This window comes from Armigeres subalbatus, chromosome 3 (assembly GCF_024139115.2).
Source record: "Armigeres subalbatus isolate Guangzhou_Male chromosome 3, GZ_Asu_2, whole genome shotgun sequence".
In the NCBI taxonomy this organism is placed as follows: domain Eukaryota; kingdom Metazoa; phylum Arthropoda; class Insecta; order Diptera; family Culicidae; genus Armigeres; species Armigeres subalbatus.
Genome location: NC_085141.1, coordinates 51,344,963 through 51,409,394, shown reverse-complemented (window position 1 = coordinate 51,409,394; position 64,432 = coordinate 51,344,963). Strand labels below are relative to the sequence as shown.

Below are 64,432 nucleotides of genomic sequence, written 5' to 3'. Positions count from 1 at the left end.
GAATTACGGTGCAACAACAAGAACAGAATAATATATGGTATCATAGCATTAATTCAATATTCAATAAATAAACATCAACTATACCCTAGCTTGGTTGCTGAAAGACAATCAGAGTGTTTTATTGCGAGTAATGAAATCTCTAATGGGTGACTTGCGATTGGGTTTCTTCTTTTATCAACAGCTCATTCCCAGGTTTAGATTGTTTGTATTATTCATTAGGGCCATCTAGAAACCACGTGGTGATATATGCGGGAGGGGGTTTGGAAAATGGCCACAATAATATGTGGTCATGAGGAGAGGGGAGTGTGACGGCCGACATATATTTGTTGTTTTAATGTTCGTTTTCTGAATAGGGGGAAAGACGGCTTTGGCAGGTTTTGTTCTGTTATTGGCAGGGGTTTTTTGTCGACCAAATTTTATGAAATCTGGCCACAATATTCTTTGATAGGCAAAGAATATTTAGGCCAAATTTGAGCCTAGTCAATCATAAAAAACCCCCTGCCAATAATAGAACAAAACCTGCCAAAGCCGTCATTCCCCCTACTTTATTATGTTGATGTTTCAACAGACAAAGCGAGCTCACCACTTATTTAATGTTCGCTGACACGAAGAGTTCTTGAAGATTAAAAATGGAAAGAAGTGTAAATTATATACATTTTTTATACCGTCATCTGGAATAAGAATGGGTTATCGCTCTCACCGATAGTTTGGAGTTAGTTACGGAAGGCTGAAACATCCAAAGGTTAAACTCCAAAGTCTGAAATCTCGAAAGGCTGAAATTGTGGGATGAAATGAATCACCATCCGTACGTTGGAGTATAAGTTAAGTGTAGGCCTGTGCGACACCGCCGCCGGTAGTTTAATCACGCTGTTCATAGTTTTGCCACGCCGATGATTATTCGCAATAAAAAAAAAATAACAACTTGAGTCGAGTCGAGTGAAGTACGAGACATTGAAGATGGTCTTACAGTTGAGGACGAAATACGTATCTGTATGTATACAAAATTTTGTAGACAAACTTATGAAACTTAGCATAGGCCGAGCTACTCGCAACAAGATCCAATCGACGGGGAATCCTGTCCCACTGCTTACTATTGGATATTGGCCAGATCGGACTATGGAAGTTATGGACAAAATACTATTGCTTACGCGCAAAACATGCAAAAAACACCCACTCCTAATTTTTAATGCTTTTTGTTCGAAAAAGGCATCAATACCGCTAGGTGGATTAATCAGGGGTTTTTTTTATTAAAATCAACCCGGCCAGTTATTTAATTAGTCTTCTTTGTTTTTCTATTTGTTCTATTAGATTTGCTCATTTGGAAAACCAATTATGCAAATTAATTGAACCACTACTATGAATGCTTTTCCAGCTTTTGTCCAGTACAACTAATCTTATATTTTGAAATATTTTTTTGAATATGATTGACAAAACCACTTGGTATATTTCCTTGTAAATTCCTCCAGTAATTCTTCCGAAAAGTTTCCTTAAAAAAAACCTTTGAAAATTACTTTAGGAATTCTTCCGGAAATTTCATACGAAATTTCTCCGAAAATTTCTTCAGAATTTCCATTACGGATTTCTTCAGAAAATCCTTTACGCATTTCTTTCGGAAATTTCTTATGGAATGCATACGTAATTAGTAATTAGCATATTAGTAATTTTCAAACGATTTCTTAGAAGAAATTCCGAAATAATTTCTGAAGAAATCTATGAAGAAAACTGATTCCCGTTGGAACTGCTTCCCAAAATACTTCCTAGAGTAATTTCAAGAGGAATCCATAAAGGTATTTCTGAAGGAATTCTCAAAGGAGTTTATGAAGATCTTCCTAATAAAATTTCAAAGGTAATGTCTACTGGTGTTTCTGAAGTAATTCTTAGATTTTTCCACGAATTCCTTCGGAGTTTTTCCCAGTCATTGACTCACAATTTCCTTCAAAAATTCTTTTGGAGATTCGTCCAGGAATTCCCTCAGAAATTGCCTCAAGGAGTTCTACAAAAACTCCTCCGGAAACGAATTCCAGAAAGTCTTTCGGAACTTCTTTTGGGTATTCCTTGGAATTTCCCTCAAGAATTAGTTCGGAATTTCCTCCACCCATTCCTTCAGAAATTTGTTTAGGACAACCTTGGAAAAATTGTCAAGCTATTCATGCTAAAATTCCTTCAGAAACTCCTCTAAAATCTTTTGTGAAATTGCTGAAGGATTTTTCGAAGTAACTTCCGATATTCTTAGATTTCTCCGAAAATTCTTTTGGACATTCCGTCAAGACTTCGTTCAGAAATTCGGTTAAACCTTCTGAAAATCCTTCGCAAATTTCTTTTGAAATAACTACAGAAAATGTTTCTTCGAAAATTGATTCAGAATTCCTACAAATTTCTCTAAAAACACCTTCAGAAATACATTTAAAAAAAAATCTCTAAGCTTTGGAAACTTGCTTAGGAATTTCTTCGAAAATTAATTTACGAATTCCTTCGTAATTTTTTTTTAGAAATTTCTCTAGGGGTTCCTTAGCATGTTCCTTGACAATATTTCTTGGAGTTCCCATAGGATTTTTTTTTAAACTACCTTAACCACAACTAACGTAATATTTACGAAACTAGAGTTAACGAGCATCCTATTCAACTACTGCAATGTAAACAAAGATGAACATTTCATTTTTTACGAATTTTCTAAATGAATTTTGTTTTGACGCGGCGCTTAACCCCTACATAGTAGGTCGTATTAACCTATTGCACATGGTAAATGGCGCAGACGAATGAATGACTTGTACCAAGTGTACAAAAATGCAGAAATAGGAAGGCTCATAAAACATGCCAGATTACAGTGGGCCGTACATGTAGAGCGTGTGCCAAAAGAGAGACCAGCAAAAGAACCTGCAGAGAATCTCCAGGGTAGACCCCGCACCGCTTTCGCTGGCTGTGTGCAATCGAGGAAGATGCGCGTGCAGCCGGTTTCGCTCCAGACAATACGAAGTGTACGACTATCATAAGTATAGGTAACTAGGAAGAAATTCTTAGACATTTACCTCAGGAATTCCTTCACATCATTCTTCATTTCTTTTTATTTTTTTTCGGGATCTCTTTAGAAATTTATTCAAAACTCCTTTAGAAATTTATTCGAAAATTGGACGCATTTGGAAATTCTGTTAGGAATTCATTTGAAAATGTGGGGATTTCTTAGAATTTTTTTTCAAAACGTTCCTACCACAGATAACAGATGTTGAGGCTGACATCCCATACGTGTGTAAACATCCGCAACCGTTAATTCAAATGTATTTTAAATTGGGACCGCGTTTGGCAATCGATTGGAGATGGCGCAAGGATCATTGTTATTGAAAACGCAGCCCGATTGCGGCTGTCAAATGCATTGGCTGCGTTCGACGGTTGTAATTCAGCTGCATCCTTAGGTACTGCCGCAATCAGTTGGGTAGATGGCAGTAGTGGGCCAACGTATATCAATTCAAAAGTTTACACAGGATTTTCAATAAAATTTGTTTTAGCTTCAATGTCTGTTATCTGTGTTCCTACTGATTTTTCATCGGGAATTCCTTCAGTTCCCAAAGTTCTTCCGGAAATTCGTTTGAAAATATTGCCGGAAATGCCTTCATAAACTCTTTCCGACATTACTTCAGGAATTTTTTTGGCATAATTTTAGGAAAAATATTCAATTTGGTTGGTCATCGTGCCCCAGTCTTCATTTTTTAGTTATGTTGATTATCTATTGAGATTTGTTCATACATGAATGCGAAGTGCAGAATAAAGTGTCCATTGTGGCTGTCATTAGTGGATTCCATCGTGTATGTCCTTCCAGGATCCAGGGGTCACAGCACGGGAACGAAATAGCACTGCAAGTCTTTTAAAAAAATGCAGCCACTCAAACATTTCCTCAAACTCAAAGAATGATAGTTAGAATTTTTCTAAAATTTAGATATATTGAGAAATAAAACGACAGGATTGAATCAAATCCTGAAATGGAAATAACTTTCGAAAAAAGTTATTAACAAATTAGATCTTTGACACCGAAATCTAATTCTTAACACTGCTTAACACTGCTTAACACACTTAACACGAAAAGTGAAGTAGGATTTATTGTTAAAATTGGATTCATCAAAATCAGCAAACGTACAATTAATATTGCACACTGAAGTCGATTTTTATGGGGGCGATTCATATCGTGTGAATCAAAACCGCGTAAATCCAAAAATCCGAGTTAAAATTGATTTTTTCCGCTATTCATGAACGCCGTTTCACGCCGCCACCGGGTCCTACCACGTCGCCGCTGCCAGCACACAGGTATTGTTAAGCAGCTGAATAAAGCCTGTCCACGTTAAATTTCGGACACTGAGATATTGTCCAAATGATTTTTAGCCATTTTATCAATTTGGATGAGAATGAAAACATGTTGAATGTATCACATAAAGCGGAGAGATTCAGCTGTGTGTAAATTGATCTTCTCAGTGGTTTATGAAAATTAAGAAAAATCATTGGAGGATGATTGTCCGAAAGTTAACGTGGACAGACTTTAGTAGGTAAAGAATGAAAAATAAAGAAAAAGAATAAATAAGGAATAAGAAAATAATCTCGAAGGAATGTCCAAAGAAATTCTTTAAGAAATTTAAGAATGTCGGTAACTCCTTCCGGAGTTCCTTTGGAAATTGCTCTAGGAACTCGTACGGAGATATCTGAAAATTCGTCCTAGAATTTTGGAAGGAAACGGCGGTGGAAATTCCGAAGGATAAGAGTCTTCTCCATTCAGCTCGGTCCATGACTGCACGTCGCGGGAGGACTTCCGGAACATCCGGAGCAGTGTTCATTTTTTTAATAGCAATATGAGGGCAAATCATTTGCAAGGACCACCCATTGATCCCGAAAGTCCAGCAAGTGGTCATGCGGAAGCTCCGGATCATCCAAAGGAGTTACCGATTCCGATAAATTATCTTACAAAGCTGTGACTTTTTAGAAATTGACTGTTGTAGGCATGAGCGAGCAAAATCAATACAATAATTCGTTTTGGTGGCAGCCCCATCATCGCGATGTAGGTAACGCGACCCCGGTAAGGTAGCTTACTGAAGCCTCTCAATTACCACGAAAAATAAAGATAGAAGAAAAGAGAACGTTATTTTTCGGCAACGAAATAAGGACTATGATTAGAAACTGGGTACCTGGAATGTCAGGACCCTAAATGAACCTGGACGAGTGAGCCTTCTGGCTCGTGAACTGCAAAAGGTTGGAGTGAACGTGGCTGCTATTCAAGAAGTCCGATGGCCCAGATCCGGAGAACGTGAATTCCGAGCCGTGGACCCCACGACCAAAACTGCATTCAAGTATAACATCTATCACAGCGGCGGTGAAAAAGCAGAGCATGGAGTTGGGAGTTGGTGGAAACCCATTAGCGAACGAATCTGTGTGTTGAGGATACGGGGCAAATTCTTCAATTACAGCCTAATCAACGTTTACGCACCGGCAAACGATAAATCCGACGACGTGAAGGACACTTTTTATGAATGTCTTGATAAAGCCTATGGAGAGTGCCCAAAGCATGACGTGAAAATTGTTATCGGAGACGCTAACGCTCAGGTCGGTAGAGAGGACTTTTTCCGTCCCACAATCGGTATGGAGAGCCTTCATTCCGCTACCAATGACAACGGCCTACGGCTAATAAATTGTGCTGCTGCTAGAGGGATGGCCATCAGTAGCACCTACATTGCACGAAAGAACATCCGAAAGCACACCTGGAGACACCCAAATGGTGAAACTTGCAACCAGATAGACCATGTTCTGGTGGATGGGCGCTATTTCTCGGATGTTAACGATGTGCGGACATTCAGAGGTCCGAACATTGACTCTGATCACTACCTCGTTGTCAATAAAATTCGATCACGGTTGTCAACTGTATCGAACGAAAGATCACAGCGAACGATGCGTTACAATATCCAACGATTGTCGCTGGAAGGAGTACCGGCTGAGTACGGCCAGAAGCTCGACGAACGGATAAGTGCAATCAACGTTAGCGACAACATCAACGATATATGGGAGTCGATCCATGGAGCGGTGAGCACAACAGCACGAGAAGTGGTAGGCACTGCAGAGAGGCGACCCAGGACGGGTTGGAATAGAGATCGGTACAAGGAAGCAAGAGCAGCCGAAAAACGAACCCACCACAGGAAGAAAAAGAGTACGAAGAACAAGTTATTAGTAAGGCGCAGGAAAAATGGAGCAGAACGATATGCGGAGGTTTTATGAGTCTGCCAATGGTGTGCGGAGAAAGACAGCGCCATCTCCCGTCATGTGCAACGACCAACAAGGAATTTGCTGACAGATAAAACTGAAGTGGCTGCCAGGTGGAAGCAACACTTTGAGACTTTGTTGAATGGAGGAAGTGATGGTGCATCGGTGAACAGAATAAATATTAGCGACGATGGACAAGCTGTGGAGTCACCTACACTACACACTTAATCAGCTTTTCAATGTTCGGTATTTTGTTTGCTGAGTTTAGTTGTAAAATATCTTTTTTACTGAAATACAAGTTTTTAACTAGACCTCCAATGATTGTCAGTAATAAATTCCCGAGTTTCGGTAAAAAAATATGTTCATTGCACTGACGTTTACTTATTTTTACTGAACAAATCATCAAATTCGTAAATTGCTGAACTGCACAAGAAGTCAGTACATATCAAAACAGCGCCACTGGTGAAAAATGAAAACTTACCGACTACCTAGTTGTTAGAAAAATACTGAACGCTTTTGTAGAGCGGTTATTTACACAAGTCTCTAGAGTCCTCAAGTCTCATAATCGCTAACAAATAAAAAAAAAACAACAACTAATTTCCATATTTAGACTCTATTCTAGATTTTAAGAGCAGCCTCCTCTCGGCTGTGGTAGACAGCATCCGACGGAGGTACGCCACTGGCCGCCATCAGCATCTCCGTTTCAATTTTCGAGCGCTTCCCACTTTGATTTGAAGGCGGCTTTGGGATCCTGCTGCATGGCTACCGCTGCTTCGGACATTCGGTCTTACATGGTTTGCGTCTGATCAGCGGCATTGTTTTCTCCAGCCCCCGATTACTATCAACAGTAAAACGTTGATAAAGTGACCCTTGACCATATCGGACAACATTGCGGATCAATTGGGACTGGGTGGAGCCCGTATCTGTGTCGTGAAATAACCCGTTTACTCATTGTTGAAGTGATGCCGTCTCAAAGCGAACGACTGCGGGGTGAGGTATTTGCCGTTTTCACGGAGAAGCCGCGTCGTCTTCAATATGTGTCAATTCGTTTTTTTTGTGTGATGAAATCCACATTGAAAAGTATTGGTGGATGATTCCGACCAGAAATGTGATAAGCAGAAACACCCAACTCTGGCATGTTTTCGTTACACCATGTATAACTTTGGATCAAGATTAAAAAATCGTATTTAACTTACAAAATCTAGCAGATTTTATATAATATATAGATGAGTTTAAAAAAGCTGTTAAAGAGCTGAAAAACAATAAGGCTGCGGGGAAGGACCAGCTCCCGGCTGAACTTCTCAAACATGACAGTGAACAGCTTTATGAAGTTCTGCACCATATTATGTCGTAAATATGGGAAGACGAGGAAATGCCTGCTAGCTGGTTGGACGGCCTCATTTGTCCTCTCTTTAAGAAAGGGCACAGACTGGAGTGCGCCAATTACCGAGGAATAACCCTCCTTAATTCGGCGTACAAAATTATGTCCCGTATTCTGTTCAACAGATTGAGACCGCTTGAAGAGTCCTTCGTCGGCGAATACCAAGCAGGTTTTCGTGAGGGCCGATCAACGACGGATCAAATGTTTACCCTGAGACAAATCCTTGATAAATTCCGGGAGTACAACTTGCAGTCACATCATCTGTTTATTGATTTCAAGGCGGCGTACGATTCAGTGAAACGGAATGAATTATGGCAAATTATGCTTGAACATGGTTTTCCGGCGAAATTGATACGGCTGATTCGTATAACGTTGGACGGATCGAAATCAAGTGTAAGGGTTGCGGAGGAAATATCGACGTCATTTGTTACCTTAGATGGATTAAAGCAGGGTGATGCACTCTCGAATCTACTGTTCAATATAGCGCTCGAGGGAGCGATTAGGAGAGCTGGTGTGCAAAGAAGTGGTACCATTATCACAAAATCGCATATGCTCCTGGGATTTGCGGACGATATCGATATTATCGAAATTGATCGCCGTGCCGTGGAAAAGGCTTTTGTGCCTTTTAAGAGGGAGACAGCGAGGATTAGGCTCACGATCAATACCAGCAAAACGAAGTACATGGTCGCTGGCTATCAACGTGGGTTCATTAGTGGTGGTGGTAGCGAAATGGTGCAAATAGGGCTTATTACGGACTTCGTAACAGCTTAAGTCCCGTAGTCTGCAAACGAAAACAAAACTCGCGCTGTATACTACTCTGATTCTTCCGGTGGCTTTTTACGGCCATGAGACATGGACGTTGAAGAAGGCTGATCGGAGAGCTCTTGGAGTGTTTGAGCGTAAGATGCTGCGGACAATACTCGGCGGTAAACAGGAGAACGGTATCTGGCGGCGTCGCATGAATCACGAATTGTACCAGGTGTATAAAGGGCTGGATATTATTAAGCTTATACAACACGGCAGACTACGGTGGGCTGGTCACGTTGTTCGTATGCCGGAAGAACGTCAAGCGAATATAACATTTAGTAGAGAACCCGGAAGAGGCCGCAGGCTTCGTGGAAGGCCGCGTACACGATGGTTTTTTGCAGTTGAAGAGGCCTGAGGGCGCTCAATGTTCAGGGCGACTGGAAGCGATTGGCCCAGGATCGAGTCCAGTGGAGAAGGATACTCCATTCGGCGTAGGTTCATCGAAGAGCTGTAGCCCATCAAGTATCAAGTATCAAGTAAGTAATTCGTTTTGGATGGCCACTAAGTGATTTTTTGAAGGTTCTGGAACATCCGTAGAAATGGTCAGCTGAACAAGTTCGTCGTTTGATGCTAGGATTTTTATAAAACGATTGTTGACGTAATTTCATTTCATTTATTTAGTTTACATCTAAACAGATAACACTAAATCAACAATTTGACGCCACAATACACGGTTCAAGGCTGCATCTCTCCATCCTCGAATGCGCCCCACGCTCGCCAAGTGGTTTTGTATCTAGTCTGCCCACTCGCTGCGCTCCACGCCGTCTCGTACCTGCTGGATCGGAAGCAAACGCCATCTTTGCTGGGTTGCTGTCCGGCATTCTTGCAACATGCCCTGCCCACCGTACCCTTCCGGCTTTGACTACCTCCTGGATACTAAGCTCGTCGTGGAGCTGGGCGAGCTTGTGGTTCATTCTTCGCCGCCACACACCGTCTTCTTGCACACCGCCAAAGATTGTCCTAAGCACCCGTCTCTTAAATAATCCGAGTGCTTGCAAGAGTCCTCCTCGAGCATTGTCCATGTTTCAGGTCCGTAGAGGACTACCGGTCTATGTACATGACACATTTAGCACATAGCTCCCGCGTAGAGCTATGGAAAATTATGGACGAGAACAGCTTGCCTGGGAAGCTTACCAGACTGATCAAATCAACGGTGGATGGTATGCAAAACTGTGTGAAGTTTTCGTTCGAATCGCGCCGGGAACTAAGGCATGGTGATGGACTTTCGTGCCTGTTGTTCAACCTTGCGCTAGAAGGTGTCATGCGGAGAGCCGGGTGTAACAGCCGTGGTACGATTTTCAACAGATCCAGTCAATATATTTTCGACACATTCAATATATCAATCTGTACATTAACATTTACAATCCAGTACGGTGTCGAAATCTTTGCAACTAATGAACAAAGGATAAACTTAATGATATGTATACGGTATACAAAAAAAAAAAAAAAAGAATGCGCTATATTTAACACAAAATATTCCTAAATCTATTCTTACGAGGAACATGAAAATCAAACACATCGTAACATCTTTCAAACACGGGACACGTGCTTTTGAAGCAGATAAGTCGTTTTGAAAATTTTGTCTTGAAATAATCTTTATCACATAACTTCAATTCTTTTGCTTAATTTAAATAGTAAATATGTAAAAGTTCCAAGCTTATCAGCATGCATCGGTTCTTATATCTTGGTAAATTATAGGAATCTCGACAATTGAGGAATCGGAGAGCAAAGCGAATGAACTTGCGCTGCATTTATTCGATTCGTTGAGTATCATAAATAGCTCCGAATTCGAAACTCACAATTTGTATCAGAGACCACCATCAGACAATTTTTATTATTTGCAAACGCTCGTCTCGGGTCGAAACGGTCAAAACGCCAAAGAAATTTGACAATAACTCCCGTGTATTGTGGTTGTTGTCTCTGCTATTATGACATTATATTGTCATAGGTTGTCATTTCCCGGCAACTTATTTATGTTTGTGTATTACTTCCACAGATATATTTCAGTTTGAGAATAATTTGGTGCGGTTTGTATTATCAACCTACGCTGTGTTGATTTACCGACGAATTCCGGTCTTATCGCAAAATCAACTCCTCGGAATATTATTCTATTGTTATAGTTAAAAATACGCCGGAGCAGGTAAATATTCGGGGCATGAAGTGTATTTTACAGTCGCCTTTTTCTATCGCTGTGTTATTATGTAAGTTTATCCGATGGGATTGTGCAAATTCTCTTGTCTCGAAGTGTATGGTGGTGCGCTGGTTAATTGATTGTGTATGGATAGATGTGTACATATCTGTATATCGTTACCGTAGGACCTGCCTCATCCGCTCAGAAGATGTGGAGGGCATGGTTGTTTACTCTGTATCATTAGTTATAACTTGTGAGCAAACAAAAGCAAAATTCTGGTTTCTGTTGGCTAGAGGTTTTACCAGACTATTGCTAATGTTATACCGAGGGTGTTTATTGCTTGGTCCTGGGTTACTGTATACGCTATGCATTTCAGTATTAAAAAAAAAATTTGCATCGCAAAATGAGGAATGATGATGCTTTGATTATTGTTGGTGCTTCCCCTTAAGCAAATAGGAATTTTTTTTTCAGGAGCACCCATGCTTGAGAAAACAATTAACGAAAACTTAGTACAACTTAGATACATAAATAGAATAGATAAATAGATAAATAAATAAATAAATAAAGCGATAGCTCGACAACGCTCAGGATGGAGATCTTTCAAGTCGGCCCTTTGTTGCACCACTGACTGGAGGTGTACAGGATCCATAAGTAAGTTTAACTCAACTCGGTGGTTCAGTGTGGAAACTCAAGCTTAGTTTTCCTTTAAGGTGGTTATACAACAAAGTCACAAATCGGCCATCTTGGAAACCACGTGTTTTTTCTAGTGATTTTTCAAGAGCACGAATTGAGAGAACAACAACGCCCATGGGGATCACAACATCTGTAGATCGTTTGATTACTCATGCTAAGCAATCGACTTTAATTTCAGCATTGTACAAAAAATATTACGCTGGTTTTGAACTTTTGATAACAGGAGTAGAAAACCGTGTGGTGAATTTGAAAGTCGATTGTTTAGCATAAGTGAGCAAACGATCTACGGATGTTTCATCCCCATGAACGTTGTTGTTCTCTCAATTCGTGCTCTTGAAAAATCACTAGAAAAAACACGTGGTTTCCAAGATGGCCGATTTGTGGCTTTGTTGTATAACCACCTTAATGTGACTTTACGGGAGTGTTTATTTCTAAAGCTTTTAAATTCGAGTTACAAAGTTACAAGGAGTGGAAACTAGCAACCCTATAACCAGAGACCGGCGGAGTGAAAAACTGTCGAAATGGCAACGTATGAAAATGCATGAAATCTCGCTTAACTTTTCAAAAGGACCTAAGTAACATTTTTTTCATGAATTAATTTGAGTACTGCAATCAAAAGCTTTCATGTTTTTCTGTTGATTGGGCTATTCAAATTAATTCTCGCTTAACTTTTCAAAAGGACCTAAGTAACATTTGTTTCATGAATTATTTTGAATAGCGCAATCAATAGCTTTCATGTTGTTGTGTTGATTGCGCTATTCAAATTGATTCATGAAAAAAATGTTACTTAGGTTCTTTTGAAAGTTAAGCGAGAATTCATGAAAAAAATGTTACTTAGGTCCTTTCGAAAAGTTAAGCGAGAAATCGTGAAAATAATACTGGAATCACTTGAACTTTTTGCTTGCTCCTTATGGATGCAAAATGTAAACAAGTCGAATTGGAACCGCTTTTGACGGTTCGATTGGAAACAAGATGGCGTCTTCGCCGATTTCTTATTGTAGTATTTCTAGTGGAAACCTTGGAAACAAGGCAGTTTCTTATTGTTAATGTATGGGGGGATATATTGGAGTGTTTCTAGCTTTGTTTCTAAAACAAATCTAATACATTTTATTTCTTACATTTTAATTCGCTCTAATAATCATTAGGTGATAACATTGAGCGGTTCGCTTTACCAACAAGCATTGATTTACTTCACTCGATAGGTAGACGATTTGACAGTTCAATAAGTAGGGTAATTTTGGCCAAAACGCACCTGTGCGATTTCTAGAAAACTATAACTTGTTTAAAAATTATTTAGCTATTTTCGGCTACTCGGGTACTGTCCGCCAAACTTCATGAAGGCGCACAAATGCGCGAGACTCTACATGACTTTACGATGGTTTACATACATTCCTGCTCCAATCAGCTGTTGAATCTCGTGAATTTTCTTAACGAGTGCTTTTAAATTGCATTCCTACTAATTTTCAACTCGAAATATAATGTGAAAATATTTGTTACAAAGAATTCAAAACTCAATCCAAGTTTATTTTTATATTTTCCCAAATAATAACAATACTTCTTAATATAGGATCTGAAACGAACATAACCACAATCTTCAATGTTTGGCTCCGGCACAATAGAAAAGTTTGGCTTCAGTTTGACAACCAAATCGATTCTATTCGCACCACCCAGGTGCGAACTGGTAGTTTCAGTTTCAGTTTGATTTCCATACACGCCATACAAAACCCAACAGCATTGCGACCGGCCTAAGTGTTCTCTAAGCACTAAGCACAGTTATTAACTGCGAGGTTTCTATAGCTTATAAGTTACCATTTTTGCATTCGTATATCATGAGGCTAAAACGATGATACTATCATGCCCAGGGAAGTCGAGAAAATTTGCAACCCGAAAATTTCCTAGACCGGACCGGGAATCGAACCCAGCTTTGTAGCCGCGCGTCTTACCGCACGGCTGAGGAAGGCCCTCAGTAGCACTCAATTGGGCAACAAATAACATTCCTCAGTGGTTAATTTATGATAAAAAATTGCTTCCGTTTTCAAAAATGTTACATTTTTCGAAAATAGGTTTCACTGGTCAAAGCGCTCAGCCCAAGTAACCATGAAGCTATATATGCTTGTAAAAACACAGCCCTAAAAGTTGACTTAAAGTGGAAAAGGGCAATTATAAGACCGAATTAATGGTTCATTACTTTGACATGTTGAAATAAAGCATCAGTAACGCATCGCTGCATTCGTAATGGTGATTTAGAGTATCGTTGTCTGACAGTTGATAAATAAATGCAACTTCACATCGTTAAAACTGATCTAATGCAATTAGCATTTAGCATGCCGATTTTTGATTGATATATGTGCAATATTGTAATGCTTGGTGTTACTTGGGAGTGCACACCAGTGGCGAGTTAGTAAAGTGTACGCCTTCTGATTACTATAAACATTTTGTTCTTGACGAATTGGGCGTAATTTTTGGGCTCACAACACTTCCAGAACTGATCATTTTGATTTCCTTTTACAAAAAATCCAAAATGATGAAATCCTCTTACAAAAAATCCAAAATAATGAAAAAACCTCAAACTCCCTCAAATTCCCCAGTTCCAAAAAATGCAGAGCAATTCTTAGCCCTTCCTCTGTATAACCCAGGGAAAAATGGATCTCCTTTTTCTTCCCATTTCGAAATACAGGCATTTTAAAATGGCGTTTTTTTTGTAGAAAAAGTGATATCTCTTCAAATGTATTCACTCGGTTGTGTAATCAAAACGTGAATTTTTTATGCTCTAAAACTTTGTAGAAGACGTCATCTCGGTAAAAACTAAAACTGAAAAGTTACTATCAAAATATTGATTATTTAGGATCACCCTAGAATTATTATTTGAAATTATCATAAGAAATGATACAAACCACGTACAACAACAATGGTTTCTTCAGCAAAGTGCCTCAAACATAAATAAATAACTTTCTAGAACATCGTACAATGCTAAAATCAAATCTGGAATAAGGGCGAATGTCGCAAGAAAGGATTCTCTTCGTCGACTTCCCCTCTTTTTAATAAAAGTGACAAGCAGCGGATTTCTTTGTGGTTTATCACCTCACCACGATAGAAAACAGTGCGAACTTGCATTCGGAGGTTTTTTTTTGACTAATTTTACTTATTTGCTATGTCATATTTTTAGTTTTTATTAATACATTTCAATTGCCTCTGGCAGTTAGAATTTTTCCTCTGGTTGAATTGAACCATGTAGGAATTACAATGTTTTCAACTTAAACTAAACTTAACCTATTTTATACTAAAGGTACAAGGAGTTAATCGTTGCAATAGAAGATTGCAACGATTTTTGTTTAAAATTGGAAATTATTTTGTTGGACATTTGTTGCAATGTCTCAATATTAGAAATTCTATGAAGTTCATTGGTACTATACCACGGAGGCAACTTCAGAATCATTTTCAGAATTTTATTTTGAATCCTCTGAAGTGCCTTCTTTCTGGTATTGCAGCAACTTAGACACTTAATATATTTGTTACATTTGGCTTGAAGGCCTTCAATGTGATTTTTAAAAGTTAATTTTTGATCTAGCAGAAGTCCTAAATATTTAGCTTAGCTAGACCAATTAATTGGAACCCCATTCATAGTGACAATATGTCTGCTAGAAGGTTTCAAATAAGAAGCTCTCGGCTTATGTGAGAAAATTATAAGCTGAGTTTTGGAAGCATACGGGGAAATTTTCCATTTTTGCAAGTAAGTGGAGAAAATATCCAAACTTTTTTGCAATCTACTACAAGACACGAAGGTTTCGCCCTTTGGCGGAAAGGCCCGTGTCATTTGCAATCAACGATTTTTGACACCCTGATGGTAAATCAGGCAAGTCAGAAGGTCAGAAGTAAAAATGTTATACAAAATGGGCCCCAGTATGCTGCCTTGGGGAACACCAGCTCTTACAGGTAATCTATCAGATTTAGAATTCTGATAGTTTACCTGCAGTGAGCGATCTGCTAAATAATTTTGGATCAGTTTAATAATATACAAAGGAAAATTAAAATTCATCAATTTTACAACCAATTCTTCATGCCAAACACTGTCAAATGCTTCCTCTATATCAAGAAGAGCAACTCCAGTCGAATATCCTTCAGATTTGTTGAGCCGAATTAAGTTCGTAACTCTTAATAACTGATGAGTGGTAGAATGCCCATGGCGAAAACCAAATTGCTCATCAGCAAAAATAGAATTGTCATTAATATGAACCATCATTCTATTTAAAATAATCTTTTCAAACAGTTTGCTTATTGAAGAAAAAGCAAAACGATTTTTAAATATGGTGTCTTTGGCAAAGTTGTAGTGTAATTTATTATGAATTTTATTGCTCAAGACACCGAGTGTCCATCTATCATCGTTTTTTAAATACGGGCGTTTTTCCTGGACAGACCCTAAAAAACAGTATTTAAAGATATTTTCGAAACTAACAGTTTCAGGTCAATACAATGTTCTACAAAAATGTATATATAATAGAGTGGCTCAAAAAACACTTTTTCAATTTTTTCGATGGGCCGCCTTTTTATTTGGTTCTATCTGATGCCCTGATGCTCTGGACAAAATTTCAGCCAAATCGGTTAACGTTTGGGCGGTGCTAAACTCCTTGGAAGTTTATATGGAAAAATGTATGCAGAAACATCCAAAAACATAGATTTGCAGTTGGACGGCACAATTTACGATCAAGAACCATGATACTCATTCAGTTCTTGTAGAATTAAATACAGAATGTTATGCTGAAAACCGCGAGAAGATTAGAGTTTACTAGGCAAAGATATTAGCATTTTACTGGAGTGTTGTAGGGGTGAATTTATTTCTTTTCAAAGGTAAAAGAAACGAAATTTGCTCAAACCCCACTTCAGAGAAATGCTAATAACTTAGCCGGGCAAACTCTAATCTTCTCGCGGTTCTCTGCATAACATTCTGTATTAAATTCTTCAAGATCTGAATGAGTATCATAGTTCTTCATCGTAAGTTGTGCCGTCCAACTGCAATTCACTGTTTTTGGATGTTTCTGCATACATTTTTGCATATAAACTTCCAACGAGTTTAGCACCGCCCAAACGTTGACCGATTTGGTTGAAAATTTGTCCAGAGCATCAGGGCATCAAATAGAACTGAATAAGAGGGCGGCCCATCAGAAAAATTGAAAAAAGTTTTTCCCATACTAATTTGAGCCACCCTAATATATAATCAAGAAACGGAAAACCAAATCGATCACGTTCTAATCGACGGTAAATTCTTCTCCGACATCACGAATGTCCGCACTTACCGCAGTGCGAATATTGAATCCGACCACTACCTCGTTGCAGTATGCCTGCGCTCAAAACTCTCGACGGTGTACAACACGCGTCGAAGTCGGACGCCGCGGCTTAACATTGGGCGGCTACAAGACGGTAGACTAGCCCAAGAATACGCGCAGCAGCTGGAAGTGGCACTTCCAACGGAAGAGCAGCTAGACGCAGCGTCTCTTGAAGATGGCTGGAGAGATATTCGATCCGCCATTGGTAGCACCGCAACCGCTGCACTAGGCACGGTAACGACTGGTATGACGGCGAATGTGAGCAGTTAGTGGAAGAGAAGAATGCAGCATGGGCGAGATTGCTGCAACACCGCACGAGGGCGAACGAGGCACGATATAAACAGGCGCGGAACAGACAAAACTCGATTTTCCGGAGGAAAAAGCGCCAGCAGGAAGATCGAGACCGTGAAGAAACGGAGCAACTGTACCGCGCTAATAACACACGAAAGTTCTATGAGAAGTTAAACCGTTCACGTAAGGGCCACGTGCCACAGCCTGATATGTGTAAGGACATAAACGGGAATCTTCTTACGAACTAGCGTGAGGTGATTCAAAGGTGGCGGCAGCACTACGAAGAACACCTGAATGGCGATGTGGCAGACGAAGATGGCGGTATGGTGATGGACCTGGGAGAACGCGCGCAGGACATAATTCTACCGGCTCCGGATCTCCAGGAAATCCAGGAGGAGATTGGCCGGCTGAAGAACAACAAAGCCCCTGGGGTTGACCAACTACCAGGAGAGCTATTTAAACACGGTGGTGAGGCACTGGCTAGAGCGCTGCACTGGGTCATTACCAAGATTTGGGAGGAGGAAGTTTTGCCGCAGGAGTGGATGGAAGGTGTCGTGTGTCCCATCTACAAAAAGGGCGATAAGCTGGATTGTAGCAACTACCGCGCAATCACATTGCTGAACGCCGCCTACAAGGTACTCTCCCAAATTTTATGCCGTCGACTAGCACCAATTGCAAGGGAGTTCGTGGGCAGTACCAGGCGGGTTTTATGGGCGAACGCTCCACCACGGACCAGGTGTTCGCCATTCGCCAAGTACTGCAGAAATGCCGCGAATACAACGTGCCCACACATCATCTATTCATCGACTTCAAAGCCGCATATGATACAATCGATCTGGACCAGCTATGGCAGCTAATGCACGAACACGGTTTTCCGGATAAACTGACACGGTTGATCAAAGCGACGATGGATCGGGTGATGTGCGTAGTTCGAGTTTCAGGGGCATTCTCGAGTCCCTTCGAAACCCGCAGAGGGTTACGGCAAGGTGATGGTCTTTCGTGTTTGCTATTCAACATCGCTTTGGAAGGGGTAATACGAAGAGCAGGGATTAACACGAGTGGTACAATTTTCAATAAGTCCGTCCAGCTATTTGGTTTCGCTGACGACATAGATATTATGGCACGTAACTTTGAGAAGATGGAGGAAGCCTACATCAGACTGAAGAGGGAAGCTAAGCGGATCGGACTAGTCATCAACACGTCGAAGACGAAGTACATGGTAGGAAGAGGTTCAAGAGAAGACAATGTGAGCCACCCACCGCGAGTTTGCATCGGTGGTGACGAAATCGAGGTGGTAGAAGAATTTGTGTACTTGGGCTCACTGCTGACTGCCGAAAATGACACCAGCAGAGAAAATCCAAAAACATATGGTGGCTGGAAATCGTACGTACTTTGGACTCCGCAAGACGCTCCGATCGAATAGAGTTCGCCGCCGTACCAAACTGACAATCTACAAAACGCTAATTAGACCGGTAGTCCTCTACGGACACGAGACCTGGACGATGCTCGTGGAGGACCAACGCGCACTTGGAGTTTTCGAAAGGAAAGTGCTGCGTACCATCTATGGTGGGGTGCAGATGGCGGACGGTACGTGGAGGAGGCGAATGAACCACGAATTGCATCAGCTGTTGGGAGAACCATCCATCGTTCACACCGCGAAAATCGGACGACTGCGATGGGCCGGGCACGTAGCCAGAATGTCGGACAGTAACCCGGTGAAAATGGTTCTCGACAACGATCCGACGGGCACAAGAAGGCGAGGTGCGCAGCGGGCAAGGTGGATCGATCAGGTGGAAGATGACTTGCGGACCCTCCGTAGACTGCGTGGTTGGCGACGTGTAGCCATGGACCGAGCCGAATGGAGAAGACTCTTACATACCGCACAGGCCACTTCGGCCTTAGTCTGAATAAATAATAAATAATAATAATATATAATCAAAATAGACCACTTTCTGGAAGAAATAAGGGATGTTTTTTGCAAACATGACTTGTTATCGGCGATTTAGGGTCGAAAATAGTGATATTTGAAGACTTCATATGCAACAGAGGGGCAAATTGGGGCTAGGAAATCCCCGCAGGATTTAAAATATCTGGTCTGTAGTTTCATATGCATATAATTATGTCTGTCTCCACGTGTATCCAGAGGTCGAGTCAAGTACGAGACACTGAAGACGACCACACAGTTGTGGTCGAAATACGTATCTGCAAAGATAACGAAAATTAACTGGTGGAATTAAATGGAGAGTACTTAATTCGTCTTAGACGCTTTAAATACTGTTTTTTTGGGGTCTGTCCATGAAAAACGCCCGTATTTCAAAAACGATAATAGATGGACACTTGGTGTCTTCAGCAATAAAATTCATAATAAATTACACTACAACTTTGCCAAAGACACCATATTTAAAAATCGTTTATTAAAGAAGTTACATTTTGCAGCGCCACTTGTGGCAAAAATTGGAACTACAACTTTTCGTCATTCGATGCGCCATATTTTTCTAAAATTTATTCCCAAAGACACCGATGCCAAAAAATAACACCCTGAAGTGGTAAAATAAAAAGTTCACGATTTTAGCCAAACGCACCACTGTGCGAAGGGTCAAAAACATTCTCTTGATTGAGAATGTCTTCGAAGCTCCGTGTAACCTGATCCTCAATTTGACTAGTGAGACCTAGACTAAAATTATGGGCATTCTCGAACTGCTGAGCAAGTTTTTGAGCCTTTTCGCCATTTGTTAATAACATTTTATTTCCTTCTTTAAGCGCTGGAATTGGCTTTTGAGGTTTTTTAAGAATTTTCGTTAATTTCCAAAATGGTTTCGAACTGGGATCCAACTACGAGACATTATTCTCAAAGTTGGTATTTCTCAGAATAGCGAAACGTTTTTTAATTTCATTTTGCAAATCTCGCCAAATAACTTTCAACGCGGGATCGCGAGTTCTTTGGTATTGCCTTCTCCTCACATTTTAAGACGGATCAGTAACTGAAGATCGTCGTCAATAATAATGAAGTTGAACTTAATTTCACATTTAGGAATTGCAATGCCTCTGGCTTCGACAATTAAATTTGTCAAAGATACGAGATCATTATCAATATCACTTTTGGTATCGAGAGGAATATCAACATCAAAATTCCTATCGATATACGTTTTATATAAATCCCAATCAGCTCTATGATAATTAAAAGTAGAGCTGATTGGATTATAAATGGCTTCTTGTGAGATTTCAAATGTCAAATGTTTTTTAAATTGCCGGGTGCGATAGCTGGAGGGGGGCAATTCCGTCGAGAAAGCTGGCTGGTGGCCTGGTCGCGCGTGCTGTGTGGCGTCCGTCCTCGTTGACTGCCGATGAAGAGAGGGGCTGACTCATGGCCTGCTATTCACTGTGTAATGAACGGATCTTTGGCCGTCAACGGAACACAGAAAAAATAAAGTACGAGGAGTACGAGGAGTAGAGTACGAAGTTCAAATTTTTAAATCACTAGTAGGTAGTTTTCTCACTCTCTTTCACGAATAGTATTAAAAACAAAGACCCAACGTGTGCTGTTTCGTGGTAAATGCCAAATTGAGTTATAACATAAAGTTGAGTTGATGAAATGTTAAAATTCAACCCGGGAGTTAAGATAAAGTACTCAATGGATTTTTTTTTGCAATATTGTTTGATTGTGGACCGGGAAGATCAGGACTAGTGGAAAGGGTTTTGATTTTAGTGATCGGGTAGGAACTGTTATGGCTGGTTTAGATATTGGTACGATATCGACAGGTAGAAGTTCTATTTCTGGCACAGATAATGATAGCAATATTGTTTGGAGATAAGACCACCGTAATCTGTTTCGATTATGGACTTAACATTATAATATAACAATTGCCTCTAAAGTGTGTCGAAATGCAATAATATGCTGGAAATATCTGTTGAAAACAATCGGTTTTTATCTATAAATTTCTTCTTGATTTGATAATCATGTGCGTAAGTAGACATCAAAGATTCATAGAGCAATCTATAGATGGGTTTCAGACGAAAAATGATGGATAAACTAAAATATTTACTTCATGTAGCTCCAAAGTTTGAGTGTATATTATAAAATCGTTAATTTATTAAGCGTATAAACTCGTTTCAAAATTCTGCGATTTTTTCAGCAGCAGGCAAGCCAGCAAAACAAAACGATGAAGTTGGTGTCCTAATCTTTAGTTTCGAATTGGAATAAATAGAGCGTGAGATAGAATTTTTATCAGTTCCCTTCCACCTTATAGAGCGGTGGAAACCACCAACATCTTCTCATTTAAAAATTATTCAGAAATATGCTTTTTGCTAATCATAAACATATCGGAAGTCGTGACAAAAGAAGTGTTGAATATTTTAAAAAATTTGAACGTTTTGAGTCATCGCTTGTTGACTGTTTTGTTTATTATTTCCTTCTCTTATAACGAGATGTAGCAAAGCAATCACAACAAAGCATTCCGTTACTGTGAATTCGAAATAACGTTGACAAGATGTTTTTGTCCTCAATCATTCGCATGTTTTCTTTAACTAGCTGAACTAGTATCGTATTTGTACACCATGAACGGGAAAACAGCGACGACCTGCTCAGCTCAAGTACCTTACCCGATCACACGCTGACCATGTGCTCGGCGTCGGATCATAGGTTCGCTTCATTGTGAGCGCACGCGCTTCCATCGGGATGGGTAAATATAGGCCTACTTTTTCCTTCATCCCGACGTCGACGCACTCACCATCAGTGGGCAACATTGTGAAACGGAGTTCAAAACCGCGGGAATCGAGGCCGTAGTGCTGGTTCTTTGTGTCGCAGCGACTAATATTTTTAATACGTTGGGGATTATCCACACTCTATGGATACCACTCAGATAGATCAACGAGACAACAACATGCCGCTGTTTTGGTCTTCCGAAACACATGAATCATGGATATTGTATTCTATCGCTATCGAGATGATACTAAGGAAATCGCATAACCGGATAACCGAGAATAAACAAAATCACGTTTGACCGTTAAAACTAAAAATCGGATCACGCCTTGGCTTCATGGTAAAAGAGTCATATTAACTAATACATACATACACTCTACCAAAACAGTGTGAATATATCGAAACAATGAGGCAAGCATGTTTTCAATATTTTTTATTCAAATCAGGAATGATATGATCGTTTAGTCCGACTGCTTTGCATTCGACGAAGCTGAGTTCCAAAATATGATGTCTGGCGGACTTCTATGTCTTTTCCACAACTTTGTTTTACAGTAAATGGAACAAAATTCGGTAGCTAGAGAAGAGAAGGTGTGTTGAGAAAATAAATCTCTCTGAGCTCAATCGCTTCTTGCATAAGCTGGCGCATTTGATTTGAAGTTTGTATGGGGATTTCAGCCAAAATACATAGGAAAACACACCTTCGTCACTCATTCGTTCTAGACATTTGTTCTGATTGCTCGATTGAGCCCAGCATTTTAATAAGGGCAGTTGGTATATTACAGAACAATGTCACAAAACATTGTACGCCGATTAAATGCACTTTTACTTAGTTTTAGCCTGATTTATTAGGAGTTGGGTTGCGTAATTTTGAATTTATTGATCGAATCGAATCAGGTGAAAATTAAATTAAAGGTTCATATGATATTTCCTCATACGAAAATTACTAGTAAAGTTGAGTAAATCGTGGGAAACTAAAATTAAGATACATCTGCAGGGTCAGGGTCTGCAGGGTCAACATAGTATTGTACCGCTCATAAAAAATCTACTCATCCGCTTATTTTTAGTCGCAGCGTAAAATAAGCGCCAGATAGTCGCCTAAGAAAAAACATACCTCCAGAAGAAAAACTACTTTGATATTTTTGAAAATTTGATCACCGCGTGGATTCTGGCGATGAGTGCTTTGATAGGACGTACTATTTGTACTGCGGATGAATTTTACACATCTATGAGAAACATTGGAAAATGATAACGAAAGTTGTCATTTTGTTGCAAGGCACAATATATCATAAAAAAATAAATTATCAAGCGTTATTGAATACCTCATTTAAAAATTCAGCGTCAAATGGGTCAAACTCGGAATAAAAAATATAATAAATATTGTATGGTATTCTGATTCGAAAAGCTTGTAGAAGTTTTGAGTTGTTGCAAACATGAAAACTATACACGCTTATCAGAGAGAAAGAGTCATTGTCCACATGAATTGAAATTTGGTCGTACTGTATTTTGTAAAACAATACTTGAAATATAGATTCCTTTCAAGATAAGCATTTCCTGTGAACATTACTATCAAACAGGGGAATAAGTTTTAGAGGAAATAAAAAAAATCTATACGGAATCGATAACACAATGTTAGTTTACAATAAATTCCAAAATCTGCTAAATTTTATTCCATTTAATCGATACCTCTGAATATGAATTTAATTTTCCATCGTTAGTCTCTAATCGAAGATTTTTGGCTCCAATCTTCCGGAAATTAGAAGATTTTTTGACGAATTTTGGTACAGATGTACGGTACAGATTACAGATTTTTACTTAAAAGTAAAGATTTTAGGCACACCAAGCATTATAAAAAAGAATTTGCTTCTGATATTCATTCTCCAACGATAAATTTTGCTTTTTTCAGATGAGAACAGTGAGTTAGTTACCACCGATGATAAGTTCTCATCAAATGATAATAAACGCAAAATTATCATCAGCTCTGTTATAAAACAAATGTTTAAAAATACAAGTCAAAACGAGGAGTTTGTATTCTATTTAGTTTTACCGTCGTATAAAACTTTCGTTAGTTAAAAAGTGAAAAAATAAATATCAACTCATCACTAGTAACACTGACGGTTCTATTATGGTTTTATAGCATACTTGTAGAGTGAATCGTTGTCTCCAAGAGCGTTATAAACCATAATTGTTACTTGCGATGCAGGAAAAAATATTGAAGATTAAACGACATGTGAAATAGTATCTAATGTTGAAAATATGAAATAAAGTTACTGGAAGTTACTACTTTAAAGGTAGTTTAAAAATATTTGAATTACAACTTATTACGATATGTTTTCATGAGAAATCATTGAAATTCATAAAAAATGCTTTTTCACGAATAAATTTGTTTGCATCGCTTAATTGACTCATAATTGTTGGATATTTATGGGTAATTTTTCATACTGTCTTGTACAGATTTTGGTACAGATTTTTGAAGATTTTGGTACAGATGATTTTCGACGCCATGGTACAGATAAAAATGTGGCAACACTGCATACAAACATATTGTAGATCCAGTTGAAAACCGAACTGAGCTCTCGCGACAATCGCATTTTCTCCCATTTCCGAATGTCGCGACTGCATCGCGAGTAGTGCGCATGATGGCGCACGGTTATGGCATAGATGCGCACTACTCGCGATGCAGTTGCGACATCCGGAAATGGGAGAAAATGCGATTGTCGCGGGAGCTCAGTTCGGTTTTCAACTGGATCTACAATACATAATACTCGCCGAACGAAATCGTTTTAGTTGGCGTTTGACGTTCGCTTACTACCGCCACCTAGTTCGTGTTTGGACAAACGCAGTGTAAACAATTGATACGCCATCAGGTTTTTGGACAAAGATTTTCAACGCAAAATGGTAAAAGAGTTATGTCTGTTTGTCTTTTGCTACCCCTCCCTCCCACTTTGTGACCATGTATTTTTTTCGTTATGAAAACAATCTTTTCAATCCCAATCAAACATATTTGAACATATGGCATAAAAACTACCACTGATAAAATTGGAAAATTAATTCCAACTTCACATATTTTGTTTCTTTTTGTGTTTATTAAAGAGATTTTTAGCCAGAGGCTGGCTCATCTCTTGTAACGATGTTGTTGTTTGCCCTTGCCGATTCGAAAACTAGGCAGACGGCGAAAATGTGATGTATAGAAAATCTGCAGATGCAGATTTCGCAGGATTGATGAAAATTGTCGTTGCCCAGTTGGTTGTGCCCAGTGGGAGTGGACAACTTGTTCACGCCGGCTAGGAAGATCTTCGCCGGGCAGCGTGGAGTTTTTAATCATCCGGCAGAAGTTTCTCTGTCGGTGCCAATCGGTAGCCCATGCGGCTGCAGTCGCCAGTTCACCCACAGCTTTGCATCAAGAGCTGGGGCTGGGACATTTCGGCTCAAGAAACTACTGCTGCGTCCAAGGTAGGCCAGAGTGTCTGCGAGCTCGTTGCCACGGATAGTGGAGTGTCCGGGTACCCACATGAGGGTGACGTCACTGTCGGCGATGGCCTCCACCGCCTGGATCCAGGGATGTTCATTATTTAGGGAAACTAGTGCTAGTCGAACATTACTTGCGTGTGTTTTGTCCTGGGGAATGCTACGGCTTGGAAAATAGCCGCATTTTCAGCTTAGTAGACAGAGCACTGATTCGATAGTCGGTAGGACTCTTTTGTCAGGTTAAGGGAGATATCGATACCTACCTTTCCGTTGGCTTTGGACCCATCCGTGAAGCGGATCTCGGATTCAGGATACTTTTCCGCGATTCGACTTCGGAACAGGGCTTGGCTTGGTCGGGGTTCGGCTTCTTCTTCAAATGCTTTTTCATGTGGAAGGCGATCTTCGGTCCACGTTCTTGCCAGCTTCTCGGCCCTAGACGGCGGAGGTCAGCTATCTTTGGGAGGTTCTTGCTACGGATTTCTTGTAAGGCTTGATTTGCTATTTTTCGGAGTGTGCGGCGGTTGAGGTTGGCTTTGGTTCTTTCGTGGTAGCTGATGCATTTACAGCATAGTGCTGCAGTGGTCATGAAACGGTAAGGAAGTACGCCTGATTCGGCACAGTCTGGAAACCAGTCTGAATGTACGGTTGTAGACCGGGGCGAGTGTTTGGGTCACTTTGGCAAAGTTCATCGATGTTAATTCCAGCCCGAAAAAGAGCTATACTGATTCGCGTGGGACGGTCGCTTCTGGCTTTTCTTCGGGATATCAGCTTCACCATGTTGATCGTTGATGTTCATCGATGGAAATGCATCTGTCCAACGTCACGCCCAGCAGTTTCGCCAATAGAATGGGTGGGTTGGGGAGTCGGTGGGGTGATGCGCAATCGTGGCTTCGTACACATTTGTTGGCAGCCATAGCATATCCGGTGGATTGGGTCCATCCGGCTATCAGGAACAAGAATTTCGCCTGAGGGGTTGGTGTGTTCCCTTTGGAATTCCATTGGATACTCCTTGTACGACAGGGCCGGATTAGGCGGAAGGGGGCAAACGGTATGTGGGGGCCCCAAAATCAGGGATTGAACTTAACATTTCATTATCATTTAGTATTCAGCTAATAACTCATTTCAGAGTCGGAATTCCGAAAAGTGTTGTATGGCGGACTTCTAGTGCTGATTCTTCTCTACAACTTTTCTACATTTCTACATTTCTCTATGTCTAATATTCACGGCGGGAAACGCTAGTATCATTTTTTTTTGTGAAGGTTCACTGGCGGGACTCTGAATAGAGTAGAAACCTCTGCACCAGGCCTTCGATGATACCGTTGCATAATTCCGTTCGAAGCAGTTTGCCAGCCGTACACGGAACATGTCGTCCAAGAAGACGCTGTTGCAACTGAATCAGAGGGAATTACGTTCATAGATAGTCAGAGAGGTCTCATGCTAACTAACATCGTAATCGTTTAAAGTCATTTTTGTCATTTTCTTGTCAAAGTCACATTATTCAGCCAGTTTTTATGCTATTTAGACGTCTATTGTCATTGTACGCGTTCAAAATCAACCGAAGCAGTTTATTCGACTCACATGGAACATGCTGCCCAATGCTTCATCGTAGAAACTGAAACGGAAGTTTTTTTTTAACAAATATAAGAAAGTGTTCAACTCCCGATTTATAAAAAATTACAAGCTAATAACTTTTGAAGCAGTTTTACGGCCGTACAAGGATCATGTCGTCCATTAAGACACTGTTGAACTGGCTCAAAAGACATTATATTTACAACTTTAATAGATATTCTCTCCCATTATCTCATTCTTAATTATATAGATTGATGTGTACGATGTCATTTTTGTCTTTATGGTCAGAAGGTATGAAGTATGGGTTCCTCGAGTTACTTTGTTTACCTAAGTTATTGATTCTTCATTGTTTTCGTTCTGAGCCAATACTATCAAACACAATGTAAGTTATGTCTTGTAAAAACTGGAAACTGTTCGTGCATTTGGTCTATTTTATTGTTATTCCTTTGTCAAGGTAGTCTAAGACTATTATTATGTGCTAAGAAGTAGCTTAATCGTTTCTAAACTGTCAATATCTATAATGTACTATTGATCAGCTATGAGTCAGCTATAGGATTCACTTTTCGGTGGCAAAGTAAAGCTTCATCACGCCTATTCCCTACTATTAGTAAAAATTATCGAGAATGAAGCCGTCATAAGATTCTTCATATACCATCATTCTAATGTGTGGTATTTTTTATTATGGCTCTTCGAAGTGAGACATAACAAAATAAGACTGGCACCACGTTCCTAGTTTTGAAAAAACTTCTACTCAGTGAATCCAGTAGTCATTTCCCTACGAATGTCCTGAATACATTGTGTATCAATAAATGCCTAGCTAGCTAAGTATAAGCGTGGCTACGACTCATCGTCACAGGGAACGCATCAGAAAAGTATTGCCGAAAAGAAGAGAACTCACATCATTATCACTGATGAAAAAGGCCTCTGCCTGACTGCATTACCATTCAAGGCTCTAAGACACGATGTCCGTTGGATTACATGCAAATGCCGTAAATTAGTGCGTCAATGCCAGATATGTAACGCGGCACCAAACAAAAATAGTCAACATGTGATACCACCACGACAGGATATGTCTTTGGTTGCCATCTCAGTGCTAATGGCGTAAGCCGACCCACCGCGGCAAGGTAACATATCCGAGGGGAAGGAGGAAACGCTAGTATCATTTTATATACTAAATGATAATAACACTTATTATCATTTAGTATATTGAGTGTTCCTAGCGTTTCACGCTGTTAATATTTGACATAGAGCAATGAACCCTTAGACAAAGTTGTAGAGGGGAATCAGCGCTAGAAGTCCGCCATACAACACTTTTCGGAATTCCGCCTCTGAAATGAGTTATTGGCTGAATACTAAATGATAATGAAATGATAAGTTCAATCTCTGCCCAAAATGTAAAAAAGGGTGGGTTTTGGTACATAAGATTTGTGGGGGCCCGGGGCCACGGCCCCCCATAAATCCGGCCCTGTGGTACAATAATAGACAACAGAAGTGGTCGGCTAGGGCGTCGGTCACGATTGCCGGGTCCCGCTGAATGCTTCCGTTTACGGATGATGTGATGCCTTTAGCGCGTCTCTTACCTAAGAAGCTGTTCACGTGCCTCCACAGCTCGGTAGTCGATTGCTCGCTTGATATTCCATCAAGAAATTCGGTCAAGGATTTTTCCTTTGCTTCACGGATGGTTTGCCGGCACTCATTCCTGGCCGTTTGGTACTCCGTCTGAATGTTGGCCAGGGCGGGGTTGTCCGGGGTTAGTCTTTCCTTGGCTTTCTGAAGTGCACGAAGTGCTTTCCTCCTACTACCTTTTTGGTCTCCTCGTTCCACCAGTGGACTGATTTGCGGCCGGGGTTTGTACTGGTCTTTGGGATGGTTTTGGTGGCAGCTCGGAGGATGGCCTCCGAGAGTTCGATGGCCGTTGGTGTTTGTACTTCCTGCAGCTCGCGTTCCATCTCCTGTTGGAACCTGCTCCAGTCTGCTCGTTCGTAAAGCCAGCGCGGTCGTCGGGAAATCTCGGTGGGTGTGCTGTCAAGCTCCACGAGGATGGGTGCATGTTCGCTGCCCCTGATCAGGATGGGTGATGTTGTTTGAGCTGCTATACCAGGAGTGGCGGTAGACGTTCACATCACCAAGTAGGACCACCGGGGATGGTAGCCTCTCGAAAATACTTACCAGCTTACTTTCGAGGTCCTTAATCTTTCGGCTGGGTATGTACATGGAGGCGATGGTTACCGGGAGTGGCCACTCCAGTCTTACTACCACCAAAGCGACTGGTTCCGAATTCGAAACTTGCAGCTCCAAATCGTACAAGTTATTGAAATAACCTTTGACGTTCCACTGCAATACTAATGTGGTGAATCGAGGGCTAGTTTGGCGTTGAGGGTCTAGGACCCGCAATCGGCAGAGATGGGGGAGACGACGGGGCAAAATGGTGGTCGAAGGAGGTGTGCTACCCCCAGAGCTCTTCCGGAGGCAAGTCCCTCGCCGCTGCTGGTGTCTAGGCAGGATGATGGCGTTGGGGCCAAATCTCCGCCTGTGAAGCTTGTCGTAGAGTTCGGATGACGACGCTTCCGGTCCCAGTGGTGGGCAGGGATGACGTCCGAGCGTCGGGGGTTGTCCGCCAGTTCCGGGAGGGGTGTAACGTCCGCACTGACGGGGCCCGGCTACTCGGACTTCCGTCTGCGGCTTGAAAATCACTCTCTTGTACGTGGGACCGGGAGATGTTGGGAGGGTTGGTGCGTGGAGTGTTTAGGTTCATGATCTGAGCAACTTGTACTTGTACTCTTATGTGAGGCTCAGTTTGCACATTTCTATTGCTGGGATCGTTGGTAGGGTAGGGATTGAAGAGGATAGTGAGGCGGTCTTGTTTTGGCAGTAGAAATCTGATGGCGAAACTGAGCCTGTAGATCACTTACTTGGTTACCTTTGGGATTGCACCACGTCTCGTCTTGGGTCTGGTTGTAGCATCGCCCGGTCTCGCTTGAGAGTTTGCTTCACTGGAGGTGGTTGCATTGAATCAGAGTCGTCGGTGAAGAAGCTGTTGTATGTATCCTGACGTTGCGCTTGCAATTTGCTGGCCTTGCTCTTGTTTTTTTCCTGCTCCACATTTGTAACTCCGTCCCTTACTTTATCCACCTTGCTTATTTCCGTGTACTTCTGTGCCATACTCTTGCTAGATCCTTCTTTCACGAGGGTTTGCAGCTTCCTTTACCGCTTGGGACTCCTGGAGTTTCGCCACTTTTTGGGTAACAGCCCTAGTAACATTTTGGTTTTATACTGGCTTTATATCACTCTTGAAGAGTAAATTATGGTCTTCAAGAGCGTTATAAAACTTAAAATGTTACTTGGGAGTGGCAACCTTATTCACTAGGTCCCCTCGATGGTACCGTTTTTTGGGTTGTCTCGATACGATTCCCGACTCCGGTTTGCTTTGCCGCTTGAAGTTGACCAATCTTCTTTTTTAGGTCCGCGATTTCCTGGTCCTTGCTTGAAGCCAGAGGCGCGGCCACCTTCCGAGACGTGGGTAGAACAAAAAATTCAAATAAGAAAAATGATAAAGTTCGCGTGTGTCACATGTCGAAAATACATTTTCTAGGTCAAAATAATATTTTGTTACGTTGAAACTACCCTAAACTTATTCAATATGGTTGAAATATTATTTTAGACTGTCGCTAGCTAGTAACTAGCGAAGCTGTGCAAGTTTTAGCTATTACTGGGTTATCAAATCTATAAAATACTTTTAGGAAATTTCACGGACTTTCCGGAGATCCTCTTGGATTACAGGAGATTTTTCAAACATCCTCAGATAAGTTATAAAACTCTCTAAGGCTATTCAGGCAACATTACATTTCCAGAGTTTATAGAGCATTTACAAGAAATAAGATCTTCGAGCATCTTAACAAACTTCTAGAAGTGGTTCTGGATTTCTGTAAATTTTGTAAAATATTTAATCATTAAGGAATTATTACTAACTTCTAGGAATTTGTATCTTCAAAAACATTACTACGATCTACCAGGAAAGAACGATCAATAATCTTTCAGGGTGTTCAGTACTATTTAAAGGAGTCATTACATTTTCAGAAATCTCGAGAATTATGTTACTCCGAATTTTAAACTTCTAACTTCTAAGACTTCATGAAAACGTAGGTATATTTGTGATTCCTACAGATTTCAATCAACTATTTGAAGTTTCCAGAGCTGTTTTTCCTCATAGACTTGCTACAACACATCCGGGTGTGCTACAAAGTGACCAGGCTACACTACCAGCTAAGAAAGACCCGGGGAAGCGTGAGTATTGGAGCTTGTGAGTTATGACCACAGCTACCCGAGCAGACGGAAAAAGCTAAAAAATCTCAAATCTGATGACTCCTCACCATTTCGTAGCCATAGCATAGCCTTATTTAGATTTTGAGCTTTAGGAAACGAGTTCACTAGTCAAGCAACTACAGACAGGAGGTCGTGGGCTTAATCCCCATTTGAAAAACCCAACTTAATTTACCGAAAAGTAATACAGCCTTCCTCGCTTTTAGCCAAGACACCAACCTTATAAGGTTCAATCACGGGTTCAATGAACCATTTTCTTAATAACTTTTGAGCGCAACGGCTGATCATCACAAAATTCAATAGTGATCTATAAGCTCTTACCACCTTTCGAATGCAACTTGTTGCGAGAAAATCGATTAATGATTACTATATGAAAAGTTGTCTAATGTTTTACTTGGCTTTGCACACACATACACACACGAACAGACAGACATGTGCTCAGTTCGTCGAGCTGAGACGATTGGTATATAACACTATGGGTCTCTGAAGAGTGAAATGATAGCCTTTCGGTACAACTATGTTGTACGAGAAAGTCAAAAATGTGGCATAGACTAAACATAACTTTTCTTAGTGAATAATCGATCTCTATCCTACCGTATTAACGAAATAAAGAAATTTTATATCGTGGGGATGCACAGGTACTGCCGGTCTTTAGTAGCAACAATACGACACTAGACACTATACTATTCCTCTCCTTTCCCAACTGACTGGCTTGCTCTATATTTGAGCGATGCTGAAAAGTTTCCTTCCAGAATATGGTAGATCTCAACTTTTATTCACTTGGATCGTAGTGCAATTTACAAGTTCTGATCAGTCCCGGAGCAGATTGACAAGTACAATCATCTAGGATGAATTAAGCTAAGCTATATCATTGTTTAGATATTCAACTTATGGTTAATTTACCTACCGCTCTGGAAAATCTTATAAAATTTAATAAATTTATTTAGCCTCCTCCCTTGCAGAAATTTTTCAACAATTTTATAGAAAAGCAGAAACTATTAAAAACTTCTTGGAAAATCTCAATACATCATTGAGAATTTTTGCTCAGACTCTCAGGAGCCTTTTGGAAAAGATTTTTCCTTTACAATAACGGTCGTGCGGAAACCTAGAAACTTTCAAATCTCTGATTGCCTTTGAATGATATTTTTTGATCTAGAACAGTATTGATAATTATAATATTAGATCCCTTAGATATTCATATGGTATGTTCTTACCAAAATCATTGGTAGGACAATGCTTCGACTGTCGTTCGACTGACCTCGTTTCGGGCTTGGGGGTACGAGATGCCTCAGTTGAATGTGATTAGCAAACCTCCACTTCCTTCAGGTAGAAAGGGCACTTCCGACTTGATGTGGGATGGTCGTTGATTCTGCAGAGTCTGCACGCTTGCTAGTCTGTGCAGCGCTGGCGAGGTGCTGTGGCGTTGTCGTCCGTGTTCATGGCGTCTTCCACCGGGTGGTGCTTCCCGCAGTTGCCGCAGACTTGCTCGGCGCTTGGGCATCGCTTCCCTGTGTGGCCGAAGCTCCAACAGCGGAAGCATCGCATCGGGTTGGGGTAATAATGCCGGGTTGGGCATCTGGACCATCTAAAATTGACGTCAACATTGAAGTCAGGGACCACCGTAACTGAAGATAAGACGAAGGTAAGACGAAGGATCGCCAGAGTGTTGATAAGTTTACCTTCTGGTGTTCGTTTCTTGATGCGGAAAAGTTTCTTCACGCTCTGGTCTTGTAATTCTACTAGCAGATAGTCGTCAGGCAAATCAACAGCGTCTGAGCACGAGACCACACACTTTGAAACGTTCAAGTGCGGGTGCACGATGACGGAGACCGTCGTACCGTCATTCAGTTTGTTCATATTGATAAGCTTCCCAAACTGCGGGCTATTGCGTACTTTGAGTGCGTACGAAGCACCGAGGTTTTCTTTATTCGGTCCGTCGATGGTACCACCGAGGAAGGCGTCAACGGAACGTCGGATCAGGAACGGATTACTTGGTAGAGACTTGTCGATGCCTTGTAGTCGCAGGGTCTGTAGAGGTCCGGACGTACCTTCTGGGTCCATGAATGTAGGTAACCTGCGACCCGTATAAACGGCGTCTCAGCGATTCGGGATATAGCCACTATCGGCCACCCCTAGGTTCGAGGCCATTTCCATATTCCCACCGCCAACCGGAACGGGGGGAAATTGACGTTTGATTTGCAAAAAGATGCTTTCGGGATTGGTCCGGGGAAACTATAAAAAAATGGCAGTCAAAATTCATTGCTACGAAATGGCTCATCTCACTCCTTTCCCACGTGTCACTGATTGGTCGCACTGGCGACCATGCGTTTCCACCATGGGGAAGGACCACAATTCAATTCCTCCTCTCTGCGAGGGGAAGAACCGCCTAAATGGCCGAAAGGAAATGAGTCCGTATCTCCGGATCGGCTACCGGTTCGTAACAAGTCCTGACCGTATTTTATCTACCAAAATCCAAATAATAGCACGCTTTCTTCTTACTCTTCTTATTGGCATTACATCCACCACATTGGGACATTGCCGCCTCGCTGTTTGGAGTTCATTCAGCATTTCCACAGTCATTAACCGCGAGCTTTCTAAGTCAAATTAAATTTTTTTGCATTCGTATATCATGAGGCTAAAACGATGATACTTTTATGCCCAGGGAAGTCAAGACAATTTCCAACCCGAAAATTGCCTAGACCGGCACCGGGAATCGAACCCATCCACCCTTAGCATGGTCTTGCTTTAAAGCCGCGCATTTTTTTTTATTGCCTTTATTAATGAGGTTTTCGGCCCTTGACCGGTTCACCTCATTCCGCGCATATTACCGCTAGGCTGAACTAGGCTAGGCTCACCGAAAATATCCAAATGTCTAATTTCAGTTGAATTCTTATTCAATTTTTTTTTTCCAAATTACAGAATTAGTTTTTATTAATTTTTATGGCCCTCATAAAAATATACAAATTTTAGTTTCGAGCTAATATAATTTCTGCATAATATCTAATTATGGCATTCAGCGTGATTCTCCCCTTTCTTAAAATATATTACTCTATTCGATTCTAAAGTGTTTTCGAAGTTTTTATATTTTTTATTATATAGTTTTATTTTGAAAATTTGTTAAGATGTTTAACTTCTTAGGAACAATACATATACAGTAGATCTGTTCAAATTTCAAAAAGTTTCTTAAAGTCGACCGGTCAACTGATATTCACAATTCTAATGCAAAGATAGACTTCTGGTGAAAATTTCAGCTCAATTGGTTAAAATTGGTGTGCTTCAAATCGATTTAGCGTTTACGGCATAATTTTGCCTCTAAATAAATCGTAACTCTAAGTAGGATGAACGATTCATTGCAACAACAACTAAATGAAAGCCATACATATCCTCGAAAACTTTGTAGAACATTGTTTTGTAATCGGAACAGATCTTCTATGTGTTTCATTACAGATTTCGTCCTTTAAGATACCCAAAATCAACATTTTTCGTTGATGAAAGGCCTATGAAATCTACATACTGTTAATTTTTCTGGATCGAATTTGTCGGAAAGTTGTAGCTACACATTCATTTTAGTATAGTAAAATATTAAATCTTGAGCGAGTATCAAATAGAAAATTGTAGAAAACTTAGAAGTGGTTTGACATTTTAATTTGCGTAATTGATTACCTTATTACAAAGACTTACGCTGGCAAGCATTTTCATCGAACAAGTTATCATTGCTTTTCAATGATCGTCATCAAATATTTTTGGTTGGGACCTGAGATGTTGAGACAAAGTAATCATTGGTGGCTTGGTAGAATGTCATTCAACCAAGTCATGCTGCAACGGCGATCGGCTGATAATCACAGTTTCATTAATCGAATTGCACAGAAATTGAACAAAAATTTATTATACAGTCGACTCTCTATATCTCGATGTTCTCTATCAGGATTTTCTCTCCCTTTGTCGTTACATTCAAATTTCTAGACTCGAGGGGTGCGCCACTTCCACGATGAGCCGTAGATGAAGCTTCCTTGGAACAAAGATTTTTGCGATTAGAATGATTTTCTTTGCGATGAAACTTTTCACCTGCGATTAGCGCGATTAATCGCGATGAAAGCGCGATAATGATGCGATAAATGCGTTGACAGAAGGAAACTGCTCGAAAATTTTGACTGTCAAAAAAGAATGACATTTCTTGCTGTCCGATTTTCGATCAGTATATTTTCACAACAATTTCGCTTTTCAATAACAATTTTACTTGAGTTGACGGAGTTCCGGGTCCTTCCGGTGTGTTCTTTGCTGCTTGTCTGCAGTTCCGCGTTTCGTTAGTCCCTTGTTTGGCTATCTACGGAAAATGCGAGCTTCTGTCAGTGTCCATGTTCCGGTGCGTTCTTCTCTGCTCGCCGCAGCGTTCCATTTGGATATTCGGTAGACTCTACAGAAGACCTAAGATTATAAAACTGTTTGTGGTCCGGATTTTAATCGGAGTGTTTTCCACACTGATCACCCTCTTCGGCGTTCCAGTTGGTCACTTGGTTGGACATCTATGATAGATCTGTGCAGAACCTTATACCAACACAGGATGTTCAAGAAATTCTACCTAACACGACGTCCGACATGGATAATCCGGAGGTAATGATTGTTGATTATGTTTCTCAAATGGATGATAATAAACAGTAATATAATAAACCAGCAGACTATTTTTTAAAGAATATGGAAAGGTACACTCCAGTACCATACCATCCCATTTGAAAGAATTCTAGAGAAGACTGGCTTCGTAAACCCAGCCTTGGAGGACCTCACCGAAAGGCAGATCGAGGCTGATGTTTGTGAGCTGTTGGAAATCACAAACCTCTGCTGGGGACCTACTAAAATCATTTGGAGAATTGCCCGCGTAAATTAAAAAAAAAAAATGTCCGAGCTCACTGAGCATTCTGTTTATTCCATACCATCACGTAAACTACATTGTTAATTGAATAGATCGTTTCTCGCTAATCGCCCGTGTTCGGACATATGATTCCGGAACATCTTTTGACATCTAACGATTGTGGCCAGTCCATACCACCGACGATTACGAAAGCGCTTCCGAAGCCGATTTTTTTGTCACCATGCTGCTAGGGCATTTACCGGCAAAAGCGAGAAGCCGAGGCCCATGGACATTAATACGTCGGTGTCCTTGCGGGGTTAAAATTTTCAGTTGTCACCGATGCCAGTGAATTTACCTACTCGAAATAAACAAAACAAGTTTGGTTGGTTACTCTGGTAACAATGGATCGCAACTTACGATTCGAGCAATAAACAGTTGCGATAAAGCGCGATGGGACGCGATTATGCGATTCACTTAGCGATTAGTTGCGATAATAAAAGCGATGGATTTTCGACCAGAATTTTATAAGAACTCGCAGTGATTAAGTGTGCAATCGCAAAGTGGCGTCCCCCTCGTCTAGACTACTAGACCAATTTGGGACAATTTGACAGAAACCAGAAATGACATTTGATTTTGTTGTCTTTTTTCATAGCAACGGGCTTTTTTGGATCTAGTAGGTATCTATTTAAATTTTTCTTCCATTCCTTGATCTCTCCTTATCTCGATGGTCTCTTCTATATCGAGATGTGGAGAGGCGACTGTAGTTCGACATAAAGATTCTCGTCGACATCAAAGATTGCAACGAATTTACGATTTTTAGTTGGTCGGGGCTCTGCCAAAACTCACCAAGCGGTTTATTTACTGACTTGTGATATTTGGATCGTAAAGGTAAAACGGAAATCATTTCATATCAATTTATCCACACATTTGTTGTAGGATATCCTTAGTTATGGGGTAGTGGAAAATCCAATTCCATTTTTAATCAATTAAATCTGCTAAGCAAAAGTTTATGTAGAAAAATTTTGTAATTTTTTGTTGGCACTTGGTGCGATTTGGCAGAACCCCGGCCAGTTGTCTCAGGAAAAAAAAAACAGGTAGAAGGAGTTCCCGGTTTGAAGGTATGCAGCAGACCGAGAATCGTTGGCAGCGGCGGTGTGCCTCGGCGTGTCGTTTTTTATTGGGTTTGTATCAATAGAAATGTTTCAGGAAAATCTTTTGATTGAGAACTCGCCCATCTTAATACACCTTCGGTATCACCGTTCAAAAAATCCTCGAAGTTCTCCTTTCAACTGGCTGCCACAATAATATTCTGTTCAAAAAATATCATTAATGCAATCGGTCAGCCCAGAATCCCAATTTGTATGCTAAAATAAGTTTTTAGTAAAATTTTCATCTAATTTGCATGAATTGTAACGTGACAAATTTAGTGTTATTGAGCTACAATTTTCCAAAACATTTAACAACATTTATAGACGCTGAACGAAAGGTTTTGTTTAGCTCTATACTGCCTATGATCTCATATCAGTCTCATCTTTGCTGGGTTTCCTATGGGTTTCATGCGATTGTGGGCAGTAAAATTGCGATTAAATTCGTTTAGGTTTTGACCCATGTTGATTTTCAAGCTTTCCGTGCCTAAAAACTACTGTTTTACTCAAAAATCGTTGTTCTACAAAATTCCAGAATTTATTATGAATTACCGACAATTCATAATATTATCAAGTAGGTATTCCTTCTTCATAATACATTATTCATTTATCCATGCCTAACTGACATGTTTTGCACTAATACAAACTGTCAGTTTTCTTATAAAGCAATTTAAAAGTTGGTTTAAATTATTACATCAATGTCATTCCATATTTCTGACTTTTGAATATCCCATGAAGGTTAATTATGTCTAGCCAGTAGAGTATGACCTATAGTCTACCGACGTATCACTGACCACGTTTCAGAAAATGACGATTATCGATGACGAATGTGTCACTGCATCCGAGAATTATAAATCACCTATCATAGATGCTTTACCTATACACTAAAATAGTCAGCTGGTACACACATAGAGCTGATGCTTACTAACTGCGGTTTACTTCTTCTCTTCCCGTTTGTATATTTCCATGACCGTTCGCGATGTCGTCGTCGTCGTCGTTGGCGTCGCGCCGATCCTAGCTCCTAGCGAAAATGAGTCGACTCTTCAGTACTGGTTCGGTTCTCGGCGCGGGTGGCAGCAAAATGGCTAGCAACTTCCGGAAAGTAACGCACTGCATCTTCGACATGGATGGGCTGCTGCTTGGTAAGTGAACTACTGCTTCTGCATCTGGATCCTTAATAATTGCTCCTTGGCACCACTTTGAATTGCGGCTTGCCGTATTGCACTTTCCCGTTCGCACCTGGTGATTGGGCGGTTTTGGAAATCCTTTGTCTAGCGGAATCGGACCTGCTGAATGTCACTTCCCATAAAATCATTTCCAATTAACTACCATTTTCATAATGCTTTAATAAATAACCATAAAATCAAAAGAATCAGTAAGTTAGAAGCATGTATTGCATCGGCGGTTATCGATCATTTTTTTTTCACATGTTCAACTATTGATCCAACAGCTGACTTTTGCACCCGGCTCCTTCCCACTAGTGAAGCTATTCGATGGAAAATTGGGTAATGGGTTTTCCACAGAACGGGAAAACTGAGTGATGGTGCATCCACAACCACTCTTGCAGTGGCAAAATTGACCTTGGTGCAAATGCGAGAGAAAATGCGCGATGCGCGTTCATATACCTACCTAGTTCTCGCCATAATAGGGGAGTGCAAACCGTAAACTTCCGATGACGAGCAGCGTAGTCTTGTTCACCGTGTTTTCATGGTGGTGTTTGCTTGGCGATATAAACGTCGCGTCGTATAGGCACGTAAATAGAGAACGGAGTGAATATTGATAATAATAAAGCACGCGAAGTGTTGTTGTGTACCTACTGTGAGAGCAGAAAACATATGGACGATGATACAAACAATGATGCTGGTAGTTAAGCGGTCCAAAGCAAGCGTAAACTAGAAAAGTGTACGGTCGAGCAATTCGTATTTTAAATATCGCCAACGGATTTATTTTTGTCTAGGGTTTCGATTTTTTTAGTTGATAATTTCAGTAATTATCAACATACTTCATGAGCATGATGACCGTGCATTTCGTAGTTGCTACTCCGTGATCAACCAGAACAATCGCAATTGCACAGGTGGAACCGATGGATGGCGCCGCTTCTTCCAGGCGGCGTTTTTTTTTCCTGAAAAAGGCGGATCTGTTGTCTCCATTTCCGTCTACAGCGAGATGCTGCGCGTATGCAGTGGCAACATCAGGTTGCTTCTTTGCTTGTATCGCATTGGCCGTCGGTACCGAACATTGTAGATGACGGATAGTTTTGAGCGCAGTTTATCCATCACTATATAGTGGTCCGAGTCGATGTTAGCGCCATGTCCATAATCTCGGAGAAATGTCAATCAGAACGATCGTCGATTTGTTATTCTGTCTGTAGTGGTAATCTACAGATGTACCGACACGGAGGGTTGTGTTAGAAGTAGGTGCTGCTAATCGCCATATTCTTGGAGGCGGCGAAAGGCCATTTTCGTTGGTCAGCCGGTGAGCGCAGAACTTTCCAATAGTAGGTCTAAATTCCTTTTCTTGGTCAACCTGAGCGTTCAAATCTCCTATGGTGATTTTGACGTCGTGGCTTCGGCAGCTGTCGTAGTCACGTTCCAGCTGCGCGTAGAATGCGTCCTTATCATTAGTGCTTCCGGGATGTGGACGTTGTTTATGCTAAACTTCAGGAACGATTGTTTTTCAATCTGCACTTTCTCTCATTGATTGGTCACCATCCGATCACGCGCCATTGCATATCGCCCATCACTATGAAAGCTATTCCCAGTTCGAGTATGTTGCCGCAGCTCTGTTAGAAGGTATGAATACCTCTAAACGTTCTGACAATTTATCCCATCCAACAAACCTCCTGCAGTGCTACGATGCCGATTGGTTACCCGATCTTCCCTAAGGTTGCTCGCATCTCGGACAGCATCACGAAGAGGTAGGGATAGGAGTTGCTGGGTAAAAGGCTGAGGTGCGCAAAGTAGGGTCTATTTTATTCCTTCAGATACGCGAAGTGCCAATCCAGCATTTCGCGCGCGGTAATGGCTGCCGTTTTTTGACACTTTTCTAGGCAGTCAAGTGTAAAAAAACGGCAGCCATTACCGTGCGCGAAATGCTTGATAGTATGCACTACCCAGCATTTGCCATGCCCTATCTGGATATTTATTCGCATAACAGTCACATTCCAGACTCTGATACCGTTTTATACAAAAAATTAACATAATTATGTTTCATTTTATAGTTCAAAAGCACTGTGTGTGTATTTTTAATCTGTCCGGCAGTGAAATTATAGCAGAAAGTTGTCTTTAATAAAGTCAGCTTGTGCCCGGGAATTAGAAGGTGTTTATGCCTGTTTATGCTAGGGGAGCGGTTCGGCACTTCATCCCATAGCTCCTATTTCCATCCCATATAAAACAAAGCAATGAAAAGGAATTTGGTTTGTTTATTATTTTTGTGATTTTTTTCAGCAGTGAGCACGCGTGTTAGCAAAAAGAAGCGACGAGATTGGTGCGGTATTTCTTTGTTTTGCGATGAGATGAATATATGTTCAGTGAGATGGAAATCGGAACAGTTCCCCTACCCCTTTCCCCTACAATTGGATAATGGATCCATAAACAAACTTCCAGATTTTCGAATCCAGTTTGCATTTAGTTTTGGAATCATATAAAAAAACGTATTGAAATAATCTCACCAAATTGATCCAATTCCGGATAAATGAACTGAGGAAGCGAAGATCGATTCTAGTGTTTACGAACAATTCACTTCATTCTTCCATAGCTATTCTGAGCAATTCGTTATTGATCCATGTATTTCTGATATTATCATACAGCCATACATATTTCACCAAAGACATCGCCGTTTACAAACTACACAAACGATTTCGCGCACTCAAATGAGAAATACACTTTATTTAAGGTCGCCAAACGCGTAAATTTCAAACTTCAGATCACTTCAACTTTTTTCTTCTATTACATATGCAACATATAAACATCAGGAACTAATTTATTGCGGGAGCGAACAAAAACGTGACAGCAAATTCAAAAGCAATCATCCGCGCGCATGGCTTGCTGCGATCCCCTGTTTCTTTTATACTAATAACACACTGGTGGTACAAGTATTGTACCGATTATTGTCTTTATCAAAGATAGTCTTGGAATAATTTTCTTGTCTCCTTGTACCATGGTACAAGTACCATAGGTGTGTCAGTATTATTATAGGCCAAAAGCAATGTAAACAAAAAGCATAGGGGAAGAAAGGGAAATATGCCCTAGCTAAGCATAGACTTCTTTCATGCCTTGGCTATTACGGTTTTCATGAAATACCTCACGCAACAGTTTAACAATATAGCTAACTGATGCCGTATTAAAATTAGAAAAAATCTCAATCATATTGATAATATTCACATTTAAAAAAGTGGTGATATTTCGTTGCCGGAAAACTCATAAGGCAAAACGCCGTTTAGCCGGCAGCTCTGAGGATACAACGCACTACGCGTCGGCGAATCAGAATTCTGCTATGGGGAGTGCATGGAGACGTAGAGACGTGGAGACGCGTAGTACATTTTAGGTTAGTTATACTAGGGCGTTTTGCCTAGCCGAAATATTAGATGTTTCATCAAAATGTGGAAAATTTAGATTTTTCCTACATTTCTTTTTATCCAGTATTTTGTGATCCATAATGGTGGCGTGAGTTCTATTGAATTTGACATTCAAAAGGTAGAAAAAATTGGAACTCATCTAGTATATGTACTTTAAAATCAAATATTTTTTGAGAAAAAAAAACGTCAACCATCTCACGGAGCCGTGGCAAGAAAACGTTTTGACGTAGGACTACGTCTGTGTTTTTTTTCTGTAGATTTTAGCCAAGTAATCGAACCATTATAATTATTATTTTTGACGTAGGACTACGTCTGTCTTTTCGATATTGGGGTACACTTTACGACTGCAAAAATCGGGGACCGTCACGAAAATATGGTACACTTTAAACTTTAATATCTCAGCCGTTTCTCGATGGATTTTCAATTTTTTTAGACCATTAGATCAAGCATGAGTCAACGCTTCTTTGTATTCATATGAAAATACTGATTTTAAACTATTTATTGTCGATGTAAGAGCTCGGGAGACAGTGGACTGTAAGAAAACGGAAAAGGTTCTTTTTGCGACTGTAAAGAAAACGCGTCTGGTCTGATCAACGATTCAAATAACACTCAATTTATTTTCTGAACTTGGTAGTATACATGATGTAAAAGAATTAGAGCGATGGAGTACCAGAAGGGTACATCCAAACAAAGGCTGTACCAGAATATCACTTGGGTTGCCAGCAACACGAGGCTTAGCTTGCTTCAACATCGTCCGGGCCGTTGGAATTGATGAATTTCAACTCTCGTTTAGTTTACTGGTCTGGTTCGCTGTCCAAAGGTAATACGCAAATTTTCTTGATAGCCCATTTCGTCGTTCCATTTTTCGTACGCAAAGTAACCACGCGAGTGTGGCCGTCATTTCCTTGGTGTAATTCTATTATACGTGCTAATTGCCATTGAAGTGTTGGGCTGTTGTCGTCAACAATGAGCACTAAGGCGCCCACTTCGAATTTGGTAAGCTTGAAATCTCTTTGCAGCTGCTGCAGCTCGTGCAAGTAGTCCTGAGTCCAGACCCTCCAGAATCTTTTTCTTATGTCTTGAACCAATTGCCATTTCGACAATCTTCCTTCAAATTGCTTGAAACTCTCTCCCGATTAGGAAGTGAGCGGTGTGATGGCTGCAATGTCGTTTGGGTCGTTCGACAAAGGAGAGAGTGGCCTTGAATTAAGGATGCCCTCAATTTGGGCTAAGACCGTAGCAAATTGTTCGAATGATAGTTTGTTTTCAGCCATGACCATTTAAAAATGCGATTTCACCGATTTCACACCGGCCTCCCATATTCCGCCCATGTGTGGACTACGTGGCGGAATGAAAGACCATTCGATTGTGCGTTCTGTACAGATCTCGTTTAGCTTCTTCTGGTGTTGTTCTTCCTGGAATAACGATGCTAATAGTCTCATTTAAACCGTCTAAGACGAATTAAGTACTGTCCATTTAATTCCACCAGTTAATTTTCGTTATCTTTGCAGATACGTATTTCGACCACAACTGTGTGGTCGTCTTCAGTGTCTTGTACTTGACTCGACTTTCAAGTACTTTCAAGTCGAGTCAAGTACAAGACACTGAAGACGACCACACAGTTGTGGTCGAAATACGTATCTGCAAAGATAACGAAAATTAACTGGTGGAATTAAATGGACAGTACTTAATTCGTCTTAGACGGTTTAATACATTCCACTAAACGAGCTTAATATATTTTTCTGAGTCTCATTTAAATTTTTGCTCCTTCAAAGTTCGTGGCGTTATCCGATACAGCTTATGCACAAGGCCACGGCGGCTCACAAAACGTACGCCATACATACAAAAACGCACACATAACCCTTCAAAGTTGGAGCACTCCTCAATTTTGCATTCGAACGTATCTGGAAGGGACCAGCAAAATCCAAACCGGTATTTGCAAATACAGCAAAAGGCAGATTTTTTCAAATAATATAACGAAATTTATCCAAATGAAGCATCCCACGGATGTATTGATGTATTGTATTGATATATGTTGATGTAGTTCGGATTTTTTCCTGGGGGTGGTACAAGCACGTGGCTGTTTTCTTGTCAATGACTGGATTACCGTAATTTGGGCCTTAAGTTCCGTGTCGAAAATTTGAACTCTTTGTCGGCTTGCAGGGCGCAGATTTCTTTATTGAACGCTTCCTTCTGCACCAATCGAATAATCAAAGTAGTTGCTCGTGAGACTTCAACTGTGGTAAGTAAACCTTTGGTTATAGATGTTCTGCCGCTGTTGATTTGGTCACAAAATCGAACAACGTACGCCATTGTACGTTGTATAATTGAATATTGACTTATTCGGTTGAACAAGTTCAATCTAGGGATGTTCGACGTAGCTATCAGCGTTGTTTTGCGTAACTCCGGCAGCTGTTCCTCCAGGATAGGTATTGGCTCGGTGAAATGTCCTTCGATTTGACTTAAGATGTGTGGCCCATTCCACCATAATTCGTGTGATTTCAATTTCTTCGGCTCTACCCCTCGCGATAAGCAATCAGCTGGGTTGAGTTTGGAAGGGATATATTTCCAAAAAAACGGTTCGGTTAACTCTTGAATTTCACGAACCCTGTTCCCGACATAGACAGCGAGAGCGTCTGGCGATTTGGTGAGCCAGCACAAAACTATCTGCGAGTCGCTCCAGAGGATTATGGTTTCGAATTTGACATCAAGAGCCTTCAGTTGTTTAACCGTTAACCTCGACAGCAACTGAGCTGTCAACAATTCCGCTCGGGTGTCGTTATCTCCTTTTGGCTTCCCTTTTTCTTCGGTAGTATCCTAGATTTACTGCATATCAGTTTGAGTTCTGCTGTGCCGTCGCTTCTCACGAGCCTGCTATACAAACAAGCCCCATACGCCAAATCGGATGCATCCGCAAATCCATGCAATTCTATTGTTCAAATTTTGTTCGCAAGAATCTATCTAGGTATCGTTAATTCATTGAGCCAATGAAGTTGATTTCGGAAATCGGTCCAAAAATTCGCCATCTGACTTGATACAGGCTGATCCCAATCTAGGTTAAGCGACCATAGTTCCCGCATTATTAGTTTTGCTGCTGTAACCACTGGGCCTACGAAACCCAAAGGATCAAATATCTTCGCGATCTGGCTGAGAATCATTCATTTAGTCAGCCTATCAGTTTGAACGGTTTCTTCAATGGAAACGACAAACGTGAAAAAAATTTCCCTTGGACACCAGGCTACACCTAAGATCTTGATAACTGTATTTCCTTTGGAATATCCTGAAGTACATTCTCTGAAATGGAACAAATTTTATGCACACTGAAGCCACCCTTCTGCAATAATCTAATAATTTGATCTTTCAATTCTAGGGCCTCCTCCAATGTGTGTGCTCCAGTCAGGACGTCATCAATGTAGAACGATTTTTCCACAGCAATAGCAGCCAACGGAAATTGTTGTCCTTCATCTATAGCTAACTGTCGTAATGTCATTGTGGCTAGGAATGGGGACGATGTCAATCCATATGTCACCGTCCGCAAAATGTACGTCTGAAGCGGCTGGTCGTTGCTGAATCTATTTAATATTTTCTGGTATCGCCTGCCGTTGCTATGTACCTCTACTTGGCGATACATTTTCGGTATATCCGCCGTAATTCCGTATTTGTAGACTCTAAAGTTTGACACGATGCTAATCAAATCATTTTGAACGGTTGGTCCTGTTAACTGTGTGTGGTTGATCGAAACCCCTGTAGATGATTCAGCAGAACCGTCGAATACTACTCGGAGTCTTGTCGTAGTACTGCTAGGTTTCAACACATAGTGATGAGAGAGATAATATCCCTCCAGTTGACTCTCATCGTATGCACCATCACTCGGTTCCATGTGACCTAGCAGTTCGTATTCACGTAGAAACGCCATATACTGTTCCTTCAACGCGGGGGCCCGATCCAGTCTCCTTCCCAGTGCTAGAAAACGTTTTTCTGCCATTTTTCGCGAGTTTCCTAATTGGTGTTTCAACTCATTGAACGGTAATTGAACGACGTACCGCCCTTCTGAGGTACGCTCGTGTGTGTCTTGGAAGTGGTTTAGGCATTCCTCTTCATTCGTTTGATTCCGTAGAACAGGATCACAATATGTTTCGTTTTCCCAAAACAGCTTCACAAGTCCTTCGATATCTTCCTCTGCTCGTACACAAAACGACCGAAGCGCTGCAGGTTGTTCCTCAGGAATCGATCCGCTAAGGACCCAACCAAACTGAGTTTCTTGAAATACAGCACCACAGTTCGGTACTTGAACCCGTCCGGACATCAGCATATCAAAGAACACCTCCGCTCCTAGCAGCATGTCAACCTTATCTGGAATGCCGAAGCTCGGATCAGCTAGTTTAATGTTAGCTGGAACAGCAATCGTTTTAGGATCCACTTTTGAAATTGGCAAATCTCCGGTTATCTTTGGAACAACCAGACATTCAAGACATGTGGAGTAGTCACTTATCCGGGATCTCCATTTCGTGTGTATTTTGAATCGCACTTTCGTTTAATCCACTAATGGAATAGTTTGCTGGTTGCCTTTTTAATCCCAACAGTGTTGCAAATTGTTCAGATACAAAATTTGTATGTGAACCGGAGTCAAGTAACACTCTACACAGATACGGATCGATGCCTCTACCGTACACTAGGACTACCGCCATTGAAAGCAAAATTTGCCTACCTGACTGCGGACGAGTACAGAAATTGGAACGATGCTCTTCTCTGGCTCCGTCAGCTTTCAAAACATCATAACTGGTCCCCGATTCGTGTCTTTCATCCAATTTCTTCAGCTGTACACTGGTTGACACAGGTGGCTCGTACTTCTTCATCGAATTCTCGTTTGGGTGTAGGAATGTGTGATGTCGTTTGCTACATTTCTTACAGGAATGCTCCGATGAGCAATCCACAGTACGATGTCCCTTTTGAAGACAGTTGAAACATGCTCCGATTCGTCGTAATGTCGAATAGCGATCTGCGAGGGTAGTTTTCTTGATGGTTTCGCATTTCCATAACTCGTGGTTGTTAGAACATTGGCGACATTTATCGGAAGTTGCCACCAAACTGCTTCCTTTGGGTTTGATTTCAAATATCTGCTTCGCTGGTTTTGATGATTTAACTATTCGCTTGTCTGCAGGGCGTATTTTCTCCAATACACGGCATCGTTCCCTTAAGAAGTCCATCGTAGAGTCATAGTCGGGCATGTCCTTCCCAGCTTGATCGAGTTCCCACGCTTTACGAGTTTCATCGTCTAGTTTCTTTGCGATACGGTTTATCAGCATGCTTTCCCCCAATCCATCAACAGGAAGATCTAGGTTCTTGAGGGCATCAACATTTTTAGTACAAACGTCTATCAGCTTACGCAGATCGGTGGCGTTCTCACCACACATTCTTGGGAGATCCAGGAGAGCATCGATATGCTTATCAATGATAAGCCGTTTATCCTCAAATCGATCGATCAAAGTAGTCCACGCTGCAACATAATCGTTATTGTTGATTATCTCCTGATCTATGATGCCGGCTGCTTTACCAACCAACGAACTTCGGAGGTGGTACAACTTTATCGCAGGGGACTCTGACTGATAACGATTCATGATGGTTTCAAACATTGATTTGAAAGCGTACCAATTTTCGTATGTACCATCAGGAGGATATCGCACGACCTTCCTTCTGCCAAACTACCATCACAAATATTGCCCTGCTCGCTTTCAAATCGACTTCTATAAAAACATTCTTCATGCCTGCCGTATCCTAACGGCCCAAGTAGCACAGATTGTCACAATTGAATTACGGTGATCGATATGCGACAAAATTATATGTGAAATTTTAATAACTGTAACTGTATTTGTAACACTAGTTTTTGGTTGCACGTGTGTGTGCGCAAAAAATTGAGCTACTATGTAACTAACTATACGGTCTCACATTAAGTTGCACTGTTATCAATCCGTAACATTTCCATGTTACAGTAACTGAAACATTCTGGTCTTGATTGCCACTTTGTAACTATTTAGTGACTTCTACTTGTCAACATTTTATTTGTTGTCATGAAACTTTGTTATGTATTTAATAAGAAAATAAAACAAATCTGGTCACAATGTCACTGAAATTGAATGTCAGTAATCAGAAAGTTGAAGACATGAATCTAAAATAACAAATGGTAAATGTTTATATGCGAAGATATATTTTTATGTGATATTGGCAGAGATTAATGTGTGGAATGGAATTTTTGGTGAAACCTATCATTTTAGCTAGCTAAAAACCTCGCGCCCTCGGTTAAACCAACTTTTAGGTTTTATCATTTATAGTAACATGAATGCATTTTTGTGCTTAAATAAGTATCAATAACAGTAAAGAAAAAAAATGTCTCCATTATTAAATCTCTAAATCTCGAATTTGAAATTAAAAGTAGATTCATAGAAACAGCCGTTTTCTTATTTATTATATCAATCTTTTACCAAAAACATATTATATAGGCATATTTCCGAGCATATTTCATCAAACGACCGCATACATGATAGTTCAAAAGATTTGATAACTTATGTAATTTTTCATTGTACTGATCTTTGGATTTGGATAATGCTTCTGCCTTACGTGAAAGTTCGTGTATGGTTCAATCGTTTCTTGCTAATTTGCATCTCTATATTTTTTACTTTTCATACTGTCAATTCCAAAACATGACCCTTATGGAAGCCGTAGATTTATCAACATCTTTCAAAAGCAGTTGTTCAACGAACACTTCATCTATATAATAAAAATGAGTTGAGATTTCCTTCCTGACGATTTAACTCGCGAACGGGTTGACCGATTTGCAAGATTTTTTCCGATTTTTAATCGTTTTGGGATCCGCAAGGTTTATATATACAAAAAGTTGGTGAATTTAAAGAGGAAATATGAAAAATCATTAGAATACTATTTTGGGTCAGTTGTTGAGAAAAACAAAACAAACGCACGGAAATTGATCTAGAGTGCGGTGCTGCAAATAGTTCATTGTGACATTTTCAACACCCGGGCAAAGCTGGGTTTCTTTCGCTAGTAGTTAGATAATTATTAATTTTTAAATGACATAATTTTAGCATCACTTATGCACACCTTTGGGTTTCGTTTTCCTTTATAAATAGGAATGGAATTTTTTTCCACTGGTAATATCATAGGAAGATCGATACAAAAATTCTGCCGGATAAGTATTTTTCCACATTTTATACAACAAGCACTTTAGTCGAAAAGGAGCATCTAATCATTAATGCACTGTTGTTGTTCTTGGGTCAAAAAGTTATGGAAAAAACAGCTATGTAAAAAAAAACTATACAAATTTCTGAGATATTATTTTTTAAAGAAGCAAAAGTCGACTTTGCTCGGAAAGGTATTAGGCAGTAGATAGACTTTAACTTGAGGTAACTGTAACTGTATTGAGTTAACACTCAAGTACGTTCGACCTACCTTATTTTATAAAACTAATGCCTGTTAAGACAAATCATAGTTTTGTCAAATTGCTGTGCACTAAACAATATTAAACTAGACGATAATTTTTAGTACTGTAAACGATAATACCGAAATTCGTTTTTCTAAGTGCACATGAAATTTTTCAGTATACAACGATTTCCGATATGGACAAAATCATTTCACATGCAGTGTTGATCATATAAATAGGGCTATACAAATCCGTTACATACGGGTTACAAGTAACCTATCAATTTTACAAATCATAAACAAGTTACATTGTAACTAGTACGCCTGCGAAGATTAGTTACTAGTAACAATTTTTTTTTTGCAACACTGATGTGACTCAGCTCAACATTGAATTTAGTTACATTGTAATTTGCTTCCATAGCTATTGATGTTGCAGGGTAACTTGCTTCGTTTGACGTTCGGCAACTTTTGGAATAATTCGCATTGTGTTTTATTTTAATTATTAAATTCATGTCCAAATTAGTGAACATACAAAAAAGTATGCATGTGCAGTATCTCTGCATCAAGATTATAATTCGGCACCAGACATCAATGGTGTTAGGAATTCAAATCAGGATGGAGGCTCCCCCACTATATATCATGATATTATTGTGTTGTTTTTGTTACTTGGCATCTACTATCCAGATAGTCTTTCGGTAACTAATTAAAAACTTTATTGTGACTTGAGTGCTTATGACAGTTCAATGTTATGGTTACAATTCAATTACCCTGTAACTGCTTAAAAACTGATAACACATTTAGTTTCAAGATGACTGAAAAATTACCCAAATGCAATCAACCGTGACTTGGAAGGTTTCAAGCATCCTAAATCCAACCATTATGTAACCTTTCATTTATTTTTTTATATTTAAGAGTTGTTACAAGTGCTACTTGGGGGAACTATCAATTCTATACTATTGTAAATCGTTTACCTTCACGTAGAAGTAATACACTCAAATCATTAATTACAATAGCTCATAATTAAATTCAGAATCTTGCGAGAAAATTTCATAGGATTCTTAGAATTTGTCATTCTCCGAACGGTCCGTTGTCTGTGGAATCCTGATCAAAATGGCTCGCGCGCGCCGGAAAGCAGCTTTCTTATATCTAATGAAGTAATTCCATTAGCCCCACCCCTTCATTAATCGTTATGAGTGCACATTATATTTACACCCATATCAGATCACAAAGGGGCGGGGCTAACGGGTTTAATTTATTGAATACAAAATACAATACAAAATTTGGAGTTTTTTCGGCATCGATTCGATGATTCGCGAATTGTTTGGAAAAACCTTGGTAGTGACAGTTGGACGATTACGATTAAGTTTTACCTGTTAAATTGATTATATTCTTGCAATAATCGAACAAGTTTTGCTTGTGATCAGGGTTGCCATTATGCCAGATATATCTGGCACTGCCAGACTTTTTGGCAGCAAAAAGAGAAAAAGAGAAACCACCAAAAATGCCAGACATTTCAAATTTCAGACAGATTTTTTTTTAATTATGACCTGCATCAATATGTTCAAACATTTCTAATGAGTCATTCAGTTATTATTTTCATATTCATTCAATAACTGAAATCTGACCGCAACTTCATCTCGCTTCCAAAAACTCATTTTTGAATCAATTTCAATATTTTATAAATAAAGTAAAGGTATGGTTTCCGCGGATGTTGTTCCGGATTTTAGTTTGGCCATGCTGGTTTCCAGAAATCGGTTTTGAAGGAATCTTTTAAGGCTAATTTTTGGCGTAGTTTCTTGCGTTTCGAGTTCTGTAAATGCTTACAACATTCTGTAACAATGATCCCAATAAATGTAATCATTGTCTAATTCCATGACTTATCACATTTCCAGGTTATTCGTCAATTCGGCGTCCTTCTGGAAGATCCGAAACATCATTAAAGTTCTTTTGATGGATCTTATTGACCACCGTAGGTCCTACGGAGGATTCGGGGCATACGTAAAAGTGAAAAGTTCATAAAACTCATCCGTCTCTGAATAGCGAATGATTGACGTGGTCCGTTGTCAAAAATCTGAGTGGCCACCGAAAATCCGGAACCTCCGTAAAAGTGGTCAATTCATGATATTCAGAGCGCAATTTTGTTCAAATCTTTTCATTATTGTACTCTGAGTAACAAATGCTTGTCTTAACCCCTTCTCATTGACTTGTAACACTCTGCTTGTTACTCAAAATCCTTTGCTATTATGGACATAAAAAAATATGATGGCACTTTTAACAAATATTCAACTCTTAACTATGCTTATCAAAATTCTTTTTGGAATACCTATGGGCTTACGGGTACCGTGGACCATTTTTAATTCGAGCTCCGTTTGTTTTTTAATCGATCAATTTAAAAATGGTTTGAACTTCATTTAGTGTTACTTAGAAATTCAAAATAAAAGAAAACCCCGTTATTCTGAATTAAGTCAAGTTTCACCAATAGGGGAACTGTTCCAATCTCCATTTAAGTGAACATATATTCATCTCATCGCGGAACAAAGAAATACGGCACCAATTTTGTCGATTCTATCTGTAAACATGCGTACTAACTGCTGAAAAAAATCACAAAAATAAGAAACAAATCAAATACCTTTCCATTGCTTTGTTATTGATGGGATGAACATCGAAGCCATGAAATGAAGTCCAGGAGCCGTTCCCCTAATTATTTATATTATTTTTATAATTTTCAGATATTTCAGAGCTAATCTTTACAAATATCAAATTGTTTAAACGAATATCTTAGGCGGAAAAATATATTCTTTTTAAGAATAAATTTTGATAAACATAGAGCAAAAGAGGGTCAAAACAGAATTTTCTAAAATGGGTAAAATAATTAGAATTAGATAGACATTTTTAATTAAAATCTCTTAAAATAAAAAAATATAAATTAATATTAGAAAAAAAAACAGATAGACTAAAAAATGATAAAGACGAATTTCTTCGCCAGATTTTGCCAGATTTTTAATTTGTAGCATGCCAGACTTTTCCCAAAAAGTAGTGGCAACCCTGCTTGTGATGATCAAACGAGCCTTCCTTGTCGTTCCAGAAATAAGTCTTGAACGTCATTAGTTCGATCATTACAAACAAAACGTGTTTGAATATCTCAAAAATATAATCTATTTAACAGGAAGAACTTAATCGTGATCATCAAAATGAATATGAAATATATGAAAAAAAAGTGATTTAACTTTTTACGATACCATTTTTATATCTATCTGGACATATTTTTTTGGAAATCTATATACATAAAAAATAATTTCTGTCTGTCTGAACCTTATAGACTCCGAAACCACTGAACCGATCGGCGTGAAAATTTATATGTAGATGTTTTTGGGGCCGGGGAAGGTTCTCTCCCCCCTCCCTCCTTTGGAAAGGGGGGCTCCCATACAAATTAAACATAAATTTCTGCATAACTCAAGAGGTAATCATACAATAAAACAATTTTAGGCGAAACAAAGTTCGTCGGTGTAGTGATAGACAGAGTATCAATAATAGATACCATAGAAGGCTTTGGTTTGTCATGAATGTCAAACCAATAGAACTGCAAATCAGTCTTCCAATGATTGTCAAGAAATACAGAAGCAAAAATGAAAGGTCATGTATCATTCTCTGCTCCGGTCACAACATTGGCGCAATCGAGTCTCCCCACGTAGAACTCAAAAATTATTGGAAGAAATTCAAATGAAATCAAAATATTAAACTTGATTTCATCTGGAACAATGCACGAAATTTAGGTTGCGATTTACTGCGTTTATGAAAAAAAAAATGAAGTTCGGAAGAAATTTGGCTTTTTGAGTTGTATATTGCTTTGCAGCTATGATAACGATTATAGAATATGCTGAACTCCAATAAACAAGAAATTGAGACATTCCAGTTCATATACTTTGAAAGAGAAGATAACGACAACACCCGCGTGCTGATGGGAGTCGTAGTTGTGAGTTTCTTTGGAATGGAATTGTGCTTATGAGATTGGGTTTTGGTTAATAGCCAGTATAAAAACTCAACTATGAGGATAAGTATCAACAGGTTATCATTACATTCAGTTTTAAAGGCTTTTTCGTTGAAAAATAAATTGGTTGGCACAATTATCTTTAAAATAATAAATCAATGGAGCAAATACTACTTCGGCTATTTCTATGATTATAATGTTGCACTGCAACAAATAAATGAGTAAAAAAGCAAAGTACCCGAATGATGCCCTACATTCAGGTTGAGTGACGCAGTCCTACCAAGCAGAGTCATATTCAGATAAGTCCGATTGAGAAGGCGGAATATCTAGTAGTCACAAAATAAAGATAGTCCCTGTTAGGGGCTCAGAGAATCTTTATGATGGTTGGTCCAATTGAGAAGGTGGAGAACCACAATTGAACTGGACTCTGCCAGAAAGGTAGAGTGTCCTTTTGATAATTCAGAAAAAGATTGCGGATGTTCATCTTCGATATATGTAGTAGACGGAGTATCGATCGCTATATCGAAAGCTTTTGTCAGTTATGAGGAGCTCAAATGAAAAGAAAACGGATTGCTTTCATGAGATATATAGTTCTTCAAACGATTACTAACTTGATGACGATAATGGATATCATTTCCTATATTGAAGCGAACAGTTGTTTAGATATCGATCTTTGTTGAACTGAATACAACAACATTCGTATTACGTGGATTTATATGGATTTGGATTTATAAAATAAACAATACTTTGGGCATACGACAAACGCTCATTCTTTAGGGCATAAGATCATAGACTAAATCGCAGAGTTAAAAAATGGAATAACATAAAAATTGTTTTAACTTCACATTTTTCTGAAATATATCCATGAAGTCCGCGTTACATTTTTGGAAGATTTCAAAAATCTTTTGAATATGATCACATGCGTGAATATAGTTCAAGTATAGTGGCTCGAGATAGGAAAGTATTATTTTGCTGCACATACGACGTTTTAAGTTATCATTTGATATGTAAATGTGATAAAATCACCATAAAAGCTTGCGATCAGTTTACAAATTAAAATAATAATTAGAATGTAAAGTAAAGTAAAAACATATTTCAATGTAGATTAGAAGCACCCACGAGTAACAAAATAATACAACTAAGAAACAGTGTATTTGCATTTTTCATGTCATCAACATTTAAATTAGCTGTTTCATAATGAAAACCTGGATTACGTATTTTTTGGAATTTTGGTTATAAAAAAAAGTTATAATATAATTGATGATGATGAACATAACGATGAATTTGTATGTTGAATATTACTAACTCGAAACTGACATTTTGTTTGTAGCTCCGAATTATAGAGTAACTTATGTACGTTGTTTTCTTCGATTTTCTAACTAACTTGTATGTCTTGTATGCAAATAAAGTATGTCTTTTCTAAATTTTAACATTGCATTACTCAAAACAAATTGAACTGATGAGAAATCTGGCAAATTGATTATCCGTTCATGAGTTAAACCATGGGAAAGGGAAGCCTCTACTCGTTTCTAATTATGTAGATTGCCAAATTCTGTACAAATAGAAGAAAAGTAGAAGATTAGAGAAAAGGAAGTAATGTAGTGATAGACAGAGTATTAATAATAGATACCATAGAGGGCTTTGATTTGTCATGAATGTCAAACCAATAGAACTGCAAATCAGTCTTCCAATGATTGTCAAGAAATATAGAAGCAAAAATGAAAGGTCATGTATCATTCTCTGCTCCGGTCACAACAGTCGGGTCTGCTAGTTATGTATAAAAATACCATTCGTACTTTTATACATAATTCAAATCGGGAACAATTCGCTTATTGGATCTATAACAAACTTCATTTGTGATATATGGATGCATATCTTAAATCTATTTCAGTCTTGCTTGTGCAGCACGTGACAAAAAATTAAGTACTTGACAAAACAGTTATTTTCGTTCGATTCGTCAAAATTATTTAATATTAAAAACATAAAATAAGAGAGGCAATTATTAGGTAACAATGAAAATATTATCGGAAAATGAACCAATCAATAAGCTAAAACCGCCGCTATGAAATGAACAGATCGCGCCACCGTAGACATGTTCTGTCAAACACACACGAATAGAAATATGCATATACAGTGCCGCCGTTGTTTTGATGCGGTGAGTGCTAAATGAGTTACCTTGATTGATCCATTGGAAGAGACAATTTTTTTAGATACCGTCAAGGTGATTTAAGAACCCTGGATACCGTGATGTTGGATGAGATTTGTTTATTTACGAGTATAATTTTCTGAATATCAAGGCATACTTGATGAGTTCCATTGTTTTCCACCTCTTGAATGTCAAATTGGAAGGAACTCACGCCGCCACTATCGATCGCATACTGGATTATTATGACACTTTTTTCGCCTAACCTACATAACTTTGCGTCTATAGTTTTGTTAAGGCTATCTCAAGCATGGTAAATATAAGTGAATACCCGAAAGTCGTTTTGCCTCGGGGGGCGTTTTGGGGCCTCTTACCCATACTTGGTAAAATTCGCAAAAATATTGCAAATTTTATCAATTTATTAGATATTTTTGTGTTTGAACATGTGAAACGTTAATTGCATATTATTCGGCTCGGCCATACGAAAATCATTTTTTGGTTAAATATTATCTTGGCTGTGCACAGCAAATGTTTCGAAATGGACAATTCTCGATACTAAACAATGTGGGCTCGCTTGACTGTGGGTAAACAACAGTAAAGCACATGTGACGATTTGGCAAATCAAGCATCCGAAAGATATTCAATTTGAAAAAAACTAACAATTGTGGAGGTTGGTAGTCGGATTCTGATGGCTTTTCCGCAAACGTAACATTTAAGTGGTCCTGCTGTGAAGGGGTTATCACGCCTATGTAGAGAGTAGAAGGTTGAGGGTTCGAGTTGTGTATTCTTTTTGCAAATTTCATATTAATTTGTCCATTTCGAATTATGTGCTGTTCATATGCACAGCCAAGATATTTCAACAAAAAAAGTAAAACGTGTTTAAAATATTCAACGGCAAAATACTCAATTTGGAGAAAACTGACATAGGATTCTTATGCAAATAGTATCAGTATAGGACGTAGGGATCCAATTAGAACTTTTTGGGCAGGTGAATTAGTTTGAGTATCTGCAATAAATGCAAGATGATAGTCTATTTCAGACTGTCAATGGAATACTTTGTTACACTCACATCTGTGTAAAAAAAAATGAAATTGATATTGTGATAAAAGATTTGAATCTGTAAATTCAAACATAATCCCATTAGCGTCATTTTATCATGTTAATGCGACTAACAATCCATTCCTTACATCCTAAATCATTTGCAAACAATTTGTCCCTCAAACTCTCCATCCACATTATCACCCTCATTGTTCACCCCTGGCAGACACCGAGAAAATCTACACGGAGCTGACGCAGAGCATCGCCGACCCGTACGGCAAGGTCTACACCTGGGAAATCAAACAAAGCGTGATGGGCCTGCAGCGGGAAGCGGCCGCCGAGGCCATCATCAAAGCCCTGGACCTGCCGATGACTCCGGAAGAGTACGTTGAAATTTCCACCGAGAAAATCAACCAGATGATGGGAAACTGCAAGATGATGCCAGGTACGACACGGCCACCAGACCGACCGAGCTAATCGGCATTTCTCTTTTCTTCTTTTTCACAGATACAGAGAAAATCTACGAGAAGATATTAGGAGATCTGATCAAATCGTACAACTCGACCTACCCGTGGGCCACCCGCATGAAGGTCATGGGTACGACCGAGCAGAGAACCGTATCGATCATAGTCAATGACCTGAAGCTGTCCTGTACAGTGGATGAATTCTTGAAAAAGTTCCGTGAGATACAGCTAGTGGCTCTCGCTGATGCTCCTCTAATGAGAGGTACTCTCATTTAACGAGTATTGAATAATTGATTTTCTCTGTGTTTAATTGCTAGATTGTTTTTCGCCCTTTGGCGCAATCCTTGTCCATAGCTAAGTGAGACCTAATCGATTGTCCTTACAGGTGCGGAACGCCTCGTCAGACATCTGCATCAGCACAATGTTCCCATCGCGTTGGCCACCAGTTCCGGGTTGGATTCAGTAGAGGTGAAAACGAAAAATCACTTGGAAGTATTCGATCTCTTCCACCACAAAGTCATGGGTTCGTCCGACGCCGAGGTTAAAGAGGGCAAACCGGCACCCGATATCTTCCTGGTGGCCGCTTCACGCTTCCCTGACAAACCCATTCCAGATCAGGCAAGTTCGGCAGAGCTACTTGTTTGACGATCAATCATGTGACATATTTTTTTTATTGCAGTGCCTTGTGTTTGAGGATGCACCGAACGGAGTAACGGCGGGAGTGTCCGCCGGAATGCAGGTCGTCATGGTGCCGGATCCGCACATAGAAGAGGCCCAGCGGAAGCATGCCACCGTAGTTTTGAAATCGCTGGAAGAATTTAAGCCGGAGCAATTCGGTCTACCGGCCTTTCAATAGGAATATTTGAATCATTAGTTTTTAACTGATTTAGGACTACTAGAGATGTAAGAGCGGTAAGAGCTGATACGTTATTGATGTACTATACTGTGTATGGGTGAATCTTGACGCAGATGTTCGGACGATTTTTTTTTCACATAATAGAGATACATACATTTGATATATTTTCGATCATGTGATGTTAAACAGCAAACTAGGTTTACTATGAAAGAAATCCATTTGGCCTGTGCAATTCGTTGTAAAATGTCATCTGGCATGTCATTTGACTATTTTGTCCAGAACTTTTTTTAAGCCTAATTACTTTATGATTTTTGATGAACCCATAACACTTGAGAATTTGAAGAATCGCAGTTAGCCGTGATTGGAAGAAGTCGTGAAATAAAAAAACGCCTGTAAAAAAAACCAAATATAAAATAAATCAAAATGGATATGATTATCGGTGAAATGAAATTGATTATCAGTGAAGATTGTTTGCTGTACTGGATCCGCAAACGCAATACTTGGAGATCGAAGATTTATCATGTCACAAGATACTTCATATTGAGCTGGGGACCAGGAGGACGGTTGCAGAAATTGGGCACAATCATAGACATCGTGTGAGGAATGTCTGGAACCCTTATTATCCCGGTGAGATCAAACCATGTTAGGGTAATTTGCCAAATGTTGAACGGCTAATTTCCTCGCCTATTGTTGAACGCACGTGCATTTCTTATGGGAGTTCAACAATAGGCGACAAAATTAGCCGTTCAACATTTGGCGGTTTCCCCTATTTATATCTGGACAAACTATTTAAAATATGTGATTACTTCCCTAAACAAGATTATGGTCTATATAGGGAGACATGAAACCATTTAATATCATCCTTTACTCTATTGCAAAACTCCACCTCTATAACACAAGATAATATGTTATGAAAACTCATATGTGAATATGTACGTTATGTGGAAGATATTGATTTGGAAAATGTATTGGAGGTAAACACTTTCCCTTCGATGGGACTCGAACATCAAATCAATATCTTCCACATAACGTACATATTCACATATGAGTTTTCATAACATTGTAAATTAACGTCCAAGTCGGGTGGTTTAATCCCCGGAAATAGGCAATTAAATTTGATTGAACTGACAAGATAATATTTTGCTTATTGTTAGTACCAGAGAAGGATTGATTAGTTTCGTTGAGGTCCAGACATCGTTGAATAACTTATGTCGAATTCGTTTTTAAACCTGGGTCAGTGCCAACCCGAACCCTGAATAAAAAAACATTTTCAGTTCTATCTGTCATTGGATATGTTGGTGTGCGTAGCATCGTGTTTGTTTTGATTCGAAACATATGATCCAGATGATCGCGGACATCCAGTGCACTGGCAGTGCGTTGGCCTTGACTTATCATATCATGATAAATAAATAAATATGTTCAAGTGCGTGAACTGATTTTTGCGGATAGTGGAATTTACTTTTGGGCGGATATAAATAGGGGAACTGCTCCTGGAATTCATCTCATGGCTCCGATATTCATCCGATCAAAAGCAAAGCAATGGAAAGGATTTTGGATTGTTTATTATTTTTGTGATTTTTTTCAGCAGTGAGCACGCATGTTGACAAAAAGACAGTGAGATGGAGATCGGAAAAGTTCCCCTATTTAATTATATTCAATAATCCCGTGCACATTTTTATACCAAGAATTCCGTATAGAATTCATGTAAAAGAGATTTTCTATTTTACAAAAATACATCTATTTCATTCAGAAGCATGAAAAAAAATTCTCCAGGATTCGCTAATTTTTTTTCCTCGCTACCTCTCCTGATAAAGGTAGCCTCACACCTCGGGAAAATGTTCCGCCGGATTTTGGGCCCCGTGCATTTTAAATTTTCAAGAACCTCCCGGAAGAATTGCTCAAGGTACTTCCGGGGGAATTTATGTACGAAACTTGCGGAGCAATTCCTGAAGGAAACTTCGAGTAAGTTCCTGTATTCCAGAAGGATTCCCTGAAGGAATTATTGTAGGAATTTCCAAATTAATTCCTGAAGCAACTTCCAGAGAAAATCCTGGAACAGTATTCAAAGATATTCCTAGAAGCATTTCCAAAGGAATTCATATCAAATGGATCCCTTGGTAAACATATGGGAGAATGCCTGAAAATTCAAGAAAGAATTACTGAAAGAATGTCTGAAGTAATTTCTGGCAGAATTCCCGAAGAAAATTCTGAAACGCACGAAAGAGATTTTGGAAGAATTTCGAAAGAAATTCTGCATAAGAAATAATTCTATTCGGTATTCCTCAAATATATTTTTCTGACAATTCCTAGCGGATTTTGTGAACGGGTTTCAAGGGAAATTCCCAAACTACATAATTCCATCCACCGACCTAATTTAGGACACAAAATGTGATAATTATTTTAACAATTATTTTTAAAACTGAATCTAGACAACAGTACTGGAAAAATTTAATTTAAAACTACAATTACAAATATCACAAAAATCCCAAAAAAAAGATTTTCAATGCGCATTTTATTTTAATAAACAGTTTCGTTTCTCCCTTCTGCTTGATTATTCCGGCCAGTCCCACCCACCCACGTGGTTTTGACAGTTGAAGTACATTTGTATTGGTGAACCCGGTGCGAAATCGTGAAACAACACAGTGCGAACCCGACAGCTTTGGGGTTGGAACTAGTGCGAACCTAGTTCCAACCTGAGCGAATAAAAAAACACTTTGACAGCACTTAGGTTGGAACTGGTTCCAACCTAGGTTGGAACTTTTTAAAAACGAATTCAACATTACTTACTTACTTATGGATCCTGTACACCTCCGGTGGTGCAAAGGGCCGACTTGAAAGATCTCCATCCTGAGCGTTGCCCGGCTATCGCTTTAACCTGTTGCCAGGTTAGATTTCGGTCGACTTCTTTTATTTCTTTATTGAGGCTTCGCCGCCATGAGCCTCTGGGTCTGCCTCTGCTGCGATGTCCCGCTGGGTTGCTTGTTTACAGATTTCGTTTCCGCCCCTACGTAGAGTGTGGCCGACCCAGCCCCACTTCCGATCCCGAATTTCTGTTGCTATCGGCCTCTGGTGACAACGACGATGGAGCTTGTGAGGCCACCAGGCCCGAATTATATACCGCAGGCATCTGTTAATGAACACCTGCAGCCGTTGAGTGTTCTCCACTGATACACACCATGTTTCGCTAGCGTATAGCAGCACAGATTTCACGTTAGAGTTGAATATTCGTATTTTGGTGCGTTCACTTATCTGCCTGTTTTTCCAGATATTTCTTCAACTCGCAAAGGCAGCCCTTGCTTTCATGATCCGTGCGCCTATGTCGATCTTGGTACCGCCGTCTGACGCCATTTGGCTACCAAGATATTGGAAGCTTTCAACATTCTCCACTGGTTGCCCGGCTACTGTGAAACTGGAAGGAGTCACCGTGTTTACATCCAACGATTTGGTTTTGTTGACGTTGATGACTAAACCTGCCGAGGAGGAGCGCTCGGCAAGGTCGTTGAGCTTACTCTGCATATCAGAGCGCCGTTGCGCGAGGAGTGCAACGTCATCAGCCAATTCGAAGTCGTTTAGGTGCTCCATGGTTATAACAGCCTGCGGTTTGGTTCACGGTCAATCGCATCTACCAGAATCTCATCGTTTACGATGAGGAACAGTAACGGTGATAGAATACATCCTTGCCTCACACCAGCTACGACCCGGATAGGGTCGGACAGGACCCCATTGTGCAGCACTATACACGAAAAGGCCTCGTACTGTGCTTCGATGAGACCGATGATTGTCTCAGGAACCCCCTTGCGTCTTATGGCGCCCCACATATTCTCGTGATTGAGACGGTCGAAAGCTTTTTCGTAGTCAATGAATACCAAGTAAAGGGACTCTTGGAATTCGTTGACCTGCTCCAGAATTATGCGGAGCGTGACAATATGGTCCATACAGGATCTTCCGGCACGGAATCCGGCCTGCTGCCGACGGAGAGTCGCATAGATCTTCTCTTGAATCCGGGCTAGGATAATTTTGCACAGAACTTTGAGAACGGTACACAGCAACATAATGCCTCGCCAGTTATCGCATACAGTCAGGTCACCCTTTTTGGGCACCTTCACTAAGATACCTTGCATCCAGTCGACCGGGAAAGTTGCGGTGTCCCAGATATTACGAAATAAACGATGCAGTAGCTGTGCGGATGTCATGGGGTCAGCTTTGAGCATCTCGGCTGATATGCGGTCGACCCCTGGAGCTTTATTCGATTTCATGCTTTGGATGGCTGTTTGAATCTCTAGCAGTGATGGAGCTTCGGTATTGACGCGTGTTATACGTCGGATCCTAGGCAGATCATGCCGAGGTGGTGATGGTCTGGCTGGCACTTGAAAAAGTTTTTCGAAGTGCTCGAACCAGCGTTTCAGCTGGTCAGTTGGGTCGGTCAATAACTGATCATTCGCGTCTTTCACAGGCATCGTTGCATTCATCTTCGCCCCGCTTAAGCGTCGTGAGATATCGTAGAGGAGGCGAATGTCCCCGGTTGCGGCGGCTCTCTCTCCTTCGTCGGCCAGAGAGTCTGCCCACGCTCGCTTGTCCCGTCGACATGAGCGTTTTACTTCCTTCTCAAGAGCCACGTATCGTTGACGGGCTAAGACTTTGGCTCCTCTGGTTTTCGATCGCTCTATCGTGGCTTTGGCTTCTCTTCGCTCCTCTATCTTCCTCCAGGTCTCATCGGTGATCCATTATTTTCTCCGGGTGCTCAGCTCGCCCAGATTATTCTCGCTGGTGGCGATGAAGGCATTCTTGATGGCGGTCCATTGGTCTTCCACGCTGCCACCTTCCGGAATATCTGCAGCACGCGTCTCCAGTTCTTCAACGAAGTACCGTTTCACCGTGGCATCTTCCAGTCGGCGTGTGTTGAATCGTCGTCCAACTCTTTCCTCCTGCCGACGAATCCGCGCAATGCGCAGGCGTATTTCTCCGATGAGGAGGTGATGATCAGACGCGATATCGGCACTACGTTTATTCCGTACATCAAGAAGGCTCCGTTTCCATTTTCGGCTGATGCAGATGTGGTCGATTTGATTTTCTGTAAAGTCGTCACGGGAGACCCACGTGACCTTGTGAACCGGTCGATGAGGGAAGAGCGATCCCCCGATCACCATGTCGTTATTACCACAAAATTCTGCGAACAGCTCTCCGTTTTCGCTCATTTCTCCGAGACCATGGCGTCCCATAATGCGCTCATGGTTCGAGTTGTCGGATCCGATCTTCGCATTGAAGTCGCCCAGACAGATCTTGATATCACCCCACCCTTCGGAATTCTATCTACGACGGCATTGAGTTGACTGTAGAAGTTCTCTTTGTCTTGCAGATCGGCAGCATCGGTTGGCGCATAACATTGGATTATAGTAAGGTTTCGGACCCGTGTTCTAAATCTGGCAACGATTATCCTTTCACTTATAGGTTCCCACTTCATAAGCGCAGAGTGTGCCTGAGCGCTTAGTAGGAAGCAAACTCCACGATGCCGGGGAGCGTGTTCACCTCGTAAACCAGAGTATAGCAGAACTTGTCCCGACGGCGTTCTGTGTTCTCCAAAGTTTGGCCAACGGACTTCACTCAGTCCCAGGATCTCAAGCTTCATGCGGCGTTAAAACGTTCCATGTTACTATTCGTGTCCGTTGTTTCGCGCTAAGAGTCGTCGCCGTAAAATCAGTCCGTATTCTTTCATTATCGGATTCTCGAACAAATTGATGTTTCTGGAACAGTAGGTTGTTGGCCTAAGGTTCCCTATCCACCGGGATGGGGCTGCCATCTTAGGTATAGCTTCCGGGGAATAGCATTTCATACTCAGCCGCTGCAGCATGCATGGATGCCAGAACAGACGCTGTTGGAGCCGCACCTCCTTAGTGAACAGATGCTCGGTCAGTTGGGTCAAATTTGTTTAAAGTCCCACCCAACACCAGGACTAGGCTAGTGCGCTTTGAGCGGCACACGGTCGCTTTGATAGGGCCTGCTTGGGGACACATGCAGCTTTTTATAGAAGTTCAACAGAGCCCACTGTCGAACCCCACCACATCCTAGGCAGACCCCACAGGACGCACCCTCTCACTCTAGCTGATGTCAGCTAGTGCCCAGGCTACACTACCAGTACGCTACACTACTAAGTACGCAACCCTTAGCGTGCGGTCAATTGCCATCGGAAGACCCGTGGAAGCGTGAGTAATTTGTGAGGACCAGAGCTATGTTAGGCGCCCCATCCCGGATGTCAACTCACCATTTCGTAGCCCTGTACATTATTAAACTGATCCAAATTTTTTTTATCAGATCGCTCACTGCAGGTTAACTATCAGAATCCAAAATCTGATAGATTACATGTAAGAGCTGGTGTCCCCCAAGGCAGTATACTGGGGCCCATATTGTATAATATTTTTACTTCTGACTTAGCTGATTTACCACCAGGGTGTCAAAAATCTTTGTTCGCAGATGACACAGGTCTCTCAGCCAAAGGGCGAAGCCTTCGTGTCATTTGTAGTTGGTTGCAAAATTTTTTGGATATTTTCTCCACTTACTTGTGAAAATGGACAATTTCCCCGAATGCTTCCAAAACACAGCTCATAAGTTTCCCACATAAGCCGAGAGCTTCTTATTTGAAACCTTCTAGCAGACATATTGTCACTATGAATGGGGTTCCAATTAATTGGTCTAGCGAAGCTAAATATTTAGGACTTCTGCTAGATCAAAAATTAACTTTTAAAAATCACATTGAAGGCCTTCAAGCCAAATGTAACAAATATATTAAGTGTTTACATCCACTTATAAACAGAAAATCAAAACTTTGTCTTAAGAAAAAAACTTTTGATTTACAAACAAATTTTTAGACCAGCGATGTTGTATGCTGTTCCAATATGGACTAGTTGCTGCAATACCAGAAATAAGGCACTTCAGAGAATTCAAAATAGAGTTTTGAAAATGATTCTGAAGTTGCCTCCGTGGTATAGTACCAATGAACTTCATAGAATTTATAATATTGAGACATTGCAACAAATGTCCAACAA

The 64,432-nt window shown here is 40.2% G+C and overlaps 1 protein-coding gene and 1 pseudogene across 2 annotated transcripts; one reads left to right on the top strand and one right to left on the bottom strand.

Annotated features, from left to right (window-relative positions):
• Positions 1-6,785: 6,785 nt before the first annotated feature.
• On the bottom strand, positions 6,786-21,502 carry LOC134221628 (ER membrane protein complex subunit 3-like; annotated as a pseudogene).
• Positions 10,399-57,578, top strand: LOC134228097 (probable pseudouridine-5'-phosphatase). Of its 2 annotated transcripts, none has more exons than XM_062709883.1 (5): positions 10,399-10,556; positions 37,915-38,038; positions 56,299-56,517; positions 56,922-57,154; positions 57,216-57,578. In XM_062709883.1, the coding sequence occupies exons 2-5, from the start codon at positions 37,927-37,929 to the stop codon at positions 57,390-57,392; spliced, it is 741 nt and encodes a 246-aa protein (XP_062565867.1). In that variant the 5' UTR covers positions 10,399-10,556; positions 37,915-37,926; the 3' UTR covers positions 57,393-57,578. The 2 variants fall into 2 exon arrangements, with proteins under 2 accessions (XP_062565867.1, XP_062565866.1); XM_062709882.1 differs by lacking the exon at positions 56,299-56,517 and adding an exon at positions 56,580-56,798 and having other exon boundaries at positions 10,400-10,556.
• Positions 57,579-64,432: the final 6,854 nt, after the last annotated feature.

Bases quoted from the DNA above. Each gene is read 5' to 3' on its own strand.
- LOC134228097 (XM_062709883.1), top strand. From the start codon at position 37,927: ATGAGTCGACTCTTCAGTACTGGTTCGGTTCTCGGCGCGGGTGGCAGC. The intron at 38,039-56,298 runs GTAAGTGAACTA...CACCCCTGGCAG, and splicing joins CATGGATGGGCTGCTGCTTG to ACACCGAGAAAATCTACACG. The intron at 57,155-57,215 runs GCAAGTTCGGCA...TTTTTATTGCAG, and splicing joins ACAAACCCATTCCAGATCAG to TGCCTTGTGTTTGAGGATGC.